Source organism: Halichoeres trimaculatus, unplaced genomic scaffold (genome assembly GCF_033239565.1).
Source record: "Halichoeres trimaculatus isolate MK-OKI-2021-1 unplaced genomic scaffold, fHalTri1.1 fHalTri1_scaffold_14, whole genome shotgun sequence".
Taxonomy (NCBI): domain Eukaryota; kingdom Metazoa; phylum Chordata; class Actinopteri; order Labriformes; family Labridae; genus Halichoeres; species Halichoeres trimaculatus.
Genome location: NW_027437192.1, coordinates 33,792,344 through 33,864,432, shown reverse-complemented (window position 1 = coordinate 33,864,432; position 72,089 = coordinate 33,792,344). Strand labels below are relative to the sequence as shown.

At 44.5% G+C, this 72,089-nt stretch overlaps 1 protein-coding gene across 2 annotated transcripts in view; it reads left to right on the top strand.

Annotated features, from left to right (window-relative positions):
* Positions 1-41, top strand: part of tmem200b (transmembrane protein 200B) — a 24,025-nt gene extending 23,984 nt beyond the window's left edge. For both annotated transcript variants that reach the window (XM_074687360.1, XM_074687358.1), the window contains exon 2: positions 1-41. This exon is cut by the window's left edge and continues 9,550 nt beyond it. The gene's annotated coding sequence lies outside the window, so the exon portion shown is untranslated.
* The last annotated feature ends 72,048 nt before the right edge of the window (positions 42-72,089 follow it).

The following is a 72,089-nucleotide window of genomic DNA, read 5'->3' as shown; positions in this document are numbered from 1 at the left end:
TCAACGGCACACACACACACAGTAGCTAGGGGTGGCTAGACGCTTGAACCCATACTGGAAATTCTGAACTCAATCAAGCTCTGATTGGGCCAGGATTAGAAAAAGAGGTGGGTCTTGAGCCTTTTGCAGACAAGCGCGGTGAGTCCACCTGTCAGTCCTGTCATCTATGACCTTTCATGGTCAAAACTCAAAAGTTTAATAACTTTGAAAATAAAAACAATGTATACATTTTCTCCTTTGGTTAAGTTTGTGCTGATTCAGACCCACACTCATTAAACCAGACTCTTCACATGTTTTTGTTGTTACTACAACAATCAGCATTTTAAGCTTGGTGTGCTAGTTTTCAAGTTTTTGCCATTGTGTATTGAGCTCAGCACTGTTGGTTTAACATGTTGTAGCTGTTAAACAGACAAACCTTTGTCTTAAGGAATGTTTCACACTGATCTATGGAAATCATCTGATGAAGAGATGAAAACAACACCAACCTCTGGATGTTCTTCTGTGTTCTGCTGATGTCAGCTAAAGAGAGGTGAGTGCAGCCCCACATCATCATTTTACTGGTTGTACTGGTAACCAGGCCTGAGTGGTGGGAGCAGAGCCCCAGCTGTCAGCACGTCTTCATTCAGCTCTATTCATAACGTGAGCTTCAAGGAGCATTAAGTTCATCACTGTTGGGAGAAAAGATGAGATGTCACCCAACTGAGCAATGCAATTAATGAGTGAGAGGCAATAAGAGGAGGATAAATGTAGCTCGGAGCTGGAGCCACAGTTTTTACTGCTCTCCCTCCTTCTGGCTTGCTGTCATCGCAGAGAGCGATTACTGAGAGCTGCTCAGTCTGTGGCAGGAGATAACACTGTCCATCATGTTCATGGGACTACAGGAGTGACTGATGGACCCAGGTATGAATCTGTTCAATCACCTTTAAACACACGCAGGAGAGAAAGGGATCAATTAAACTCAAATCACCCAAACTGGAGCTCCCCAGACCTTCAGGGTTTACTGCTTTAAACAGACCAGTCAGATCCAGGTGTGTGTCTGATGTGACATTGATGAAGCAGGATGCTCGTTCAGGTAATTATGATCCCACTAAGGTCAGAGATAGGCCTGAATCTATAAACAGCTGTCTTAATGAACTCAATGGCTCAAATGATTGGCTGTGCACTTTCCGTGACGCTGGAGGTATCCTGGAACCACCACAGAGCCCTGCCCGGAGGAACCGTCCCTGCTCCATGACCCTGACCTCCTCAGAGCTCAGATCAAACTCTTCCAGAGAGGATTCAGTTTTCATTGTCATTAAAAATCAGCATGTTAGTACAAGCTAATCATGGGTATTTGACACATACCTGGTTAGCAGAAAGCTAACTTGCATCACTCTTCGTCTCGTGCTGCTCTCAGTTCCTGAAAGCGAGTAAAAGTCAAGCCAAGCTTCACCCTCATGTAGGAAAAAATTTATATCTGTTCGGAATTTCATTTCCCTTGGGTTGTGTTTTCTTCCTCTGTGCTATGTCCACTATCATAGATGCTCTGATTAGCTTCTTCCACTCATTGATCAACTTGCAAAGTCACTTGCACAACGGGCGCTCTGTGATTGGCTGGTGTAACCACGATTACTCTCTCTTTTTTTTTTTTTTTTCCCTTGTCTGCACTATCTTTACAGCTGAGCACTGTATACAATGGCAGCATTGGAAAGACTAATGCATTTTTTTTCTAGCAGTGAGAGAGATGTGAATATGATTAACTGCTGTAGTGACCATCACGAGCCCTCCCTGTAGGCTACTCCATCATTCTAAACTTTATTTAACCCCTGATGTGAGCTGAAGGGGAGGGCCGTGCCACACCACAGTATGAAAGAAGGGGAAACAGTGAGTGACAGACAAGACAGGACAAGACAAGACAAGACAACTGGGATAAGAACAAACAGGTATTGTAGTTAGATTAAGATAGTAGTCCTAGTGCTGTGCTGGTCTAAATCCATACTGGAAGTAAAGGCTGTAAGAAACCAGAGACACCAGAGATGTGTAGTCTTGTTAAAAAAGGGGGGTGGACCCTTAGTGGTGAGATATGGAGGAGACATAGGACGTGAGAAGATGCGTATGACTGCCCAACTCAGCATGTTCTGACGGGACCAATCGCTTCTTTACATTTAGTCTCAACAGAAGCTTGAATGTCTATACACACATGCGTGCCAGGTGGTCACCGAATACCCAAATAGCCGCCCATACCCAGGGAGAGCGCGGTCAAGGGCCCCCCCAGAGCCACCAGGGCACCCAAGACCCACCACACGCCCCCCAGAGCCACAGGATCCAAATACAGCCCCAGGACCCAAGGGGGCACCAACCCGACCCATCAAGGGCGCCAGGGAAAAACACCAGGGCACCCGGGGCAGCAGCCAGCCCCCCAGGAGCCAATACCTCAGGGCCAGGCCCCCCCAGGAGGAGGGCACAGGCAGCACCCGCAGCAAGGCCAGGTGGGGCGCTTACTCTCCACCCAGAAACGTCCTGATTGGGGCTGCCAAAATTGACACGGTAATGATGAGTTAATTTGAATTTCTCTTAATGCCACTAACTTTATTGATGTGTGATTAACGCACACACATTCTGTGTATGACCCTCGGCCCGCCCGGTAGGTTGGGAAATCGGGAATGGATACAGCACTAACCTAACATTGTGGTTGACAAGCAGAAATAAGTAAAGACGGTATTTTGTGAGGGAAATTCAGCTCCAAATCACTGCCAGATGGTTCTCTGGACATACAGACTGTGCCATGCTCAAGCACAATTGCCCCCTGCAGCTCTGAGTTCCGAGTGGAAACGCCCAACTGGAATGCCTCTGGAGTTGGAATTTCCGACTTGTAATTCTGAGCAACCACACCACCCCCCAAGTTTCCAATAGGATATTTCAAGTTCAGGGGTAAACAGTAATTCAGCTCCTGTTATATTTGTTTTATTTTAGAATTCCTGACTAGTGTTTGTCCCAATAAATCGCTGAACTCTGAGATGATGCCATTCCCACTCCTAACTCCCCAGTTCCAAGTACAAATGGAACGCAGCATTCAACCTACACTGCATTTTGGCAATGGAAGTAACGTTATTCATTCAGCTGAGTTAGCATTTTTGAAACACTACATTCAACCTCTTATCAGCATCAAAATGTACGGTTGTTCTGTGGTCAGTTTTTAGAAATGATATTATACAAGAGAGGCAACGTCTACCAAGTTTGAACTGTTACAGAGCTACCAGTGTTCTGAAGTTATTAGCGACCATGCTAACTGGTGACTTTCAGCCAACAGTATCTATGGACAGTATTATGCAGTGGCCACACCGCATGCGAATCGGCAAATTTAAAGGCGCGTCTCGCCTGTGACGCGCCCTGCGAATGCCCGAGTCTGGACTATTTGAGAAGTGTTGCTGCGCATTCAGAGTAGAGAACCCAACAAACCTCTACACTCAATCCCTGAGGGGACCTGCTGCCTCTCTCGGGTAATCCACCTCCACTGGCCCTGCCTGGCTGTTCCCTGTGACCTCATCCCCAACCCCCCCATGTTCCCGGAAGTCTCCCTGGGGATAATGAAGGAGCCGAGGAAAGAGAGGACCGCAGAGAACTTCAATCTTTTCCCTGGCTCTGCCCCTGCCCCGCTCTTTCCTCCTCTCTATCAGGAAGGTGTCCCTGAGGCTCCTCCATCTTTTACGACAAAACTCCACTGAGAAAAACACAGTTGGACTCAGTGATGACCCCAGGCAAATCCAGCTGGAAACACATATTTACAGAGCTTACCTTCAAAACTTGTCTCCGCAGAGACTTTCACCCAAGCCTGCTTCTTTTTTTATGGTCTCTGTAGAGTACACACGTCATATTATATAACTCTGGAAGATGACACACTGCACAGATTATTTCCTCCTCCATCTTTCGGCGAGGTTGGAGTCGGGGCAGGTGGAGTGATATGACGGAGCGTCACATATCATCAAATCAATGATGTCGGGGAGGCGGAGTGTGTGTGCCTGTGTGTCTGTGTGTGTGTGTGTGTGTGTGTGGTTGTCATTGCTGATGGCTGCTGCCGAACAGCTTCCCATGAATTTGCGTCTTGAGCGTAGAGGCGTCTGATGCTCCGATGCTACGTGTCCCAACGCGCCATCCGGGGTGAATCTGCGTCCAAACGCGTCTTTGCATTGACTTTGTATGTAATCTTGACGCCAATTTGTGTCCAGTGTGGCTGTACCATTGGTGATTATCGGCAGAGAGTCACCAGTTAACAGGGTCACACTTTACACTGAAACACCAGTGACGACTGTGCTATTAAATGAGCTGTCTTTATCCAACCTCAGTGAACCAGGTTCAACCACCAACAAACAGCCTTAAAGGCTGATATTCCAAACACAGATTTGACTTTGCTTATTTAATGAAAAAAGTTGGTTCGGGGCCAAGGCTCTGACCAAACTCAACATAGAGAGTAAATAAAAAATGAGGCATAAATTCTGATTAACAGAAACAGATATAAGTTCAAAGTAATGCTACTTTATATTACCAAACTATTAACCAGTCTGATCAGGAATCTGAAAATACAAAACCATTAATGTTCTGATAGATTTGTTTCACCAATTCATGAAAAAAATATAAGTTGAAATATGAAGATTAATGAAGAAATGTGGCTTTAACCTAAAATAATATGTTAAAAGACTAATACTTTATGTTTTTTCTTTTTAAACTTAAACTAAGCTTAAACCTTTTTCAGGTTTCGTCGAGTTAAACTGGACTAAATCTATAACATATGGACATGAGTTAGACATGACTAAAACTGAAACACCTTTTCATCCAAAAGACTAAGACTAAAAGTATTTGCACAGAGTCCACTTTTCTGTTTTTGAAAATTGATGCTGGTTTCAATAAAAATTTGTTCCCATGTTGTGCCAATCACATTTGTACACCCATGCTGAAACTTTAGGTTGTCATTTTTTTATCGGAGCAGGTTTGATTTTTTTTTTTCCGCATCTGCACGGCTCGTTTCCAGGGTAGTTTGACTATTCAGAGACACTGTAGGCTACTAGCAACATCACATTTTCACATTTTCTGACATATTTTCTCTACACATTTTGGGCGATGTTTAGATGATTAATGAAGACTTGTGTACATGTGTGTGACGTGTGTGTGTGTGTGCCTCTGTGTTTGTGTGTGTGTGTGTGTGTGTGTGTGTGTGTGTGTGTGTGTGTGTGCCCTCAAGCTCATACCTCAAACATACTGACCACCGCTGCTCAGGATCAATTGCTTGATGATTCCATTTTTTTTGTACTGCAAATTTTTGCAATTAATACAATAATAAATGCATCGGATTCAGTGTGCAAGGTGTCTGTGTGCCTTTTTTTTTTGTTTTGTTTGTTTTACGGATCCAAAAAATGCATCCGAAAAAAACAGACTCAGTGTGCAAAGACCTTGAAACTAAAACTAAGACAGCTGGCAAAAACGAACCTGGTGGACACTAAAGGTTGTGTTACGCTTTCCTTGCAAACATGGGGCGTGGAAATGAGACGCACGAGATCTGTGCGAGAGAAAGCGCGGGGCTTTTATGCTTTTTTACCCCCCCTGCGCAGTGTCCGTTGCTGTGCTTTCCCAAACTACAGGGGGCGTTGTATCACAAACGTACATCTACCAGAGAACTGAACGAGAGTTGAACAGGTTTGTCTTTGTTTACAACACATTTACATATCTGTCTGAGATTTTTCCACGTTCTTGTATTTCTCTTCTCTGCTGAGTGGCTGCAATTTCACGCCATGAATAATTACCACTCAGTTATCACAGTGATCTCTGTGTGAAGAGTCATACAGATGCCTGTATTTCTGCACTTCCACCACAAAGAGATTGGGTTCTTCTGCCATCTTGTCTGTCTCCCCTCCATCCAGCAGGTTAGAAATCTTCGAGTGAAAAGGACAGCACGGGGGGGTGTAGGTGTGAAAATGACTTCATTTGTCTGCAGGAAGCCACGCAGACCTCGCAGGCGCGCCAAGCATAAATCAGCCTTATGTGAACTGCAGTTTTCTGCACTGTCTGGGTATTTTGCTGCTCCTCTGTAAAGCAGCGTGTACTCATCATCCAGCCCCGAGCTGCTCTTCATGTTTGGTTCTGAACAACCTGATTAACCTGACCTGATGCCTGCTGATTTGACAGGTCTCTGGGTCTTTGAAGGTCGATTGAGCTCATGTTCTCATCTAATGGACTGCTTCTCTGCACTCCTCCTCTCCTCAAACAACAGATGGCTTTTTGGGTAATTATGGAGTTCACAGACAACATGTGGGCTGATCATCAGAGAAATCTGCCTCTTGAAGCCTGACTGAGGAGTTTGATGACGATCAAACTTATCAAAGTGTTCCTTGTTGTTGTTGTTTTGGGGCTGGAGCAGAAACTTTTAGTGTGTTGTAACGCACTGTGAGAGATTAGTCATTGTACTTGTGTAAGACGTTGGTTATATAATCAGAAATACAACCTCCAAGTGTTAAGAGGAGTGTAGTCTGTCAAGTCAACCAGCTAACAGCTCTGAGGATGAACAAAACCAGTCCTTTCATTTCTTCCACCAGAGCTTCATGGACCACATGTTCTGAGTCCAGAATCCTGTGATTCAGAAACACAGCAGACTGTTGTATCAATAGGTTCTGACCTTTACCCACAGCCCCCTGTAGTTCATCTTCTCCATCATGACCACAGGACTCCATCTGGGTCTGTGCCCTGCTGACACAGCAGTCTGGTTGTCTGCCACAGAGCAGAGACATCAGCTCTCTGTCAGAAAAATGACCTTTTGGTTTATTTTCTGTTTCTGAGCAAATGTGACAGAGACGACCACCTGATCCATGAAGCAGAAGGTTCATAAGACACAACTGCGGAGTTCACAGCTCTGTTCATGCAAACACGTCCAGAGAGTGAATAACTATGGGGCGCCGTTTGTAAAACAGCGCATGCTAAAAAAAAAAAAACAGCAACATTTTGTCACATTAAGCTTCAAACTATGTGCAAAAAAACAGGTGTGATTTTTTTCTAGTGACCTTTTAGAATATTTAGACCAATATTTGTCATATTAGAAATATCTCAAATAGTTAAATGTAAATATTAAATGTCAGCTCTTTGACTCCTTTGCAGTGGCTCCTTGTAGCTTTCAAAATTACTATTGAAATAAAGATTTTTTTTACAGAGTTTATTGACGATTTAAGTCACTAACACTAAATAAAATCCTGTGGTAACATTAAGTTGAACTAAATCTTCATCCCATCTGTCAATAAAGCCTGCCACCGCTCTACTTCACCTCCTACAACATCAACAGCCCACCAACTTTCCATGCACCTGTGGCTAACCTTAAGTTTTACAGCCCTGGGAAGATAACTACATCTACAAAAAGACTAATCTGGAAGAAAATACAGATTTTAATTCTGTGTGGATGGATTCATTTCACTGACAATATGCCGACTTAATAAACATGATTAATTTGTGACAAGACATTAGCAAACTACAAAAAAAATGATGGGTTATCAAATTGAAGTCTTCTTTTGTAGTTTTAATTTTCAATAAATTCAAATCACTTATAATTTTTCTTTTTTGGATAATTATGTTACATATTTTAGCTTTGTATAGAATTTTACACATACCATACAGTCTTTACTGTTGTGCAGTTTTGAAGCTATAACACTCCTCTCAGAGGCATGACCATCCTGCAGCCAGAGTCTGTGAGGTGGAGAATCTAACTTGAGTGATGAATTAAAGTTTTTTTAGAGTCTAATCTCTTTTTGGCTTTCCCTCCTCATGCAACTTATTCATTTTGAAAACATGACACAAGAACGCAGCTGTCAGTCATCGTTAAACTAAGTCCTTGTTTTTAACCTCTATAAATAGTAATGAAAAAGAAACTTTCCAGAAGAAAAGAAGACTGGAATTCATCACAGTCCAAAAACATCTTTATATTTATGGAACCTTATTTAGGACAAAATTCAAATATAAATGCTGACCTAAAATTGAATATGCAATACAAAAAATACATTTTCATTTCTAGAATACTGGTGCAAAACTTGAGTCATAATTAAAATTCAATGCCAAATATCCAACTTTTGTTCTCAATTTTATCTTCAGGACAGCACTTTGTGTGTATTCAAATGAAAATGAAAAGGGTGTTTGCATTTTAATTTCAAAAAATTGCCTGCTCACTTCTGAATATTATTAAAATGAAAATGTAATAAAGACATTACATTTCCATTACCATCTTTAACAAGCACAATGTGTGACATCATCCAAATGAAAAGGAAAAGACCATTTTCATTTTCCAACTGGCCCTCAGACCAACATGAAAATGAAATGGAAATTGGTTGTACATCATCTTTAGTTATTATTGTTGTGACTAGTATCTCAGGGAAACCACTAGCCACTGAGGCTGGTGAATAAAAAAGTTAATGGTAAGCTCTGGTCATAACTAATAAATGAATAATTCATGAACTATGGTCTGATTTTTATTTATTCATTTATTGAATGCTGTTCTCAAACTTTCTTTCTTAAAAAATGGAAAGAGCCACTCTACAAGCTCACAACACATTGCCAGACCTACACCAGTAGGTCGTCCCTGTAAAGTGGGGTCTCTGCATACAAAGGTTGAGAACTGCTTCAGTACAGCCACTGAATGAACCATTTCAGCATATGAACCTTTGTCTGTAGGTTTTGAATCTGCTTCATTAAAAAAAGATCACTTTTCTCTGTTTGGTGTTTTGTTTAAAGTTCTGCAGGGTTGCTCCAAACACAGGGGTGAACTCAGCCATTTGGGGGCAGTCATTATGGGGATTCTGGATCTCCTGGTCTAATGAATTTTATATCTGTTACTGTTCATCCTGATTTTTTGATACAGAGAAATAAACTGAAATACGTGCTCTTTATTGGAGTGTGGATTCATAAGCCCCCCCCCCCCCCCCCCCCCCGCATAAATCAGAGCCCTGCCCCTGCTTGTTGTTGCAGGTACATGATGTAACTTTCTTATGAACAGGTGGATTAAAGCTGAACAGAGGGTTCAGTTGGTGAAATAGAGGAAGTTACAGAGAAAGACAGGACTCTACTTTTCTACAGGTGAAAGTCAAACACCTTCAAGCAGCTCAATTTGATGAGGATCACCCATCAGCGTCCCGTCTCCCTCTGTGGCATTTTCATAATAAGTGACTTAACCTAACACTTTATCTAGTCTTGTTTTGAACAGTTCCAGGGTTGATGTATGCTTATCTGGCAGATAGAAGGATAGCTTCTGTCTCCAGCTAGTGTCTGAGGTCTCTTTGACCCTGTGTAAACTTTCACCCAGTCTCTTAGCTGCATGCTCTGATTCAACACACCCAGACTTGAATAGCACATCTCTCTGAAAACTGACACCAGCTGTGGGTTGGGACAGTGGTGTCAGTCTTGCTTTTTGGCCAATTACTCTGGGGGGTTTAATTTAACTCAACCTCTGAATAGGCGCAGCAATGACTGTTATAAAACTGTATTACTCCCTGATATTGGGCTCATTCTTTTGTGATCAGCGCTGTAAACCTTACCTGTGACCAGAATAAATGCTGAACTGAGAAATGGATCCTCATCTTGTGATCTTTGGGAGTTGTTTGATTGAAGAACTGATAGATTTTATTGTTACTCTCTAAAGTCATTACACACAAACAGGAAGAGCGCCAACGTTTGTGTCACACAATACACGCATGCATGTGAAATAATAATAGTAACAGTAATAGTAATAATTATTATATTAATACATTATTGGATGCTGTAGTTCCTATAGCTAGCAGCGCGCCTGGATATTGTAGACTACAGATCTCTTCGAGACTGTTATGTCAGTCCAGGACCCATTAAGACAGAGACAACCAAGACCAAAGACTGTATGACAGAACTGAGACCTTGTAAAAGTGGTCTCCAGACCAAGAACTGCAAGCTTCATCTTCTTTTGGAGTTGATGTCGGTTGGCAAACCAGCTTGTTTGTGCGTTATTGCTAACAACTGGGCTGAAGTTTGTCAGCAACAAAAAAATGTAATAATAATAAAAATCAACAATTTTACCGGTCACACATGAGGTAGTTGATGGAAAAATCTATTCATTCACTGTAGAACATGAGTAATGGATCATCCCCATGCCACTACTGTGAAGCTGTTTCTACAAAACAATGAATACAGGGACACAATATAAAGAGGAAATTTTGGGCCCCAAAGGGCCTTGAATGGGGCCTGGGGCTCCAGGCAAATGCCTGGTTTTCCAAATGGAACAGCCCACCTCTGTCAAAACATGTCTATCAGCAACATCAGATTACTTTGTCATGCTCCTTGTTAAACTTTAGCATAAAAAGAGAAATAAAGTGACCATTGTTTTTGACAAAGCATATTAAAAACATAAAGAGGAAGGCTGAGAAGTGTTGAAATGGCCCTTTAATCATATCAATGTGTCAGTGTATAATACAATAAATACACATATGAGGTTGGAACAGTGGTGATAAGTTTTTGCTGTCTGTGTATCAGGGTCTTGAAGCACAGGACAGATGTCTGTGGCTGCTCTCTGCTCTGTGCTTGCTCTGGTTGATAGAGAAGTCTGTGGCCCGGCAGGCTGTCAGGCAGGCAGAGGATGACTGAGCTCTCTCAGTCTGCAGATAACAGCCTGAACACTGTGCTTGTTTCCACATTGTCTGGATCCGCACTGCTGCTCTTTTCCTGTGGATCCGTGCTGATGAAAAGCGTTTAATCTACCCGATCAATGACGAGGAGAGCTCTCTGAGGAGCAGTTTGTTTCTGCTGGCTGAGATGACTCTGCGCTCCGTATCTGAATAAGCCCCTTAGAGGAGCCAGGCTGTCACAGACCAGCAGGATCCTCTCAGTCAGAGGTTTTTTTTTTTTTTTTTTGCATGATGATCCTGCTGCAGAGAGAGAGAGAGAGTGTGTGTGTGTGTGTGTGTGTGTGTGTGTGTGTGTGTGTGTGTGTGTGTGTGTGTGTGTGTGTGTGTGTGTGTGTGTGTGTGTGTGTGTGTTTGACAGAGAGTGAAGTGAGTCAAATGTTTATCCACTCAGAAAGTGAAGAGGTCGAAACAGTCAGATGATGCTCACCCCAAAGCCAGAGAAAGTCATTCAAAAACTCTTTCCAAAAAAGTTTAATGCCAACTGGAACTGACCTATGGCTAAGTCCAAACATGACGAGCCAATCCCAGTGAGTATAGCTGCTCCCATACACTGGGACTTTCTCTGCCTGGACGTCCATTGAAATACCTTGCAGAAAGCCTTTTTTTTTGTCAGTTTTATGAGGCTTTTTTTTCTGAGAATTTGAGGTTTAAAAACAATCAAACAGTGTTCATGGGCTACATGTAACTCTGACACAAAGTATCCTGAGAGGCTGGGTGACAGGGTGATGTGTTTTTAACCCTTTCCTCAGACTCATCTGAACAGAGGAAAGTGTCTTCTTTGGATAAAGTTGAGCAGTAGACCAACATCAGCTCTGTGTGAATCAAATGAAGAAGGATGTCTCCATCTGCTCTAAGGTCAGCTGACATCGTATCTGAGGCAGCAGATTGTGACTTTGCTGTAAAGAAATATAAAGTTAACTTTAACACTAGAACCACCACTGCAGTCTCACAGACACTTTGAGTTTTCTCTAATGTTAGCTAAAGTTAGCCTAACGTTTGCTCCTAGCTGTGTTGTTCATCATGTCTCTTTGTTTGTTTGGAGTTCATTGGCCTGTTTTGTTTTAGTTTTTGTTCTTTGGTGAACGTATATCATTGTCAGGTGTTGTTAGCTCTAGTTAAGCTAATGTTAGCTTCTGGAGCTTAGCTTCTTTAGCTTATCTGTACAGTGTTTTCCCCACTCTTCCCCACAGAGTCTTGGGCAGTTCCCCCTCTTGTACCTGCACCCCTGTCCCCTGTCACACTCATCAAGAGCTTGCTCTGACGGGAGGGGAGTGCTATGCTATGTACCTGCAAGTTTCACGTGTTTTGTAGGTTTTGACTAACTGCCGCTGTCGTTTCTTTTTCTCAAGTGCCTCCTGCATTACAGCTGCCATGCTCTCAGTCTCTGTATTGTCACCTTGTGACAGGGTCACCGTGATGAAAAAAAAATGAGTGGAAATGATAGAAAAATAAATGAACTGAGTAAAGGAAAAAAAAAGGTAGGCTTAGTTCATTGTGGGGGGCTGATGTAAGTCCCTGTACAAATAGTAGTTGAGGAGGGCAATAAAAATAATGTTAGAAGCCAAGGTGATAAAAGGGAGGATGTGGCGTGGGGGAAGAGGTGTGTGTGGAGGACCGGGAGGTGCCGAGAGAAACAGGGGCCGAAGGAACGCGCAGAGAAACTGTGGACTAACGGGGGTTAAAGAAAAGGAAAGGAAAAAAAAAACAGGAAATGATCAGTACCAGAAAACTGGTGATTACATTCAACGGACGTTAAGCTGCGGTGCCGACTGTGGGGCTGTTTCCTCGGGTTGCGGACGTCCCCGCCGGGAAAGGACAAAGGAGCGCGTGGCCGTGGATATCCCTCCCGGACCTGGGTGAGGTCGCTGCTGTGGTTTCTTTTTCAAATTTTTTCCTGGTATACCAGAGTTTTAATTTTGATCGATCTTTTTTTCTTTTTATTGGACTATTTTTCCTTTTTGCGGTGACGTTGTGTTCAAGAGCCCAAACCTTCGGGGCAGGAGGCGAAGGAGGACTTTTTTTTTTTGTTAAGAACAAGGAGGAAAAAAACTATTGTACATTGGACTTATTGTGGCGAACGTTTGTTTTTCGTTAGAGGGTTCTTGGGGGATATTTTCTGTTTCTTGAAGTCTTGGTTTTGAGGGTTATTTTGTGCTTCTTTTTAGTTTTTTTTATGACGGAGACGCACGCTGACGCGTGAAGGGTTTTTGTAATTTTTTTTTTGGTTTATACTGATTTGGGGGGCGTGCTATTTAGTTGTAAAAAAAAACGGGAGGGGTTATAAGATTATTTTCTGAGATTGTGTAAATTAAAAAAAAGAGAGTTAATATACACTATTTTCGCCCACCGAGTCCCCTTTTTTTCCCCGATGTAAGGCGAGGTTATGGGCTGAGCGTTACATATGGTGGCCCGTACGGGGAAAGGGGAAATTGTTTGATAGGTAAGTGGGATCTCTCTTAAAAGGAAAAGAGTGTTAGACTGAACTTTAAACAACAGGGTTTGTTTGTTTTTGATGATTTATTTGTTAGGCAAAGGTAAAAGATTTACAATTACACACAGTTAAAAAAAAAAAACATGGCTGATGGAAATCTGGAGCCACGGGGGGGAATATTGGATAGCAATGGGGCAAATGATAATACTGAGGCGGAAACCAGGATGTCTTCTCCTACTGTAGGGTTTGAGGATAATGAGAATCCTACTGACAGGATAAGGGATGAATGGGTTACGAGAAGAGATCCGGTAGGAGAGGTGACTTCACTTATCAGTTCACTTTATTTGTCTGAATCTGAAGAGCTCGATGACAGGGATGAAGAGGGAGAAGTATCTTCTTATCTCACACTTCCAGCCCTAGCCTCTATTAGCTCAGAGTTAGGGTCAGTCATAGAGAAGGTTACATCCTTGGAGACTGATTTTAGAGATTCTGTAGGGAGCGCCATCAACCGTGAGGCAAGTCTCCGAGAATATGTGGACAAAAGCCTGGAAGTGCTGGAACATCGCATGGTGACAACACTGAGAGATTTTGAGGTTCAACTGGTGGAGTGTTTACAGCGACGTGATGAGAAGTGGAAAGCAGAGCTTGAACGGCTGAAGCGCGCCAGCCTCCCTGCTTTACAAAAGACTCTCTTCCCGACTGGATCTGATTTTCAACCAGGCCATGGCCGATCTGCACGGGGTCAAGCTGCTCCTGATCCGACGGACCAACACCTTTTCACCCCGAATAGTAACACGAACACCTCATGTGTGTCCAAGGTTGCTGTCTCCCATCTGCCCTCACCATGCATGCAGGGTGCCATTCCTCCACAGGATTGTCCTGGAACTGCCCAGACCACTTCTTACTCCGCAGTCACGTCAACTCCAGCCTCCTTTAGCAGTCACCCTCAAGCTCTGATCTCACCTCCAGCTACCAGTTTGAGCCAAGGAAACACCTCAGGCAGCCAGTCTGCCAGAGCCCCAGTGATTTATTCTAAACCAGCAGTTCACATGGAGTTTCCCTCTTTCAGCGGGTCTAGAGAGGTAGCTGATGTCCTTAATTTTGTTGATCAGTGTGAAACATTTCTGGCGGTACGCCCCTTGAGTGAAGCAGAGCTGGTAGGAGCCCTGTCCAGTGTCCTTAAAGGGCCAGCTCATAGCTGGTGGAGTGTAGCAAAGTCAAAAGTTCACAACTGGCTAGAGTTTAGGGAGGCTTTTCAGTCTGCTTTTCTGCCCCCTGATTACCTTGCAGAGGTAGAGGAAAAACTGAGAGACATGGTACAGTTGCCTGACCAGTGTTTGAGAGATTTTGCCTATGACTATCGTGCTCTTTGTTTGAGATGGAAACCGGAAATCACAGAGGCAGAACTAGTCAGGAAAATTCTCAATAACTGTAATCCAAGAATAGCTGGGTGTCTTAGAGGCACAGTGACCACAGTGGAGCATCTGGTGTCCATTGGTAGTCTGGTAGAGAAAGACTGCACTGCAGCAAAAGAATATTGGGGAAAAGTAGACCAGCAGAAGGCAAAAGGGAAAATGTTAAAGAAACCTCAAGAAAAATGGTCCTCCAAGAAACCGGCTGATGTAGTCACTATAGTGCAGCAAGGAAAGAAAGCTGTCCCTTCTCTCTTACACGTCCCGATAGGAGTCAGAGGTGTCCAGTGCAGTGCTGTTTTTGACACAGCATGCACCTACTCGCTTATGAGACACAGTCAGTGGGTGAAGATAGCTCAGGAAGGTGAGATGTTAAAGCCCAGTGACAACCAGAGCTTTGCCCTGGCTGATGGCAAAACATGTCATGGAGCATTAGGCAAAATACAACTTCTGTATAACTGGCATGATATGATGTGGTCACTGGAGACGTACATCATTGCAGATGCCAACCTAGCGTTCCCCCTTATTCTAGGTCAAGACTTTCTCACCAAGACCTCGACCATCATTAATCTAGGGGACAGGGTTTATGGAGTCAAGGGTCCCAGAGGGTACACATTCTATCCTTTCATGCATCAGCCCTCCGACAACATTAGGTCCACTGTCAGTCTTATTATGGCCCTTCCATTACCAGAAGCAGATCCCGCTCTAGACAACCCCCTTTCTGATCTTGCAGAGCTTTCTCCTGAAGTAAGAGAACTGTTTACAGCTTGGCCCCAGGTTTGTTCAGGCAAGCTAGGGAAAACTTCTGTAGAAGAGCATACAATCTACACCACAGATGAAAGGCCCGTCCGGTGCAAAGCATACAGAGTGTCACCCTACAAACGGCAGATCATTGTAGAGCAGGTGGAGCAAATGCTTAAGGATGGCATAATCGAGCCTTCACAGTCATCCTGGGCATCACCAGTGGTCCTTGTGCCCAAACCTGACAAGTCACCAAGGTTTTGTGTTGATTTCCGGCCTCTAAATGCCAAGACACAACAAGATGCTTATCCCATGCCCCTGATTCATGACCTGCTGGAGTCACTACATGGAGCTGCGGTCTTCAGTACCTTGGACCTCAAGTCTGGGTACTGGCAAGTCGCCATGTCTGAAGAAAGCAAAGCAAAGACAGCCGTGATCACCCCTGTGGGTTTGTACCAGTTCCGGTGCATGCCTTTTGGGCTGAAGAATGCAGGTGCAACCTTCCAGCGCCTGATGGAGAAGGTACTGGGAGACCTCAGGGGGAAAATCTGCTTTGTGTATATTGATGATGTAATCATCTTCTCCCCTACACGAGAACAGCACCTGAAAGACCTGCATGCAGTGATGAAGAAACTCCATCAGGCGAACCTTACCCTCAACATCAAGAAATGTCACTTCTTTTGCCAGGAGTTAAAGTTCCTTGGTCATTTGGTTTCGGGTAAGGGTGTCCAGGTGGACCCTGAAAAAACACAAGCTGTGTCATCCTATCCCACACCAACCAATGTGAAATCTCTGCAGCGGTTCCTGGGGCTTGTAGGGTGGTATCACAAATTCATTGCTCACTTTGCAGACCTTGCGGCCCCTTTGCATCGACTGACCAGGAAGGACGTGGCATGGGTTTGGACAGAACAGTGCCAGCAAAGTTTTGATCGGCTGAAACAAGCTCTGGTCATGGCTCCCGTCCTAGTACAGCCTGATCACTCACTCCCATTTGAGGTACACACCGATGCCAGTGATGTAGGCCTGGGAGCAGTGCTGGTCCAACAGACTAGTGAAGGAGAAAAGGCGGTAGCCTATGCGTCCAGGGGGCTGAGAGGAGCGGAGTGCAATTACTCCACATCAGAAAAGGAATGTCTGGCTGTCGTGTGGGCAGTAGAAAAGTGGAGACATTACCTGGAGGGGAAGGAGTTCACTGTGTATACAGACCATTCTGCTCTTACTTGGGCCTTTAACTGTCCGAAAACCTCCTCCCGCCTAACACGGTGGACCCTACGTCTACAGCAGTTTCACTTTAGGGTCTGCTATAGGAAGGGGTTGCAAAATGTTGTGCCTGACGCCTTGTCCAGAGGAGTAGGAATTCAAAACCCAGCTTTGGTTGCTGTGAATTACTCCAGGTGGACCTCTGACCTCCCAACAACTTTGGCTGAGATTCGGGGAGCACAGGAAAAAGACTCTGAAGTGAGGGACATGGAGAAAAGCGCTGCAACACCTGGTAGGCCCGGCAGAGTAAGCTTCTCAATGGTACAGGGACTGCTCTATAGAAAGTCACCAGTCAAGGATGATGGCGAAAAGTTCCAACTAGTAGTTCCCAAGAGCTTGGTACCGGCCTTCCTTGAGTACTTTCACAATCATCCACTAAGTGGTCACCTTGGCAGGCTAAAGACCCTCCTGCGGATCCTGGAGGTGGCCTGGTGGCCAACAGTCCGGAGGGACGTGTGGAACCATGTGCGGTGTTGTCATACTTGCCAGTCATACAAGCCTGAAAACCAAAAACCAGCCGGGTTTTTGCAGTCAACCACAGTTGAGAGTGCTTGGGAGAAACTCGGAATAGATCTCATGGGACCTTTTCCCCGCAGTAAGACAGGGAACCGATTTCTGTTGGTCATTGTTGACTACTTCACCAAGTGGGTTGAAGTATTTCCCCTGAAGGACAGCAAGGCACAGCGAGTCATAACCATCCTAAAAGATGAGATTTTCACCCGCTTTGGTGTTCCCCGGGAGGTGGTCTCTGATCGTGGTCCACAGTTTAAGAGCCACGAGATGGCGAGTCTCTGTAAAGCCTGGGGCGTGACGCAGAAGTTTACAACGAGCTATCATCCCCAGGCTAATCTATCAGAACGATCCAACCGCACAATCAAGACCATGATTGCCTCTTATGTGGGAAACCAACACAGCACTTGGGACCAGTGGATCAGAGAGTTCCGCTTTGCCATCAATGCTGCACGACATGAAACTACAGGTAGAACTCCAGCAGAGCTCGCCCTGGGTAGAACTCTCAAAGGTCCATTAGAGAGGTTGGTCAGTCCACCGCCTTCACCCCAGCAGGCGCCTTATCAGCTCCTTGAAAGACAACAAAAAATGTCAGAAGAAGTCAGAAAGAAAGTGGGAATGAGTCAGGCTAGACAAGCCAGGTATTATAATACCCGCAGGAGAGGTGCACAGCTCCTGCCGGGAGACCAGGTCTGGGTTCGCTCTCACCCACTTTCAAAAGCTGTTGATCAGTTTTCATCAAAGCTTGCGCCCAAGTGGTCAGGTCCAGCCACAGTGATGAGAAAGTTAGGCCCCATAAACTACATAGTACAGTGGAATGACCAAAGTAAAAGGGTGGATACTGTCAACATAGTGAACCTAAAGCCATATTTTGGGGTTCAGCCTCCATTACCTTCGGCTGGGGGGGGGGGAACTGTGACAGGGTCACCGCGATGAAAAAAAAATGAGTGGAAATGATAGAAAAATAAATGAACTGAGTAAAGGAAAAAAAAAGGTAGGCTTAGTTCATTGTGGGGGGCTGATGTAAGTCCCTGTACAAATAGTAGTTGAGGAGGGCAATAAAAATAATGTTAGAAGCCAAGGTGATAAAAGGGAGGATGTGGCGTGGGGGAAGAGGTGTGTGTGGAGGACCGGGAGGTGCCGAGAGAAACAGGGGCCGAAGGAACGCGCAGAGAAACTGTGGACTAACGGGGGTTAAAGAAAAGAAAAGGAAAAAAAAAACAGGAAATGATCAGTACCAGAAAACTGGTGATTACATTCAACGGACGTTAAGCTGCGGTGCCGACTGTGGGGCTGTTTCCTCGGGTTGCGGACGTCCCCGCCGGGAAAGGACAAAGGAGCGCGTGGCCGTGGATATCCCTCCCGGACCTGGGTGAGGTCGCTGCTGTGGTTTCTTTTTCAAATTTTTTCCTGGTATACCAGAGTTTTAATTTTGATCGATCTTTTTTTCTTTTTATTGGACTATTTTTCCTTTTTGCGGTGACGTTGTGTTCAAGAGCCCAAACCTTCGGGGCAGGAGGCGAAGGAGGACTTTTTTTTTTTGTTAAGAACAAGGAGGAAAAAAACTATTGTACATTGGACTTATTGTGGTGAACGTTTGTTTTTCGTTAGAGGGTTCTTGGGGGATATTTTCTGTTTCTTGAAGTCTTGGTTTTGAGGGTTATTTTGTGCTTCTTTTTAGTTTTTTTTATGACGGAGACGCACGCTGACGCGTGAAGGGTTTTTGTAAATTTTTTTTTGGTTTATACTGATTTGGGGGGCGTGCTATTTAGTTGTAAAAAAAAACGGGAGGGGTTATAAGATTATTTTCTGAGATTGTGTAAATTAAAAAAAAGAGAGTTAATATACACTATTTTCGCCCACCGAGTCCCCTTTTTTTCCCCGATGTAAGGCGAGGTTATGGGCTGAGCGTTACAACCTGCCTGCACTTGGAGCCTCACAGCACACTCCAAAACCTTCTTGGATCTCTCCTTCACCTCAGACTCTGGATCTGTCAGCCTTGTCATCCCCATTCCCTCTGACAACAAAATGCCTTCAGCTGCTTCCAAAACCACATTGGGTCAGTGTGTCAGGCTACTCTGAGGAGGTCTTTTCCTTGGACATGGCCTCCATTCACGTCTTCGTCCAGCAGCTCCTGATCTCTGGCCTCTGCAGGGACTCGGAGCAGGTCTCCAGGAAACTGCAGAGTGAAGACAGACTTCATTAAGGTGGAGATGATCTGCTCCTGTGTTTATGTGTGCAGCTGTAGAGCTGGATTTGATGTTTACAGCTGAGCATATTTGTCCATTTATAGGTACACTCTGTGTGTGTGTGTGTGTGTGTGTGTGTGTGTGTGTGTGTGTGTGTGTGTGTGTGTGTGTGTGTGTGTGTGTCTGGGGGGGAGGGGTCTCTGTTATTCTAACAGAGTTATCAAAGCAGATCCCTCCACAGTTTGCCCTCCAAGCCACACTTCCTCTGCACGCTCTCCCCCCTAACACACTCCTTACGTAAGGCCATCACTTTTGGATGGATGATGGAAAGAGCGCAGGAACTCATCCAGTCCTTATCCAGTCTTCATCCTGAATCATTCCCTAGGAAATCTGCCTCTGTCTTTAGATCCTCCTATCCTGACACAGACTGGTCCTCTTGACGGGTTCCATGTCAAAAGACCTAAATGTAAAACACAAACCAAAGGAAGGGCACTGAGGAAGAGCTCTGCCCCTCTGATTTCGTTGCAGCAAAAATATTGCTTTTGTCCTGGATAATGTGTTTGAGTTCTCCATTTTCTGAAGAAGAATTGTCTGTTCCTCTTACACCGCTTTACAACCAAACTTGTGCTGGTGCACTGTAAACCCAGAAGTTCATATCATTCAATTGGATTAAGCTATGAAAACTTAAAATTTGTTAGTAAATTCAATTTACTCAAATGTCCACGTTTCCACTGTTGAAACTGATGATTTCTGAGTAGATTTAACTTTTGCTCTACGTGGTGTGGACTGGCTGTCTGCATCAAAATAAAAAAATCTAAATAAATCAAATCAATATACATTGCTCAAAAAAATAAAGAGAACGCCAAAATAACACATCCTATATCTGAATGATTGAAATACTCTTATTAAATACATTGTTCTTTATATAGTTGAATGTGCTGACAACAGAATCACACAAAAAATATCAATGAAAATCAAATTTGTTAACCCATGGAGGTCTGGATTTGGAGTCACACTCAAAATGAAAGTGGAAAAACACACTACAGGCTGATCCAACTCTGATGTAATGTCCTTAAAACAAGTCAAAATGAGGCTCAGTAGTGTGCGTGGCCTCCACGTGCCTGTATGATCTCCTTACAACGCCTGGGCGTGCTCCTGATGAGGTGGTGGATGGTCTCCTGAGGGATCTCCTCCCAGACCTGGACTAAAGCATCCACCAACTCCTGGACAGTCTGTGGGGCAGCGTGGGGTTGGTGGACAGAGCGAGACATGATGTCCGGGTCAGTCCATAGCATCAATGCCTTTGTCTTACAGGAACTGCCGACACACTCCAGCCACATGAACTCTAGCATCGTTTTGCATTAAGGAGGAACCCAGGGCCAACTGCACCAGCATATGGTCTCACAAGGGGTCTGAGGATCTCATCTCAGTACCTAATGGCAGTCAAGCTACCTCTGGACAACACATGGAGGACTGTGTGCCCCCCCAAAGAAATGCCACTCCACACCATTACTGACCCACTATCAAAGCGGTCATGCTGGAGGATGTTGCAGGCAGCAGAAAGTTCTCCACGGCGTCTCCAGACTCTGTCACGTCTGTCACATGTGCTCAGTGTGAACCTGCTTTAACCTGTGAAGAGCACAGGGCCCCAGTGGTGAATTTACCAATCTTGGTGTTCTCTGGCTAATGCCAAACATCCTGCACGGTGCATGGTTTGAACAGACACATACACATTTGTGTTCTGCTGGAGCTCATTCTGCAGGGCTCTGGCAGTGCTCCTCCTGTTCCTCCTTGCACAAAGGAGGAGGTAGTGGTCCTGCTGCTGGGTCGTTGCCCTCCTACGGCCTCCTCTACGTCTCCTGATGTACTGACCTGTCTCCTGGTTGTGCCTCCATGCTCTGGACACTACGCTGACAGACAAAGCAAACCTTCTTTCCACAGCTCACATTGATGGGCCGTCCTGGATGAGCTGCTCTACCTGAGCCACTTGTGTGGGTTGTAGACTCCGTTTCATGCTACCACTAGAGTAAAAGCATCAGCATTCAGGAGTGACCAAAACATCATCCAGAAAGCTCAGGAACTGAGAAGTGGTCTGTGGTCTTAACCTGCAGAGCCTCTCCTTTATTGGGGGTGTCTTGCTAATTGCCTATAATTCCCACCTGAGTGAGGAGGGAACACTGTGGATATGAGACCCAGGTTGTCATGGTTTGTTTTTTTGGTCTGTATATTTCTGGGTTTTCTTGTGTTTGTCTTTTTGTTTTTCTTTGTAATTCTGTTCTTGTCCCGTGTTTCTGTGTCACCTGTGTTAATCTTAGTTATTCTTGAGTGTTCTGTGTTTCTGGTTTTTGTCCTGGTTTGTGTTCCTTGTGGTTTTTGATTTGGTTCTTGTCATGTGTATGTCTTTTTATGGTTATCTTTAGTGTTTCAGTGTTTTTAATGTTTTTAGTCTCTGTCTTGAGTTTCCCTGTGTTTGGTTTTGTTCTCCTTGTGTTTCCCTCCTTGTTGATTGTTCCTCATGTGTTTCACCTTTGTCTTGTTTCACACCTGTCATCACTCCCCTGCCTACATAGTCTCTGTATTTCCTATGTTCTCTGTTGGATCATTATTGCTGTCACTCTGGCTGTCCTGCGCCATGTCTTGTGTGTTTCCTGTGCCTCTTGGTTTTTGTTCAGTAAGTTTTTTTTTTTTTTTTTTTTTTTTTTTTTTTAGCATTTTTGAGTTTGATTCTTTTGTTTGAGTTTTGGAATTTTGAGTTTAGTTAAGATAAAGTTTATTAGTTCATCTGCATTTGGGTCCTCCCCTTTTTCCCTGGGGATCTCCTGACATAGCTGTTCTTAGAAATGTTATTTAATTAAATTCAGATCTGCTTCAGTTTATTATTACATTTACTTAACTCATAAGGGAAATTTATTGAAATCACATCTCTCAGTTTGAGTAAGATCAACTTATTATGTTTTACACTGATATACAACATTTTTTAACATTAATATTTTATCTATTTGATTTAAGAAATTCAGTGGAATAATTTTCCATAAGAATGGTAAAAAGTAAAGATGTTTAGTTAATTTGACTTAAGTTTTACATTTTATTGCTTAGTTTTTTTAAGGTAACCGGTTTACAAGCATTTTTCTAGACTCAACTTATGCAGGTTTACAGTGTGCTAGTTCCAGTCCAGTTCTTGAGTTAGCTCTGGTTCTTTGTGTTTCCACAGACAAAGCTCTGGCTCCTTGTGCTCAAAACTGGTTCATAACAAGCGCCAGCTCTTTGCTGGGCCAGAGTGAAGTACTGCCTTTAGCTGACCAAGCTGAGCAATAAGGTTTCAGGCGGTTGTAGTGAATCTGTAGTGATCTAGGATCTCGCTGGTCCACCAGTTCATAGGTTACTCCATTATCATTTTTACCTGACTCAAGGCATCGTGTCAGTTTGAAAGGGCCATTTCACTTAGGTGACAGTTTTTGTCTGGCAACAGCCTTCTTCCTCCCTTCACAGCCAGCGTACGTTATTCAGTGTTGCCCTCCACAGTTGCAGCATTTTCCCTGTCCCTCATGCAATGGTGGTAAAATAGATTAAGATTAAAATTTATTTTTGAAACTCCGAACTGGTCCTTTAAAACCAAGTGGTGGGCAGCAAGTTAAAACCAAGGAGATGACAATAAGAACGCTATTAAATCCAGATCTTTTTTTTTATTAAAAGTTGTTGTTTTTTTGTTAAACACAAGCAGGTGGAGCAGGCGACTATCCTCTACAGGATGCAAAATCTATTAAAAAGGATTAAAACGCCGGCAAGCAGTTAGAGCCCTTCCTCTCCTTTACACCTCCAGTGGCGGACAGGACTTCAGCCAAAGACCCCTGCAATAAAGAAGAAGCACAGCGGCAGTGGGGGTGCACAACGCAATATAACCGAATGAGCTCTTCCTCCTAAGCCAGAGTGCTACTACAACGAAGGGTACTTAGGCGGCAGGCAGAGCCCCTCACTTTGCCGCTGCTGTAAGGAGGTTTCGTAACACTCTGAACTTTCCTTCTCAGCTTGGCTCTGCTCCACTGTGCTCGGCTGCTCCACTGGGTTTGGCGGCTGTCTAGTCTGTGGTACTCGGTGGTGCTCAGCTGTGCTCGGTGGCTGTCTGGTCCACTGTGCTTGGCAGTATTTGGCGGCTGTCTGAACCGCTGTGTTCGGCGGTGCTCGGTGGCTGTCTGGTCCACTGTGCTCGGCTGCTCCTCGTGTTCCCTGTCTACACATGCCATGTCGTTTCTGCTCCTTCCGGCGTTCTCCTCACTTCCAGGTGTGCCACAGGTTAAGTTGTCCCCTCTCTCGTCTGATTGGCCACAGACCCGCTCTGTTCTCCAGCCTCATTGGGCGTCTCTGGGGGTAGTAAAGTGCTTCACAGGTGCAGGTTATCAACATAAAGAGTGTCCCGGCAGGAAGTAACTAAAACATACTAAAAACCATGCTATAAATAAACTAAAAACAGTAAAAACAATCACACAAAATACAAAACCATGCAGAATAAAAACAAACTAAAACCAATACTTGTGCCGTGCGACACTCATCTCTGCACTCCTCAATTCTGTGATCTCTTCCACACTTAGTGCACCTCTGCTGCCCTTTGCAAACCGCTGCAATATGCCCATATCACTGGCATTTGAAGCATCTGAGTGGAGGAGGGTTATATGACCTCACTGAGAAACTCATACACCCCACCTTCACTCTTTCTGTGAGAACTTGACCCTCAAACTCAAGAAGGACAGATAAACTATCCACTCTTTCCCCATTATATGTTGGTTGCAGTCTTTTAATCCCTCTCACATCCCCCCCATCAATAATTCGTCGGACTTTTTCTAGGTCTTCATCGACTGGTATGCCAGTTATCACTCCTCGTGGAACCCTTTCACCCAGGATCACTGTCCCCCTCACTTTTTTCTAGTAAATGTTCTCAATCTGCATGGCTTTGTTTTTCTGTTCCTCCGATCTGCATATTATCATCAGGTTTCCATCTCTCAGAGTTTTCACCATTTGCACTTCCCCGATTTTCTTTCTCAGCTCCCGTGACAGCATAATTGGGCTTAGACTGATGTGTTCATCTTCCTCATTGAATCTTACTATAAATTTAAAGCCCTTTTCCTCACCACCCTGCTGCCTTCATCTCAGCTATTTTCTTCAAAAACTCTCTTACTGAGTTGGCTTCCATGCCCGCCCAACTTCTCTCTCTCACTTTTCTCTCTTTCCCAACCTCTTCCACTCACCACTGGTGTCCAGCTAGTAAACACCATATCATCCTCCTCATCCACTCCAGGAGTAGCCATCATCATCCATTCACACACCAGGTTATGCCCACCGCCAAATACACAACCCACCAGAAACTTCCAAAATTACCGAAAGGCAACGCGTCTGAGCCTCCACGCAGCTCCCCTACTGTTCCTCCCTCTCTTATTCTCTTCTTCTCTTCTTGTCCCTAAGCCCCCTCCTGTCTCCACAGTGCCCACTAGAGGGTCAGATTATTAACATTACTGTTTACCCTTACAAATGTCATTGCGGTGTTACTCTTTTTCATGAAAACAGATTTTTGATCATCATATGAAGTAATTAAAACCTCTAATTCAATTGGCGTAAAGTACGCGGAGCGAGTTTTCTTCTCCATGCCTTCGGTGGATCAATGTATCAGTGCTCCATTGATGATGGCTTTTTGTACTGGTTGTGCACGCGCTTAGCTCAAGGTGAACCCACTCAGAGTTGATTGACCTAATTCATATCGGCTGTTCTGGAACCCCCCTCCATGAGTGAGCCACCACCTTATCGTGGTGGAGGGGTTTGCGTGTCCCAATGATCCTAGGAGCTAAGTTGTCAGGGGCTTTATGCCCCTGGTAGGGTCACCCATGGCAAACAGGTCCTAGGGGAGGGACCAGACGAAGTGTAGCTCACACAGACCCTTATGATGAGTGAAACAAATGGTTCTAGGTTTCCCTTGCCTGAACGTGGGTCACAGGGGCCCCCTCCTGGAGCAAGGCCTGGGGGTGGGGCTCGATGGCGAGCACCTGGTGGCCGGGCCTGTTCCCATGGGGCCTGGCCGGGCACAGCCCAAGGAGGCAACGTGGGACCCCCTCCCTGTGGGCTCACCACCCACAGGAGGGGCCATAGGGGTTGGGTGCAGTGGGAGTTGGGCGGCAGCCGAAGGCAGGGATCTTGACGGACTAATCCTCCGCTGCAGAAGCTAGCTCTAGGGACGTGGAATGTCACCTCTCTGGCGGGGAAGGAGCCTGAGCTGGTGCGCGAGGTTGAGAAGTACGGGCTAGAAATAGTCTGCCTCACCTTGACACATAGCAGGGGCTGTGGAACCAGCCTTCTCGAGAGGGGTTGGACTCTCTTCCACTCTGGAGTTGCCGATGGTGAGAGGCGGCGGGCAGGGGTGGCGATACTTATTGCCCTCCAGCTTGGTGCCTGTACTTTGGAGTTCACCTTCGGGTGGGGGGACGGATCCTAACTGTTGTTTGTGGCTATGGTCCAAAAAGCACTTCAGAGTATCCACCCTTTTTGGAGTCCTTGGAGGGAGTGCTTGAAAGTACTCCATCTGGGGATTCCCTCATCCTACTGGGAGACTTCAACGCTCGGCAATGACACTGAGACCTGGAGGGGCGTGATTGGAAGGAACGGCCCCCCCGATCTGAACCCGAGTGGAGTTTTGTTGTTGGATTTCTGTGCTCGTCACAGATTGTCCATAACGAACACCATGTTCAAGCATAAGGGTGTCCATGTGTGCACCTGGCGCCAGGACACCCGAGGTCACAGTTCAGTGATCGACTTTGTAGTCACAACGTGCGGCCGCATGTCTTGGACACTCGGGTAAAGAGAGGGGCGAAGCCGTCAACCGATCACCACCTGGTGGTGAGTTGGCTCCGATGGTGGGGGAAGATGCCGGTCAGACCTGGTAGACCCAAACATATTGTGAGGGTCTGCTGGGAACGTCTAGCAGAGTCTCCTGTCAGAAAGAGCTTTAACTCCCACCTCCGGGAGAGCTTCAACTGTGTTCGGGGGGAGGTAGGGGACATTGAGTCTGAATGGGCTTTGTTCCGTGCCTCCATTGTTGAGGCGGCTGATCGGAACTGTGGCCGTTAGGTGGTTGGTGCCTGTTGAGGCGGCAACATCTGAACCCGCTGGTGGACACCAGTGGTGAGGGATGCCGTCCACCTGAAGAAGGAGTCCTATCAGGCCTTTTTGGCTTGTGGGACTCCTGAGGCAGCAGACAGGTATCGACGGGCCAAGCGGAATGCAGCTTCGGTGGTTGTTAAGGCAAAAACCGGACGTGGGAGGAGTTCGGTGAGGCTATGGAGAACGACTTTGACAGCTTCGAAGAGGTTCTGGACCACCATCCGGCATCTCAAGAGGGGGAAGCAGTGCATGGTAAACACTGTGTTCAGTGTGGACGGTGCGCTGCTGACCTCGACTCGGGATGTTGTGAATTGGTGGAAGGAATACTTCGAAGACCTCCTCAATCCCACCAGCACACCTTGCTTGGTGGAAGCAGGGTCTGGGAATGTAGGGGTGGGTTCATGAGGTTCCTCCATGAGATTATGCTGAGATTTTATCTGCTTGAACAATGTTTTTTTTAATATTTACAACACAATCTTTATCAAGACAGTGTTAAAAAAAACACTCAAGGGGGAACTTTAAGGAAAAGTAGAAAACCTTGGCAATAAGATGTATATTAACAATAATCAAAAATAATGATTTTAGTTAACAAATGCAAATGATGAATCTCTCAGAGACTGTGGTACAAAGCAAAATGTTCCCCTATTTAATAAATAACTCATCATTCTCCTGCACACCCCACGCGTAATGACAAATCCAAAGTTAATCTCAACCAAAATAATCTCCAATCTCAGTCTTTTTCAATCCAAAATTATCTGAAAGTCCCAGACGGCTAAAAATAATCAATGTGTCCTTTTTTAAGCTATTTTAATTTGTCTTTGACTCAGTTTTTGGTCATTGATGCACACAACTCAAAACATCATTAAATCCTCAAGGAAATGAAAGATAAATACACGTGAAAAAGATGCCCAAAACCAAAAATACTTGATCGATCAACAAAAACACTGTTATACCAGGAAAAAAAGAGGCAGAAGAATCAAACCCCAAAGAATCCTGGGAACTTAAATTCAGAGCAAAAACCTTTAAGCTCCTGGCGCATAGTTTATCCTTAGCTGCTGCCATGAGCACTTCACTCCCCCAAGCAGTGTTGTCACAGTTACTTTGAAAAAGTAATCCGATTACTGATTACTCCTTTAAAAAGTAACTCAGTTACTTTACTGTCTACTTAATTTTAAAGGTAACTAAGTTAGATTACAAGTTACTTTATTAGTTACTTTAGCAGCTGCTGACAACACTTCCAGCTGCATAATTTGGCAAAAATTGCACAAGCAATTAAAATGAATATTAATGTGAGTCAATATGTTTTGTTTCAAAGTAATATGCAGACACTGGTAGTTGTAAAACATGTACTTAACAATTAAAAACAAAAATATTCATTTTACACATTTTGAATTTCAAATACAACTGAAAGCTTTTTCAGTACTATTTTTGGTACACTTCAGCACTGTTTCAGTTAAATTTTGGATTTGGATTTTTTTTTTTTTTAAATCCTTTATTTTAGTCTCGTTTGGTTTCCATTAGTTTCATTTATTGCTAAAGCTGATCCTGTATTTGTAATATAATAAGCAAAAATAAATGTTGCTGGAGTGTGGGCTCACATAATCCTCAGTACCCTGCTCGGGGCACCCCAGTCTAAAAAAGTCTGGGCACGCCCCTGCTTGCCACCAGGTGTATCGTTGTAGCCTACGTTATGTTGCTCTGCTCCTCAGCGGATGGATTTATGCTAGACAGAGGGTTCAGCTCTTGGAATAGAGGGGGTTAAAGAGAGAGGTACAGTGAAAGATGGGACTCACCTTTCCCCCAGGTAAGAGTCAACAAACAACTTCTCAAGCGTTTATGTCCTCAGTATGCTAATCTGTTTCTAATTAATTCATAAACGTTTCAGTCAAAGATCTTAAGCAAACTGCCAGCACAGAGTGAACACTGAACCGTCATCTTTAGCTGAAAAACTCAAAACAGTGACTGTATTTCCAGCTAGAAAACAAGCATTTCTCCTCTCCCCCTCTGTTTACCTTTGTGTGCTGGCTGCTAACACACGTGAGTTATTCACATGCTGAAAACTTGATGAACATGCGAATCGTATCACTACTTGAGACACAAGAAAAAAGCATACACCTTTTTTTTACAAGAAAAATTAAAACAAAAGTAACGCACAGTGATTCCTGATAAGAAACTTTAATCTGATTACTGGTTTGGGAATTGTAACGTGTTAGATTACTCGTTACTGAAAAAAGCAGTAAAACAAGAGTAACCCGTTACTTAGTAGCACGTTACTGATATCACTGCCCGCAAGATTGCACCTATGTTAATAAATTAAGCTTACATGCAACAATTCAAACAGCTGCATTGTTATTGTGATTGTAAAAGACTACATTTATTCTGACGCATTGACCCGAGCAGCAATGTTCTCCCATGCTGTCTCTCCCTCCCTTGCAGCGCTGTTGCTCCTTAATTGTAATAACATTCTTGGACTCTTCATTGAATATTGAATCTGGGCTCCATTGATGATGGCTTTTTATGGTTGGCTGCACACACTTAACTCCAGGTGAAACTACTCCAAGTTGATTAAACAGATTCGAATCAGCTGTTCTGAAATTGAAAACTCAGAGTTTTCTATCTCAAAGTAGAGTTTTCTATCTCAGAGTTCAGAATTAATCTCAGAGTTTATAGAAACTGCTTTGTGAAACAGATCCCAGACCACTCTGACACCCACACACAACAACAACAAAGCTGGGGGCTATCCATGTTAAAACATAATAATGAACTTTTTAAAGGTAGAGAGCATGCAAACAGAGGGTATACCTACATATGTTAATCGTACATGCAGGCAGAAACAACTGCTTGAAGGACAAACACAGAGGTTACCGACAGGAAGTCAACAACAAAGAGTAAACCGCCAAAGCTTGGACTGGTGGAGCTTTGGATGTGTCAAAAATATATCCTGTGTGTTTACTTTCAGCAATTTTAGAAGACTAATACTTGGGTGCATACACATTAAGTGAGACCCCTCTGAAAGAAAAACCATGTCTTAGCAAAGCTGCCCCTGCAGCCCCACGATGACACCATCAGTAATCCCCACATGCACCACTTTGTACTTCAGGCTGTTTTCTCTTCTCTGCAGGCTGAGCCTAATCCCCCTCAAAAGCCAAACAAGCCCGCATTGTTGTTCCCAGAGAGCTGCTCCCCACTGCAGGACCTTTAAGAATTACAGAGCATAGATGGGATTTTCACAGGGTCTGCTCACATCTGCATTGTTCTCCATCTGCTCTGGGGATCATTACTGAAGTCACACCACAGATCCAAGGTTCATTTCTGTCAGGGGTCCTCCACATTGTTGCAGATCCTGACTCGTCATAGTCATCAAATGTGTCGTAACAGCCCAACAAAGATGAGTTCATCAAACCAACCGAACAGCATCTGTGAAAAGGAAGAGAGAGAATCCCCCGTGGTGAAAGTGGCCCATCAGAGGAGGCTGCAGCCAGCAGTGAGAAACAAAAATAAAACCCTCAGTGTCTGGACAAAATTAGACCAAAACACACTGTCCTCAGGGAGAGAAAGTCATAAAAAACACAAGGTTTGAAATCTTATGCTAGAATAGTGGAGCCAACTGCAGTTTCACATTTGACAAGTTTTTATCCAGGGTGTCTCTGTACATTGCTGCATTCACCTTTCCCTCTTTCCCTATATGTCAGCACCATGTCTGACTGGTGACCAGTCCAGGGTGTACCCACCCTCTCACCTGCAACCCTGAACAGGATAAGTGGTATAAAAAAATTACTGAATGGCTTAAGCTGACAATAACATGCCAAAAGTTACCTGACCAAAGATTTTTAGATGTAAATGACCTCTGTGCACTTTCAAACCGAGACTACATCAATGTTTAACATCACAGGTCATTATCAGGTGTTCAGCTCTGGTGTGTGTAAGGCTGTGCTCCTTTTAGATGAAAATATCCATTCTATGAAGACAAAGTCATAAAGAGTTTATTATTGCATTTGATAAAAGTGACCAAGGGGTATAGAAAATGTATTGATAGGTTAAAAAAATAAACTTAAAAGAAAAAAAACTAGGAAAAAACACTGTCTGCTTAAATATTATTAACAACAGTCATTTTCTGTGATAAAGTAAGTACCACACTTTCTGGACTATGAGTCACATCAGTCAAAAAATGCGTTGTGAAGATGAAACAGCAGATATAAGTCACACAAGGCTTTAAGTCACATTTTTTTTTGTTTGGTTCGTTTACAGTATTTTCAGAGAAAACTATTAACATAAATCTTTTGATACCTGGTTGTGTATTAGGAGGTTTAAATATTGTTCTTACAGCTCCTCATATCTGTGACCATAGTTAAGTTTTACTTTCTCTTCTCTTCTCTGAGTGTGCTCCTCTGCTCCTCGCTCTACTGTGGGTGTTGTGGTCAGATCGGAGCAGTGTGAGCTTAAATGAGCTCCATCTGATAAATGTCCCCACTTTAAAAATGTTACAGGAGTTTTGGGGCTAGATTGTGACTCAAATTCTGAAATCTGTTTGCAATGGAGAGCTAAGAAAACGTGAGTCAACTTTTATTTCTCTAAATCATGGTATCAGGCGCTGAACACCGGGAGCTGAAAGCTAAACTGGAGAGTGACAGAGCACCAGCTAAAGGCTAAAACAGGAGCTAAAACTAAAGTTAACGGTTATAACATTGGCTAAAGGCTAGAATGAGTTAAAAGCACAAACACGGGTTAAAGGCTAAAACATGAGCCCTCTCTCCCCAGAGCCTGGCACTCTGGCACCCATCCCCCCATGATGTGAACTGGTCCTGGTATGATGTGAATGTAGTCCTGTGAGTCCAGCAGGTTCTTGTTTGAGCCTTTCCATGTCCCTCTGGCTGCTCCGAGTTTAGGAACTGCAGTTGATTTAAGAGAAATGTTTTTTTGTCTTTGTCTACGGCGAGTGGCAGGTCTATGAGTAAATCCATATCACAGTTAAATCATCACTTTCAAATGTTAATTCCTCACCTATCAAACAGTTTGTGCTGTCTGCTGCAGTGTTCCGGAAAGAAATCAATATCAGTTATGCCTTTTTATTGTTTTGTCCTACTACAGCTTACTTCACTCACAAAGCAAAGAAAGAGCAGGAGATTTATCTCAGAGTGCAGAAAGTCAAACATGAACTCAACAGTGGCATTTATTTGAAACTTCTTGGTTGGAACAAGGTAAAATCAACAGAATCTGGAACCAAAGCCCTGAATGGTTGTGGAAAGTTCAGGTCAGACTTATGGATTTTTAACAGACTCTTCAGAGAAGTGGAGCTGCCTTTCCCTGCCTTTCCTTGCTAAAGGTTAGTGCGCTATGAGAGAGGATGAGATCAGAAAAGCCTGATCCTGTTTGTGTTTCCACAGCCAAGTGTGCCCTTCATGGCAGGCAGCGTGCACGCTGTATGCTGACAGCCATGTCAGCTGTGTTACAGTGCGACAGCATAGCAGCTCGACTCAGTGTACCCTACTAATGAATCCAACAAAGAAGAGAAATACGTCCATGGGACTATGTTTGGTGACGTCATTTTCCAAACAAGTTCTCTTCAGGAAGTGGACCGGAGATTTAAACATGGCAGGGTTATGTGTTGTTTTTCTTATCAGTGTTACACTGGAAGTGAAGAATCAAAATGAAGTAGCTACACATTTCAGAACATATAGCAGGTTAAAGTTGAAACTTGATAACAAAATAACCTAAAAATAATGTTAATTCCTGAATGACTAACCCACAGGGTCTCCTGGAGATGGGTTTTTGTACTTTCGTGTTAAAAACTGTGATTTGAGGGTAATGTCACAGAGGGGGTCCCTCTGCTTCTGCCTCTGTTAAACATTAATAAACATGAATCAGACCGTCACTCCTGTCAATGAAGAGGAAGAAAATCTGTATTCTATCCCTATGATGGTCCTCAGGGTTATAATAATAAGCCTGTTAGGAAAGATGGAGCTCAGGATCAGGGCAGGATGAGGAGGAATAAGGTCCGTAAGAGAGCAGTGGAGGTGTGGTGTGAGGAGAACCAGAGGAGAACGGAGCAGGTGTCCCGGTAAGTGAGCCCTGTTAGCTAGTGATAGCCTAATGCTGTGTTCACATCAGCGTATTTAAAGTTTGAAATCAGATACACTGACTCCAGTCTGAAAATGTGGACTCAGTGTCCTGTTAAGCTAGTGTTTCTGCTTCCATCCAAACACATCTGAGTCATCTCAATTATTGGTCAAATTAAATAATACTTTAGATAGAAGAAACACAATAAACACCACCTGAAACGCCCAATCTCACTCATGTCTACCTGTTATTCACATTGGCTAAATCAGAGAACGTGAGTTCCCTTATTTATACCATGTGACACCATGTTGAAAAAGAGAGTTTTAAAGAGCTGTACTGAAAACAGACACTTCTTCCTCTAAATTTGTGCCTTTTTGGTTTAACATATTAAATCAGTGATTGACTTATTCTACAGCCATCATCAGATGATGTTAAGTCTTAATTCACAAAAAATTAACCTGCAACATGTCCAATAAAGAGCTGTAAATTCTCAATCCTTCCTTAAGTTTGGATGTGAACTTTACACCAGTAAGGATTAATAATCTGTATCCTGAATGTTTCCCTAAACACCTAAACTCGCTCCGTCTGTGTCACTGTTGGTCTGGGCTTCATTCTGTGACACCGAACTGGTTCATGAACTAAGCAGACGTTTGAGGACCTTGAATGAGGCTCAGATTGGATCCTCGGGCAGGTTCAGGGCCCATAGATCCTCCTTTCCTCTCGCATTTCCAGACTCCATTCCAAAGAGCTGTTAACAGCTTCTGCACCCACAGCAAACTCTGCAGACAGAGCTAAAGATACACAAATAAAAGTGCTGAAGAGGAGGAAAAACAGACTGAGGCCTCTTCAATGAACACAGGGAGGAGGAGAGATATTCAGCTTAACGTCAGGGAGGACTCACAGCCAAGCTACTTTAGTCCTCCTTCGTTACTGCATTCTGCCCATCAGCAGGAGGAATGTAAGCTCTCTGTTCGGGAGTGGTTTCTTCAGCGTAGCTGCTCTTCCACAGCTGAGTGTGTAATGTATTATGAGCCTCATTTATCGTCATTTACTCACGCTCAGTTTACCCAGGCCCTGACAACGACTCTTACACGCCTCATTGTGTCTGAATCAGCAAAACGAGGTAACGTCCACTGTATCCCACCCACAGACTGACCTGCGGTTATCCGGGGTGATGAGCACAAACCTCAGAGAAGTGTCTGTTTTTGTGTGTTAGTGTGTGTGTGTGTGTGTGAGCTCTGTTAGTGAGTGTGCTGTGTAGAAACTGAAGAGCCAGCGCTCCCTGGAAGCCAAGCACTCGGTGGCAGAACAATCAGCAGTTAAACTAAAGGACAACACTTCAGATACCCCCTCCTGCTGAGGTTAGACAGACCCCAGGAAGTCTGACGGTATTTTTAGCCCCTTCAGCATTGCTACGCTACACAAACAAAAACTGGCCCGAGTCTCTCCCACTCTGTGTCTGAAGCTGTCTTTATCTCTGTCACAGCGACCTGTTTACCACTCACAGGGAGCTGATGTGTTCTCTGGATGAAAGAGACAAGTTAAATCCTCCATACCCATCAGAGCAGAGACATGAAGAGAGTCAAAGCTGATAGGATTCTTACGTAGGTCACGCTCTCTGAATCTACCCTAAAAAGCAGAAACTTCAAAAGGAACGAGCTTTACATAATTAAAGGACGTCAGAAACATGTGACAGAGCTCGAGGATCTAAGCAGTGCCGAGAGTTTCTATCTAACATTATCTCTGATTGTATGATCAGCAATTAGAGAACTTAGTCAACAGCAGAGAAACCAGGCTCCTCTGATTTATTAACCATACAGTGTGTGTGTGTGTGTGTGTGTGTGTGTGTGTGTGTGTGTGTGTGTGTGTGTGTGTGTGTGTGTGTGTGTGTGTGTGTGTGTGTGTGTGTGTGTGTGGTTTTGTGTGACCATTCTTTCTTAAGTCTTACAAGAAAGGCTGGAGGCAGCAATACATTTCTTTGTCTTTGTGTCATTAAATTTTACCTTTGCACTGTTTTCATTTTACATTTTAAAGCTGCTATGAGGAGAATCTTTTGTAGTTGCACTCCCTCGCCACCTTGTGGCCCAGAGTCCCACGCACACTGTTGTAAATGACTTTTAGCGAGGTGTGTATTTGTTTTGGAATTAAATGAAGATAGGGTTGACATAAATTTTCTCTGTTGAAGTCAACTTTCTACTGGATACAACATGTAGGGGAAAGGTGACACAAAGTAAACGTTGTAGTAGCCGGCTATATGTAGCGCTATCGGCAGCCCGGTGCTCTGAGATATCTGTAGGCTGACCTGACAACAAGTAAACACTGTCAGTTTGTAAGTTTAGTAGTCCTTTATATGTAATAGAGCTGACAGCCTGGTGGTCTGAGACAAGTCTGTAATGTTTAACATTAGTGAATCCTGGTTATGTCCTGTCAGTCATCTACCAAGCAGAGCTAACGTAACCTCACTCTTTATTTTATTGATAGACTCTCAAGTTTGAACAAACCATTGCAGAATAACTACTGATTGTGGGTTGGAATGGACATTGTCACTAACAGCTGACCTGAGCAAAAGGCTAATTAACCTGCACATTTTGTTAAAGACAGTCAGCAGATTCAGCAGACTGAGCAGCACAGGCACAACATGGTGGTCCATGACAGTGTGACTTCAGCGTTTCCACTGAAAATGCCAGCAACAGTGACTTCAGTGTTTCAGAAAAAAATCCACTCTGGAGGCCATTTTCAAAAGTTTATGTTTAAGGCTGGCTAAAACACAGTTTCTGTGTAAACAAGAGCCAACAATACATCTTGGGCCGTCAGTGGCGCAGTTGGAGAATGCGCTTGGTTGGTGGTCGGAAGGTTGCAGGTTCAAGCCCAGCTCTGGGCGACACATGGCAATGTGTCCTTGGGCAAGACACTTAATCCCAAGTTGCTCCCACTGCTGCATCAGTGGTGCATGAATGGGCATGAAAGGGCTTGACTGTGTTGTCCTGTGTGTTTAGGATAGCTACCATAGTAAAGATTGGATCCATCAGTGAGTAAATGTGAGAGCGAATGGGTAAGTTTGACCTGTGGTGTAAAACAGCTTTGAGTGGTCCATGACTAGAAAAGCGCTATATAAGCTCAAGTCCATTTACCATTTACCATCTCCTACATCTACGTTTCATCTTAAAACAATTGGCATGTGAACGGCCCCACGGTCTGGACTCTTATGGGGACTGTACCACTGTCAGGCAGATCCTTTTGTTTTTATCAGTAATTTTTGGTTTAGTTTAATTTAGTTTAGTTTAGTTTAGTTTAGTTTAGTTTAGTTTAGTTTAGTTTAGTTTAGTTTAGTTTAGTTTAGTTTAGATTATTGGTCTAGTACAGGGGTCCCCAAACTTTGTCACATCAAGGCCCCCAAACAGCATTTGCTTCTGGCCGGGCACCCCCCCTCCCTGGAAACCAACAGACAATGGCTGTTTTCCAAACCGCCTACTACATACTACAAGTAAATGTAGTATGTAGTAGGCGGACCTACGCTGGCAAAGCTTCACAAGAACAGGCTGCTTTCACATCTCTACAAGCTGAACACAACACCCTGCTCCAGAAGACGACAGAGGACAAGGCTACCATGGAAGCCATGATGAGGGAGCACAAAGCCCTGCGTCAAAAGACGGCAGAAGAGAGACAAACCTACCAGGCTCATCTCAAGTACGCTGAACAGATGCTACAGACACTACAGCATGAGCTCCAGGAGCAGAAGAGCACCAACAATGACAAAGCTCTTCAGGACCAGGGTGCCTACACATCCCTCAGAGCTGGACACCAAGCTCTCCTTCAGAAGACCACGGAGGAAAACAAGAGGCCCCAAACTGATCTGCTCACTACCAGGCAGAGGGTGGACACCCTTCAACAGGAGCTTCACAAACAAACGCAGGCTCACGCTGACAAGGTGTGCCAGGACAAGGCTGCCATGGAAGCAATGATAAAAGAGCAAAACAGCAAAACTAGCAAAACTATGAGAGTGGGGAACAAAAGTTAAATGGTAAATGGACTTGAGCTTATACAGCGCTTTTCTAGTCATGGACCACTCAAAGCTGCTTTACACCACAGGTCACACTTAACCATCCACACCCATTCGCGCTCACATTCACTCACTGATGGATCCAATTTTACTATGATAGCTATCCATCAGTACATCTAACACAGTCACACCCTTTCATACCCATTCACACACCACTGACGCAGCAGTGGGAGCAACTAGGGGTTAAGTGTCTTGCCCAAGGACATCGCCATGTGTCGCCCAGAGCTGGGCTTGTACCTACAACCTTCCGATCAACGACCAAGCGCATTCTCTAACTGCGCCACTGACGTTTGACAACAACCACAAGAATGGGAAACACAGTAGGGCAGGAAGTGAGGGTATCTGAAAGAAGAGGAGAGACATTACTACAAAATAAAATAGGACAGGACATCTAAAAAAAAAATACTGGACTGAAACATGTGAGCTAAATGTGACAAGATAAAACAGCTGATGGTTGGATGAAAACGTAATAACCCAGCCTAAAACTGTAGAAGAGTCAGTTCAGCAGCAGACTGTGGATCAGGCTAACAGACAGCATTGTCCTCACTAATGGTGCACGCTGCAGTGCAGCTGCGGAGCTGCAGCTTCAGGCCTGAGACTGGATCAAAGTAATTGAATGACTTTGTGAAGCTGAGAGCAGAGCATCTCCCCAGGAGGGATGGATCAGAGGGAGCTCAGCTGAGGTGATTGTTCTAAACCCCTCTGCTGCTCACACCACACCCCTAATACATCATCACGTCTCCCTCCAGTATCACCACCCTGCTGCCGACTGCAGAGCAGTGAGTAAGCAGCACAACCTCTGCAAACTGCAAGGTCGCACAGCTCTCTCTTCACTAACTCCAAATGGAAACAGAGAGGGCTGAGCTTCCTCTGACTGCTCATCATTAAAACACCACACAGCAGCAGCCGCTCTGACAGTAAACCTGCTGCAGCGCTCACACACTCACTTCCTGACACATGTTGGAGTCTACGCTGTCAGGAGCTCTTCTCCGCTATAATCCAGTGTCAGAGGAGTGCTAAGCTAACGGTCTTTATCAGGGAGTGAGCTGCGAGCGTGCAGAGCTGAGTGTCAGGCGGGGAGAGGAGGAGATGAGTCAGAGGAGGAGACAGACTCAGTCGACTCACGCTCACTTATTCACATCAACATCAAATCCTGACTCCAGCATCAGCAGCTCCGACTGATCCTCAGAGACACAGCATGGGGCTCAGGCACGCCGCTGCAGCACAGTCAGCGTGAACCCCAACCAGAGGACAAAAACACAGTGCTATGCTAGTCCACGGTGCATCCTGTTTGTCAGAGACCACCCAGAGCATTTCACATGCAGGTCTGAGGAATCTTTCTTTTCCCTGCAAACTAACGAGAGCAGACCAAAATGCACTGTTTAAGAGCCTCTGTTGGTGCATGCCTGCTGATGCTGGCGTGAACGTGATCAGTAGAGGTGGGCTATGCTGGGAATTTTGGTATCGAGACGATATCAAATAATCAATCAGCCTTATTGTATAGAGCCAAATCGTTACAAATGTTATCTCATGACACTTTCCAAAAACATTAACAGCTCTAGACCCACAGATGCCAATACTGATACCGATACCAATACCTTGTAATATCTAAGGTTGATGTATCAACAAACAGATTTTAGCACTCCTGGAGACCGGAGGCTGCCTCTTAGTATGACAGAGAAATGGGCCCTCATAGACCAGAATCCTTTTTTGTAGCAGCCTGTGAACATGTTAATCCCAGTAATTCTGCTGGATGTTGATAAGTGCTCTGGGTCACCATTCAAGGAGCTGCAGTGTTTATCACCTCCACATGTTTTAGACCGCTGAGGGCTGGTAAGCAGAATGTCCAGTGATTTCTCCAGGCAAAGTCCGAGCACTCTTTAATCTTATTTTTAGGGATGGACTAAATGGACTTTTACACAAACCATAGCTCTCTCAAAGCACACACACACACACACACACACACACACACACACACACACACACACACACACACACACACACACACACACACACACACACACACACACACAAAACACACACAACACACACTGGCTGAACCGTCATCAAGGGTGATGCATTCACTAAACCTTGGGATCTTCAAACATGAAATAACTCATTTTAACAGTAACATTCCCATTATCTAACAGGAGACATCCACCCAATCTGTTATTGGAACAGCTTTTTCTCCCTCCACCTACCCCTGGCAGGGTCTGGGCCCCTGGCAGGCTTTGGGCCCCAGTGCAGCTACACTGTCCACATTTTGACCTCTGCTCTGACGATGCAGCAGATTCTTCATCTATGGACAAATGTCAGAGGTCTTCTACACCACTGGAGCTGGTTTTACTCTCTGGTTAGGTTGATGGGGCTGTGCTTGTTCTTAAGGCCTTTGCTCACTGAGTCTGTTTATTTCAGATGTGTTTATACATCCATAATCTCTATCAAAAAAACAATTACCTTGTGGTTCGTTCCCTACTTGGGGAAAGAAAAAAGAAACACAGGGTTCATCCACTCCTAAAAACAAGACAAGAGCAAAGAGAGTTTGACCTGCTGGTTAAGGAGCTGAGCAGCAGCTGGCAGTATCTCACACACAGGTCTCCAAAATATGGCCCAGATTTACAAAACCGTGTGTGAAAATGTGTCATAGCCTACGGTGTCTCTGAAACAACCCTGAAACAAGAACTCTGAAGTTTGGACGTGAGTGTGATGGTGATTGTAATGACATGGAAGTGAATTCCTTTACTAACAGGCCTTACGCCAAGCTCACATTGGCTCGGGAACGGTTGCAGTCCAGATACCGTGCAGATTTTCCGCAAGCTGCCACTCACATCAGCTCCAGATAGAGGCTGCAGCTGGCTCCGGTGCCGGGTACGGAAAGGGCACTCGCACGTTCTTGTCTGGACATGCACAAGACCTTTATCCTCTAATGTTTATTATTTTTAATAACGTTACTTTTTTGTTTTCTTGTATTATCCTTATAATAAGTATGGAATGTGTCATATAAAATGGGATGACTTTCCACTTCAAGGATATGTCACGTCGTCCCTTGTTGTCAAAATGAGTGAGGAGATGCTGTGCTGCCCACTTTTGCGACCTCGGGTGTGATGTAATGTTTACATTTACTACTAGCTCGACTGTGCTGTCTAAGAAGAGTCAAGTTACGTTTGTTTGTACACTGATTTTATTTTAAAAAACAACGGATCTTCATGCCACCTGGCAATTCACTTTCTGTATAGCTCGTCGTATTTTATTCAGCTTGACACAGACCCTCTACTGCATCTGGAAAAGATAGACTTCCTGCAGATTCTTTCCGTTGTGCCGTACAGCTCCCGCAACCGGACTCGCACCACGCGGGGCTAATGTGAGCCTACAGCAGTGATTTTAATGATACGGATTACATGCGGAAGTCGCACCGGACCAGCACTGGATTCAGTGTGAGCCTGGGGTTAATCATGGACCATAAATCAGGCTTACTGTGCAAAGACCTTTACTCCCTGCATTTAGCGCCACCTACTGTGGCCGTCCAATGTTTTATCTTATTAGCATGTAAGAAAAGTTACTACAATGCTTGTTTGAACTGGATTAAACTGCGTTGCTGGAATCTGTGAGAAAATGTCCCCTCTGTCAACCCGAACAGATGTCAAACACTGAGCCAGTAGATGGAGGAGATGGAGAGATCAGTTCCTCTGGGTGCTTCATTAAATCAAGGAGAAAATGGGGCTCAGCCTACGTCGCCTGATACGAGCTATAACACAACCTTCAAATGTAAACAACAGGCTCCAGAGCTGAGCAGGGAGTGGAATAAAATCAACCAACTGCTACATCAGGAGGTGAAGTTTTACTCCTCTGTTAGAAAGGCAGCATCCTTGAGTTGACGGTCAGACCCATAATGAGTTAGAATCAAAGATACACAGAGGGAAAACCAGGCTGAGACTGGAGACAGAGCAGACAGAGACCTTGACCTTAAAGCCGGTCAGTCCATTTCTCTGATGTTTGGAGGTTTAAGTTTTGGGACCTGGAGAAGGCTTTTCAAAGCCAAATGAAAAAAGCTTTGAAGTCTGTTTCAGAGCAAATGAGGACTCTTATTAAACACATCTGAACCTCTGGATGTTTCCAGCCAGCCGTCTGATTTAAAGAGCTCCTGCTCAGGAGAGAACAGAGATGTTTCCTGCAGATTATTTCAATCAGTGGAGACTGAAAATATGAACAGAGAAGCACTCAGATGATATTAAAGGATCGTAGACCCAGTGCTACACCTCATAATCACTTCATGCCAACTTTAAATCCTGTGATGAGCAGCACTGCTCTCCACCCACAGCTCTGTCACACACACACTGCTTCTCTCCTTCAACTTGAACTTTTGCTTTAAGGTGGACGTTGGAATTACCTCCTCACAGCTGAGCTTTCACTGTGTTCTGCTGCAGCTGTTCTGCAGAAGCTGCAGCTCCTCTCTGTCCTGCTGCACCGCTGTCTGCACGGAAGAGCTCCACATGGAAACACACACAGTCACACATACAGGTACCAGCCACTGTGCGCCACTGTTCTTACCACTGGACATCAGCTACCCTGCTGAATGTGTGTTTTCAGAATCCACACTTGATGATGAAGGAACATTTCACTGTTTTCCTCAAGTGGTCTGCTGGAGGCTGGATGTGACACCATCTACACCCAGGGCTCAAATTTCGTGGCGCAGCGCAGGGGGCGGAGGCCTGGCGCACCCTGCGCAGTGTTAATTTCATGCAGCGCACCGCTGTGTGCTGCCATTTTGCCAATTTGGTAGACCGTCTGCGCAGAGATGGGTGTGATGGCAAGCCAGGGGGAGTTGACGGTGCACCAGGGGGAGGTGTCAGCAGATTCATGTTGGCGCAGTGACAATTTTGTGCCAAAAACAGTGCAGAAAGTGCGCTGAAAGCTCACCAGCTCCAACCTGGTCTATTCTCAGCGCAAAGCGAAGCGCACCCTCCGCAGCTGTAATTTGGTGACAGGCGCACATGTGCGCTCATGTCAACAAAGCCTCAGAGGCAGGTTTCCAGAGTGTCAGGCACATTTTACTGCAATAAACAATCACAGCAATCACTATTTAATATAACAGTCTGAACCAGCATATACATTTGTATCTATACTAATTTTCCCTTCGTATCTGATGTCAGATTAAAGCTGTTTGTCATAATGGAAAGTTAACCTGACGGCAGCTGGAAGTTCGATGCACATCTTACAATTAAACAATAAACAGCCTTAACATCTGATACTGAGTATATATCTGGCTTCTCTCATTTCATTTAATTCAAAGAAAATAGGGAGAGAAAAGACGAAGAAAAAAGAGACAAAATAAATGTTTGTCACTCAGGATTTACCCGTGATTTCCCATATTTCTCTGTTTTAGTCTTTGTTCTTAATGTGATCTAAAAAGATGGAGTAAATTATTGTAAGGAGGATGAAGTGGAGACAACGGGAGAGTATACAGTATATCACCACAGGTTCTGCTATTTGGCGATGACGAACCAGGAGTGCAGGTGGATCAAAAGTATTCTGAATGGATAAGCCAGCTGTTTAACTGTCTCTTCATTTTGTACTCCTATTAATGACAAAGGAACAGATTACATCTGTCCCGGGAGCTGGCCCACACGGTGACGCGCTTCGTGTCCTCCGATGTGCCCCCCTGTCCGTTCTCCTGCTGCAGGGACAGCAGCTCTGACCGTCTCCACTATCGGGTCTTTCCAGCACACTGTTTCTGCGGTGCTGGGGATCAGTCAGACCAATCAGATGCTGCGCCTCGGCCGCAGGGCATTTAAAGGCGAGGAGAGGCGCTCATTCGATTGGTGAAAACAGCGCTCGGCTGTGTTAAACCCACTCACGGCTTTTCTCCTCCCTCTCTGCCATTTGCGCAGAGGGAGGCGTGGACGCGCTCCTCTACGCCTTGAATGCGCCTCTCTTGGCACTGCAGGAAACTTGCAAAGTGCGCCGGTCACACCCTGTCCGCGCGGCAAAGGCCAACGCAGGGCAGGTGCGCCTGCGCCTGGTCTACGAAATTAGAGCCCCCAGTGTACACAGAAAACACTGTGCTCACTCTGCCCCTCCAGCTGCTCACACACACACACACACACACACACACACACACACACACACACACACACACACACACACACACACACACACACACACACAGACACACACACAAACACCACACACTCATCTGATCGCAGTGGAAACTCACCTGTGTAATGTAGGCTCATGCTGTGATTGGGTAAGAGCACCTGGATGTCCTGGGTGTGTTTCTGTGACATTTGGCAACAAACAAAGATGAAGTTAGTTCGATTACTGTTCATTTTATAGTGGATACACCATTTTCTAGCGCTGTATGATTTCTGAGTGAAGTTGGTCGTACCCTACATAAGGCTGTGCACCCTTTTACCCCTGACTTAGCTAACACACCCCAATGCCTGAAACATAAAAAAGGCGCAGTCTTTAAGCCAGATATACGTTATCAAGTTTAATAAAATAAGCTATAGTTAACACAAAACAGAATGTTCAATAATGGGCCTAATGATACCTCACATTAGAAATGGGAGGGAGAATAACAGTAAGTAACAATATAACAAGTAACAATATAATGACAATAATTAAATTTGGAAGTCAGTTATGGCTACCGAGCGATAATAGCAGTCATTACCATGTCACAAAAATCAAAATTTAAAAATTTAAACTGTGAACCCTCATTAAAAAGTGTTTACATTATTTATTTAATTATCTATGTAATTATTTATTGATACAGTAGCAATAAATATTGGTGCTCAGCTGCTATTACACTTTGTCATGCACCCCCCAGTGGCAGCTCGTACACCATAGTGGGTGCGCACAGAACTTTTGGAATCCCTGCCCGATATGGTCCACTCATATTCCACAATGCATTTTGAAAAGTAGTTGTGTGAGACAAGTTCTAGTTATTTAAGTGTGGTTTAATAATTAATATGTTGATATTGTGCTCTGCATAAATGAGTAATTGTTGTTTTTCTGTCAAAGGAATGGGTTCTGTTGATACAGCTTGAACTTTATCTTGGTGTGGTGCTTTGCTGTAGATTTTGGGACTTACATGAGTTACTGTGCCACTGGGAGAGAACTGATGGGGGTGCGGCTTGTGCGCAGTTTAGTTTAACAATAGCCAGCAGTATAGTCACATGTTTTTTACACCATGTCTGTGTATTGTAGCATATGTGGGATTTTGATTTACTCAAGCTTCTGTAATTTAGCGACACTTCTTAAAATAAAGTTTTTTTTGTGTTGTGAACCTAAAGAAACGAGAAGTGGATTAATGCTGCAAGACACAAGAAGACACGGGTATACCATGACTATCAGCGCAAACAGTTTTGACTCCTACAGTAGTGTATGGACATTGCTCACAATATGTGTCAATCACAAACATTGCATATGCACAAATTTGTGCCTTAATCATGCGTATGAATGTTTGACACACAAATCTGTGATTCATCAATAATATTTTCCTTGAATTTGTTCTTACTCTGTGAACGAAGGAAGAACCTCCTCAGACGATGAGGTCACTGATGATGATGATGACCAACTATATCAGAAAATATAAACATATACACTTTTGAATAAAATCACGACATATTTAAACGACTTTCAGTAGAAAAAAAAAACAACTTGAATAGAATTCAATAATTAAAATTTGTGAATTGACTAAATGTATCAAAAAAAAAAAACATGGAATTGACACACATTCACACTTATTAGACACGTAATATCAAATCTTGAATTAAATATTAAATAGTCAGTTTTAAATTTCAAAATATCAGCTGTCACTTTAAACGTCACAGTTTTGATGTTAATTAAATGATTGGGTTTGGTTAATGCAGCGTCACTGATGGGGGTCAGTTATAAAGCAGATTTCTGAACACAAACTGAGTGAAGACATGAAATAACTACTTCTCATGGAAATTTTCTGATTGAATGATGCACACAGCTTCACTAATCACACATACTTATTTATTTGATTACAGAAATATCCAGCAGCTGTTTTAATTTGTTGTTTATGTTTTGGATAACTGTCTTTGATCATTGATCACCAGGTAAAAACCCCTGGTGAGGGGACGGGGGAGTGGGCTCTGAGCTGAGGCTGGCAAAGAAACTGTGGAGGTTGATTCACTAACATACACACGGTAGAGCAGTGGGGAACCCTCAGGGCCTTCAGGTATTCAGTGAAGGCCTAATAAAAAATATTGAAAGAATTTTTGTAATCCTAAATAATTATTTCATGTCTTTATTTTGTTTTATTTTGTTTTTATTTATTCATTTTACTCAATGAAATCATAGCAATGAGCTTTATATTATTTTTATAAACTTGTCCTGGCAACAATGGGTTAATATAACTAAATGGAAAATGGACCAATCACAATTTTCCTGTTGATGGTATCTGGGTAAATCAGCGACACATTCTGGCATGCAGGGCCTTCAGTAACTGCAACGAATGCCTGTGTAACTCAAGCGAATGTGGACACAATTTGACAATGACATCTGTCTTAGCCAATCATATTTTGTTAAGTTGTGGGCGGGATCATTTCCTGACATCTTCCGGGTATTCGCGAATACCTGCCAAACACCGCCTCCCTGCTCCTCTGCACTCAGACGGGGCATTTTTACTTGACCAAAAACACAAATAAACGAACTCCCACCGAAAAATTCTAATATCGGTCTGCATTCACGCTTTATTTAGAGAATTTTCGGCGCGTTACTTTCACACAAAACACCGCTAAATAAGGCTCTAGTTCTCATCGTGTCGTAAAACGGCGCTTCCTCCGCTGCAGAGCCACAGCTGGCTACGAGACTCTCGCCGCTTAGTGTATCAGTCCGCGCGCAGCGTGCAAGATATAAACAAACGCAGGTAGTCTGCCTGGACGAAGAGACACGATGAGAACCAGAGCCTTATGTCGCGGTGTTTTGTGTGAAAGTAACGCGCTGAAAATTCTCTAAATAAAGCGTGAATGCAGACAGATATCAGATTTTATCGGTGGGAGTCCGTTTATTTGTGTTTTTGGTCAAGTAAAGTATGGCCCGTCTGAGTGCAGAGGAAAGAACCTGACGAGCAGGGAGGGGGTGTTTGGTGCAAGCGCTCTGGGCTTCTGCTGCACAAAAACACTGCTGTAGGGGTAATTTCTGCCCTAAACCTTGTGATAGGACCCAACTTGTTCCATCCCGGAGTATCACTTTAATGGATAAGCGCCGAACTGTAGCTGTGAGTAAGTGAGGAGAAAAGAGAAGATCTAGTAGGCAGAATGTGAATAGAAATGGCGGAAAGTAATGGAGAAGACTGTGTGGTTGCTGGATTACTTGAAACTCCGTTTTTGTTTTTTTTTTCAATTTTATATCTTTTTTTTTTTTTAATTGTTTGACGTTGTGTTAGGTGTTGCAGTGTTCAGGCACATGATAAATTTGTAATCCCACAAAACTATCAATATACTGAACTTCCATGTCACATGATTTTGGCTATTGTTTTTATTTCTTGGTTTGATTGTTTATTGCCACGTGTGGTCCCATGGTCGTACTGAAGGCCCAGTGGCTGGGGCCACGGTTCGCCACTGCGGTAGAGAGAAGAAAAACAGTGATTATTCTGCGTTAACACTGAACTTGTGCGCAGATTAAGAACATTTCTACACATGTATCATTGAATAAAGCCCAATATGAGCAATATATACCAATATGATATGTAGATTAGAAACGGAACAAAATAGTTGATTACTGATAACATGAACCCTCATCACATACTGTCAAAGAATAACACTGAGCCCCCTGTGTAGCTCTTGGACGAGTGGGTCCCACAGCTCTGAGCAGAGAAACACGTCACAGACGCTGGCTGCTGAACCACCAGTCACAGGTGATGCATTCACCTGCTAAGCTATAGCAGTGTTAGTAAGTTAAAGTCAGGGTCCTCACCTCACTGACTGAACTTTCATTCTCAAACACAGCATAAGTTGTGGTGTATACACTCACCGGCCACTTTATTAGGAACACCCAGCTAGTACCGGGTTGGACCCCCTTTTGCCCAGAACTACCTTAATCCTTGGTGGCATAGATTCAACAAGGTCCTGGAAACATTCCTCAGAGAGTTTGCTCCATATTGACATGATAGCATCACACAGTTGCTGCAGATTTGTCGGCTGAACATCCATGATGAGAATCTCTTGCTCCACTACATCCCAAAGGTGCTCTGTTAGATTGAGATCTGGGGACTGTGGAGGACATTTGAGTACAGGGAACTCATTGTCATGTTGAAGAAAGCAGTCTGAGATGATTCCAGCTTTATGACATGGAGCGTTATCCTGCTGGAAGTAGCCATCAGAAGATGGGTACACTGTGCTCATAAAGGGATGGACATGGTCAGCAACAATACTCAGGTAGGCTGTGGACTTTAAACCATGCTCAGTTGGTACTAAGGGGCCCAAAGTGAGCCAAGAAAATATCCCCCACACCATTACACCAGCAGCAGCAGCCTGAACCGTTGATACAAGGCAGGATGGATCCATGCTTTCATGTTGTTGATGCCAAATTCTGACCCTACCATCTGAATGTGGAGCAGAAATCCAGACTCATCAGACCAGGCAACGTTTTTCCAATCTTCTATTGTCCAGTTTTGGTGTTGCTGTGTGAATTGTAGCCTCAGTTTCCTGTTCTTAGCTGACAGGAGGGTCACCCGGTGTGGTCTTCTGCTGCTGTAGCCCATCTGCCTCAAGGTTGGACGTGTTGTGTGTTCAGAGATGCTCTTCTGCAGACCTCGGTTGTAACCAGTGGTTATTTGAGTGACTGTTGCCTTTTTATCAGCTCCAACCAGTCTGTCCATTCTCCTCTGACCTGACAAGTACTTTCATATAAATCAGTAAACTCCTTTGAATACACACACAAGGAGTAACAAATTAAGGCAACTAATAATAATGTTGGCTTGTCTGTCTTTACCTCTTTTAGTACAGATACTTGTCTGATGAGCTTGTTTATGGTCTTTGTTATGACCTGAGATTTTGATCTTTAAAAATGAGTCCAAATGAGAAGAAGGGCAGACTCACAACAGTGAGTCACAGCAGTATAAAGACAGCATGGGTTATTTGTGTGTGTGTGTGTGTGTGTGTGTGTGTGTGTGTGTGTGTGTGTGTGTGTGTGTGTGTGTGTGTGTGTGTGTGTGTGTGTGTGTGTGTGTGTGTAGATCTACTCTCTGACGTTTGCCTCTAACAAAGCTGATGTCTCAGCCCTCTCAGTGTTTTGACTGTGTGTTACGTAAACAGGTCTGACAAACTCTGGTTTCTCTGCTGACTGTAGACCTCATGAACACAGTCACTGGGTCTAAACTAACAGAGACCAGTCGTGAGTGTGTGACTGTGTGACTGTGTTTAGATGTTTATCAGAGAGCTGGTTACCATCCTTCCCCTGGTGTCTCTACGGAGAGAGGAAAGCTTCTGAGGGGTGTACAGAGGGAATCTACTGAAGGACTGATCCTGTGAACTAATGGTACAGATTTACTCCCAGCTTACCAGAGATTTCTCTTTCCTTGGATTTGTTTGTAAGTGTTTAAAATGTTTGTTGAGTCTTAGCTGCAGATATTTTGACATCATTCTCCCAAAGTTTATTTAAGGAACATCTCGTGATTAAAAAGACTTTTGAATAACCCACATCCCATGGAAAGTTCTTGATGAAACTCTCTGCCAGAGTTGTAACACCAGTAGAGATTACGACCTGGCTCTGTCTGATCCTTTGACTGACTGTGTAATGTGTAAAAGCATGCAGAACAGAGCTGGACCACAGAATCCCCTTCTGCTGGAAGTGAGCTTCTCCATTCCCTGAACTCGGCCCCACAAAGCTTCCTAAGATCTATTATCCTGGCTTTGCTGATCCTGTCTGAGCCCTGACCGTCCAGGGAGTGATCACAAAGGGTCAGAGAGCGGGCCTAATGTGGGCCTGGAGTGAGTCCAGAGTGCCCCGAGTCAGTCCAGAGTGAGCCCAGAGAGTCCAGAGCTCCAGGGAGTGAGCCAAGACACCTGGAGAGAAGGCTCAGACAGTCAGGCCAGAAAGTGAGCCCAGAAAGCCAGGCAAGAGTGAGCCCAGAGAGTGAGCCCCCAGAAAGGCCAGGGATTGGGCCTTGAGTGAGCCCAGACTGAGCCCAGATTTTCAGGCCAGAGAGTGAGTCCAGAGTGAGCCTAGAGTGAGTCCAGAGAGTGACGTCAGAGACTGAGCACCAGTGATGCTGGTAACAACAAGCATTAGTCTAATTAACCACGTTTTTCAGTAATGAGTAATCTAACGCATTACTATCTCCAAACCAGTAATCAGATTAAAGTTACCAATCAAAGTCATGTGCATGACTGTTCCTTTCATTTTTCTTGTAAAAAAGTATACTTGCTAATTTCTTGCATCTTAGGGAGTGACAGTAGTCACGTGTCCATCATGTTTTTATCATGTGAACAGCTCAGGTGTAACAGCAGCCAGCACACAAAGGTAAACAGAGGGGGAGAGGAGTGTGTTTTCTAGCTGGAAATACTTCACTGTTTGAGTCTTTGTCAGCTAAAGATGACAGTATTACAGTTCGTTGTTCACTCTGTGCTGGAACTTTGCTTAAGATCTTTGACTGAAACATTGAGGAATCTATCAAAGAGAGATCAGCATACTGCCGACTTAATGCCTGAGAAGTTGTTTGACTTTTACCTGTGGGGAAAGTGAGTCCTGTCTTTCACTGTAAATTCCTCTATATCAAGAGCTGAACCCTCTGTTTAGCACAAATCCATGAGGAGCAGAACAACATAACATAGGCTACAACGAGGCACCAGGTGACAAGCAGGGCCGTGCCCAGACTTATTAGACTGGGGTGCCCCAAGCAGGGTACTGAGGATTATGTGCGGTAACATTTATTTTTGCTTACTGTATTACAAATACATGGCCAGCTGGCTACAGCTCTAACAAAAAAGGAACTGATAAAAACCAAACTAGACTGAAACAAAGCTTTTAAAAAGAAAACTATTTAAATCTAAAATTTAGCTAAGCAGTGCTGTAGCGCACCGAAAATAGTACTGTAAAAGTTTTCTTTAGTTGTATTTTAAAATTCAAAAAGTATAAAATGAATATTTTTGACTTAATTGTAAAGTGCACATTTTACAACAACCAATGTCTGCATGTTCCTCTGAAAACAAAACATGTAGACTCAGATCATTATTCATTTTACTTGCATCACACAATTTTGACAAGTTATGCAGTTGCAGGTGTTGTCAGCAGCTGCTGAAAAGAACTCATTAAGTAACTTGAAATATAACTTCGTTACTTTTAAAATCAAATATTCAGTAACTTGTAATCTAACTTAGTTACTTTAAAAATCAAGTATTCAGTAAAGTAACTAAGTTACTTTTAAAGGAGTAATCAGCAATCTGATTACTTTTTCAAAGTAACTGCGGCAACACTGCTGACCGCAAAGCGAGGCATATCCGGGGTTATGAGAGTTTTTTGTCCATGGTGGTGAAATTGAAGTCTTTTTCTCTTGATAGACTATTTTACTCAGACCACTGCTGGTCTCTTCCTGCTCTGACAGTCCCACACTTGCAGTCAGACATTTGAGGTGAAAAGGGGCATGGGTCAGAGGTCAACCCACATACTTAACAGGGACCCAGGTGAACCCTCCAGAGCTGTTCTCTCACCATCAGGAGGAACACACTCCACTAAGCTCCTTCAAAACAGCTCGATAATTCATCCAAGAGCAAAGGCACACCACACACACTGTTTGGGAAAACAAACATCTGGGGGTTTTCAGAATGTGTTCACAAAATGACATCAGCAAACTGTGAGAATGAGCAGAGTCAGGTCTACTGTCGACAGGTCCAAGGTTTTTAAAGGCTGGTGAAGACAACATGTGGGCTGTTGTTTTAGGTAAACCATGTGGATTCTCTGGTCCAGTTCAACAGTTTGACAGTCCTGCTCAGTACTGTGCTCTAATGCCGCGGCCACACCAAACGCGAACTCGCAAATTTATTTGCACGAATCGCCTGTAACGCGCTGCGTGAACGCCCGAGTCTGGACGCTGGACTATTTTGACAAGCTGAGGGGTGAACGCACGTTAGCGCAACACTGCGCATGCGGAGTAGAGAGCCCGTTCATTTAAAGACTGAAAGCCCAAAAGAGCATCTGAAAAACAATGAGCTGTGGTTTCAAAAGCATGACAGAAGAGTGTGTGAAAGCTTTGGAGATCACAATCAATGCCTGCTGCCTCTTCCTGGTAATCCACCTCTACTGGCCCTGTCTGGCTGTTCCTTGTGATCTCATCCTCGACCACCCGAACCCCTGACCCATGGTCCTGGAGGTCTCCCTAGGGATAATGAAGGAGTCGAGGAAGGAGAGGAGCACAGAGAACTTCCATCAAAAGATGGCTCTGCCCCTGCCCCGCTCCTCCCTCCTCTCTATCAGGCTCAAAACTCCACTGAGGAAAACACAGTTGGACTCAGTGATGACCCGTGCAGGCAAATCCAGCTGGGAACGAATGTTTACAGAACTTACCTTCAAAACCTGTCCCCTCAGCAACTTTTACCTGCTCCTTTTTTTCTGGTCTCTGTAGAGTACACATGTCGTATCGTATAAGTCTGGATAATGACACACCGCACAAATTATTTCCTCCTCCATTTCTGGCGGAGTTGGAGTCAGAGCAGGTGGTGGTTCCCCCCCAGCGTCATCAAATTAATGACGTTGTGGGGGAATGTCATCACTGATTGGCTGCCGCGGCACAGCCTACACACAAATTCGCGTCGAAGGTTCAATATTTTCAAATCGAGTGAATTTGCGTCTGCCGCCCAAACGCGCGAATGCTCCAAACGCGCAAACACCCCAAACGCGCTGTGGCAAACACCCCAAACGCGCTGTGGCCAACACCTTAAACGCCCCAAAAGCATCTTTGCATTGGCTTTGTATGTAATCTTGCTGCAAAATCGTGTTTGGTGTGGCCGTACCATAAGAATACTGTTGGTTGGTCGCGAAGTGGAGTGGAGACAGACCAGACAGACCTGGAGGAAGTCTGTACGACATTCAGTGACAACCCTGTGGTCGAGGCTCACATGTGTTCTCTCCCACAGCACCTGTGAAGGCTTGGAGCTCATACTTTGCAGCCCCCAAGCAACTCTCTGATGATGTCTTCCTGGTTAATGTTTATAGTCACACTCAGCATTTTGGTCCATCCAAGGACCTCTGTTGGAGAGAAACAGTCCCACAGTGAACTGAGAGAGCTCTTGTGTTGCAGTGGGTCTTAGGGGCGCAAGTGACTTTGGGTTTTGATGATAGCGAGTGGAAGAAGCTACTCAGAGCAGCTATGATAGCAGCTGTACAGAAAAAACAAACAAACAAAAAAAAACACCTTCAATGTGAGGTAAAACACCAGGTTCAATTTTTTTTTGTGTTTTTCTGCATCTGCACCGCATATTTCCAGGGTAGTTTGACTATTTAGAGATGCTGTAGGCTACTTGCAACTTCACATTTTCACAATTTCTGACATATTTTCTCTGCACAATTTGGGCCCCCAGATAAGCAGTAGAAAATGGATAGATGTATGGATGTATGGATGGATGGATGGATTTTGGGTGATGTTAAGATGATGAATGAAGACTTGTGTATGTGTGTGAGTGTGTGCAAGACAGTGTGTCTGTGTGCCTGTTTGTGTGCAAGCTGCGCATACTGACAGCCGCTGCTCAGGATCAATTGCTTGATGATTCAATTTTTTTCGATGTTTAAATGATGAAGACTTGTGTACATGTGTATGACGATGTGTCTGTATGCCTGCACCTCTGTGTGTGTGTGTGTGTGTGTGTGTGTGTGTGTGTGTGTGTGTGTGTGTGTGTGTGTGTGTGTGTGTGTGTGTGTGTGTGTTTGTGTGCCCCTGCGCGCATACCTCAAAGGTACTGATAGCCGCTGCTCAGGAGCAATTGCTTGATCATGGCTTGATGATTCCATTTTTCTCATGCTGTAAACACATCGGAGACTTTGTGCATGGTGTCTGTGCGTAAGTTTTTTTTTTTTTTCTTTTGATTACGCATCAAAAAAATGCATCTGAAAAAATCGGACTCACCGTGCAAAGACCTTAATATCGGCCCAGAAACACTGTCCTCCCAGTAGTTATGACGTGATGCTGTCCTGTGGGCAGTTCCTGGAAAAATACCTGTCGATAGTGACATTAAAAACTGTAATACTGAGTTCATAAATCCACAGAACACAGTGCAGTGTATGCAGTTACAGTAATACATGATGTATGAGGTGTCTGGTCAGCAACTAGAGCAGTCAAAGGAAGTGCAGATCAAAAGAGAGGAGAGATCCAACCTTCAGGGTCTGTCTGTAAATAAACTGTTATTTTCTGGTTCATCCTCCAGAGGAGCTCCCGTTGACCAGTCTGCGGTCAGTCTAGGTCTGACTGTAAACCAGGGGCGTCACTAGGATTTAGGGACAGGGGGGGCTTCAGCCCCAGGAGATGCAAATGATCAAATGTGTAACAAATGAATAACAACACATAGAATTAATAACTGCTCAACATAGAGACCAATGCCATGACTTTGGCAGACAACACAATAATAGTTTTTCTATTTTGAAGTCAGATTGATAACATTTTGGCACATTAGTAACTAGAAAAGATTTAGAATAGAATTTAAGGTTCTTTTATTAGTCTAAAAAATCTCTTAAAGGTCTTGCTCCTTTATATTTATCAGATTTGCTTTTATCATTTGAGCCAAGCAGGGCTCTCAGGTCATCAGGTAGTCGACTTTAATGTTACCTGAAGTTAGAACTAAAACACTTGGGGAAGCCTCTTTCTGTTATTATGTCCACCATCTGTGGAACAGCCTACCTAAAGACCTGAGGGTAGCTCCTACTGTTCATATTTTTAAAAATAAACTCAAGACCTACCTTTTTAGTCTGGCTTTCAGCTGATTGTATTTAGTATAATTTGCGTTAGTATTTTATTTATTTAAATCCTCTTAACCTGTTTTATTTCTCCTTTTTAGTCCAGATCTATCACTTCTAATTTTATGACCTGCTCTGCTTTAGCTGTTTTTATTACCCACCGAGTTAGGCTATCTCATTTTTACCATATTACTTATTCAAATTTTATTTTATTTATTTTCCGTGTCCTACAGACAAATGACTCTATCTTTAGACTCACCTTTCCAGTGGGGGTCTGTCCCCTCTCATTCCCTGTGCTCCTCTGCCCTGACTCCTACAGATCAATAGGGATGGTGGAGTGGCTATTTTTAATGTATTATTGTTGTTATATTCATCACAATAATATGATGATAAGAACAATCATAAACTACTGTTAGCGGGGGGGCTGGAGTCAATTGTTAACTACCATCAGTGATAAATTCTTATTTTTTTCATAAAACTTCCTGGTATCCATTCTTCATTGATGGCTTGAATAAAGACTTCTTGTGTCTTCCTTTACTCCTGAGTCCATGACCAGAAGATAGCCTCCATCCTTTTGACTGTCCGTCCAGTAACAAGGAAGAAGAGACGGATAAAGCCTGCCCACCGCTCCTAGCTTAGCTCAAACGCTGGGTGTCAATATGAAAGTTTAGCCTGTCTCTGCCTCATCAGATAAACTCTTCAGCCCTCCAAACGGTCTTGTGTGCCCTTTGTGAGTCGTTTTTACCTCATTAGTTAAGCTAGCTTCTACTATCAAAGTGTTATCTCCTTCCACTACTAAAAAGAGGCTTTGTTTCGTAACTTCAGTTGTACTAGTACCGGGATGGTTTTCGCGAGAGATGGGACGTTCTCAAACGAGTCGACTCTTTTGAACAGCGCTTTTCAGTGAACAAAAATAACTGATTCGCTGCTCTGTGTCAGCCCTTTGTTTGCAGGCCATTACTGAATACAAATTGCCTGCACGTTTCAGAACGAACAGCTCACTCACGACTGTCAATTGGTTCATACCGTTCATTTGAAAAACCTTTACAAAAGACTCGACTCGTTCGCGATTTCACATCTCCCGCGAAAAACCATAGAGGGTGAGAGTAGTATGTTGAAATCACCTCAAATCATTTAGGGGGGCTTGATGATACTTTAGGGGGGCTTCAGCCCCTCAAATTAGGCCTAATGACGCCACTGCTGTAAACAGGAAGTCACACAGAGGCCTCACTCTGGCCTCCTTCAGAGGTATGGAAACAGAAAAGAAACTGGTTTTCCAGATATGAATGAGTTTTAAATTTGCCGAAATGACATGATGCAGATTATTAAAAAGTCTCTCTATGTGATGAGAACAGATCTGGAACAGATTGTGTGCTGTTTTCCATGCAATTTATACAGAGAAAGGAGTTATTGCTGATGGGAGCAGGGATGTTATTTCTCTGGATTGTGTTCCTCCTGCTTTTGCTCTCCATACAGACTATTTTACCTGCAGATACTAAAGCCTGAGGGTACCTGATTGGTCCACAACCTGCCTACAAACAGAAACCTGAACCCTCCTCAGAGGAAGATCCAAAACCCTGCCAACACTGCTCTGCAGGGTCTGTAAACAGAGAATGATCTAAACCATAACTATGACCTTCCTTTAAACCCTGGACACACACTTCTGTGCTCAGCACACACTGTCACAGCCTTTCACAGATTTACTGAGAGCAATGCCAAATGCAACAAAGGAAATGATGTCATAATGCTGACAGGTTGTGAAGCATGAACGATGTGTCCAGATGTTTTGTTTGGAGTGTGTGTGTGTGTGTGTGTGTGTGTGTGTGTGTGTGTGTGTGTGTGTGTGTGTGTGTGTGTGTGTGTGTGTGTGTGCGCGTGTGTGTGTGTGTGTGTGTTTCTCAGTGTGTCCAGTCTGCAGCATGTTCACCGACCTCCTGTCATGATACCTGATCATACGAGCACAGAGGACCATGGGAGAGACATGCTGCTCTGAGCTCATACAGACCCTGCTTTAACCTGATCCACTGCCTGTTTGTCCCGCCTGTCGCTGTAGTTACACATCAGAGCCCCGTATGAGTCATTTGTCTGACAGCAAACTGAGGCTGAACTCCAGAGCTGGCACACACACACACACACACACACACACACGCGTGCGCGCACACACACACACACACACACACACACACACACACACACACACACACACACACGCGTGCGCGCACACACACACACACACACACACACACACACACACACACACACACACACACACACACACACACACACACACACACCTCTCATTGTAGCAGAGCCACATTAACACCAGGGGGAATGACGAAGAACCCTGCACCAAACTTTAGATTGAACTCTTTTTGTTCTTTGCTGTTCACTCTCAGCTCAACTGTTTTGATTTTTTGATTACTCCGAGCGTGTTTAGACATGAATCAAGTCACAATCAGTAAACTACAGTCTGATTTCAGAATGTTGGGATTATCTCAGGTTCAAAACCACTATTTTAAGGTAATCATGTTACTTTGTGGACTTTCGTTGGGGGACCAGGGATACAGAAGATGACTTTAAGAACAGTGACTCTCCACAAGACACAGAACTGTGGATAAACTCTCATTACTCATGCACTTCCGGGAGTGAACGCTGGCACGTCTGGCTGCCGCTGCTCGTCGGGGGGTAGTTTTAATGTTTTAACGTGTTTTAATGTTTAAACGTGTTATTTATGTCTTTGGGACTTTGCAAGTGAGTCTGAGTCTTTCTGGGTGCTACTTGAGTGAGTACTCAAGTGATACCTTTCACCTCTTCCGACGCGAGTGGACCTAGTTTGGCTTCTGCTGCACCTGACTGACTGACTCACCTGCTCGCACTGTAGCCTGTCGGAGGGAAAATGTTGGCTTTTAACTCCTGCCTCTGGCCTGGGATCCTCTGGTTTCTCCTGATTTTTATCAGTCAGCCCGTGACGGGAATCCTGCAGTATTCAGCTGCTGAGCTGCTTCGTCTCCGCTTCCACGCGACGGGACACTCGCCGGCTGAGCTGCACCTCCCGCTGGACATCGCTGCTCCTCTTCGTCAGAGATATATCCACCGAGGGTCCCGTCGGTCGTTCCACTCGGACAAGACGGGCCAGGTCAAGTCCATCTGGTCCACATCTAGACGACGTCCTCGGAACACCGGCCGGACTGTTGACTCCAGCGTGCTAGTCAGGCTTGCTAACCCGGCTAGCACTCCTGGTAACCATGGCAACGCCAGCGTCAGCTTCGGTTTACTTAACATCCGCTTCCTCACAGGCAAAGGACATCTTGTCCAGGATCTCCTTGCCGACCGTAAGTTTGACTTCTTTTGCTTGTCTGAAACATGGCAGCAGCCAAATGACTTTACATCCCTCAATGACTCCATTCCTCCCGGCTTTGTTTATCTCTGTCAACCACGTGACTCCGGCCGGGGAGGAGGTCTCGCGATGATCTATCGCGAGACTTGGAAACTCTCGCCAGTCTCCCCTCCAGTTTCTCACTCATTTGAATCTGTTGTCTCACAGCTTATTGGTCCTATCCCCACTATCATTGCCACAGTTTACCGACCCCCTAAACCCAACAGGGACTTTTTAACTGAATTTTCTGCATTTCTCACTCATCTCACCACACTCTCCTCCAATGTAATTCTGCTTGGAGACTTCAACATTCACATGGATAACAGTAACAATTCCTTTACTCGTGACTTCACATCCTGCCTGGACAGTTTTGGTTTCCAACAATATGCAACTTTCCCTACGCACTCCAAAGGACACACTCTGGATTTAATATGCTGCTCTGGACTCACACCTTCTGATTGCAAGGCTGATGCTCTCCCCTACTCAGATCACATGCTTCTTTCCTTCAGTGTTTCCCTCAAACTCTCCAGGACAACTCCCCCCCGCACCATCTCCTTCCGGAATATTAAAAACATCAGCATTGACATGCTTACTGCCAGTATTGACTGTGTCCCCAGTGCTGATGGTGTTTCCACCCCGGACAATCTGGTCTCTCATTACAACTATTCTCTCCAAAATCTCCTGGATAACCTGGCCCCCCTCAAAACCAGATCTGTCACCTTCACCCATTCCTCGCCATGGTTTACCCCCTCCCTCCGACAACTGAAAGCCCATGGACGCCAATTGGAACGCCTCTTCAAGAAGACTGGTCTCACTATTCACAAGGACATGTATCACAATCACCTCTCCCACTATAAAAACTCTATCTCAGTAGCAAAATCCACCTACTACTCCAGTCTAATCAACCATCATGAAGGAGACTCCAAGACTCTATTTTCCATACTCAAAAATATCACTCAGCCCCCTGACTCCCTCCCTCCACACATGTATTCTACTGTTTCCTGCAATAACCTTGTCTCCTTCTTCTCAGACAAAATCACCTACATCCATCAGCAACTTATCCCATCCATACCAGCAAATCCACCCTCCTTTCCTCCCATTGATCCTCCTTCTCAGCGTCTCTCAGCATTCTCTCTTCCCTCTGTGACTGAAATTGCTCAACTCATAAAAAAAAATCAAAAAATTCCACCTGCCAACTTGACCCCCTTCCTACTGTCCTTGTCAAAGCTGCTGCTCCCTCTCTGGCCCCTCTCATTACATCCATCACCCACTCTTCCCTCACCTCTGGAACTGTTCCCCTACCTCTTAAAACAGCTGCTGTCACTCCTGTACTGAAAAAACCTGGTGCAGACCCCAATAACTTCAACAATCTCCGCCCCATCTCCAATCTCCCTTTCCTGTCCAAAATTCTGGAAAAAACAGTGGCCTCTCAACTTCACTCTCACCTGTCTATCAACAATCTTTACGAGCAATTTCAATCCGGTTTCCGCCCCCTTCACTCCACTGAAACTGCCCTTCTGAAAATTTCCAATGATCTGATGCTAGCTGCTGATTCTGGCCAGTTGACCATTCTCATCCTGCTTGATCTGAGTGCGGCCTTTGACACCATCTCCCACACCATCCTTCTAGACAGACTGCATTCCATTGGCATCACACACACACCCCTCTCCTGGTTTAAATCCTATCTCTCTGGCCGCACTCAGTTCATTCAGCTTAAATCATTCACTTCCCACCCTCTCCCAGTCACCACAGGTGTGCCCCAGGGCTCTGTCCTGGGGCCCCTGCTCTTCATCATTTACATTCTTCCCCTTGGCCACATCCTCCGCAAACACAATATACAGTTTCATTGCTATGCGGATGACACCCAGCTCTACATCTCCACTAAACCTGATTCCCTCCTCCCACCATCCTCCCTCACCAACTGTCTCCTTGAAATAAAGTCCTGGTTCACTGTCAACTTCCTCAAACTGAACAGTGATAAAACAGAAATGTTACTTATTGGCACTAGCTCCACTCTCAAGAAATCTAACAGCTTCACAATACCATTTGACCACTCTTCCATCTCCCCCTCACCCCAAGTTAAGAGTCTGGGTGTCATCCTTGACAGCACCCTCTCCTTCACATCTCATATTAATAACATCACCCGGTCTGCTTATTTCCACCTCAGAAACATCAACCGTCTCCGCCCCTCCCTCACCCCACACAGTGCCTCAATCTTGGTCCACAGTCTTGTCACCTCCAGACTTGACTACTGCAACTCCCTCCTGTTTGGTCTCCCCCATAAAACCCTCCATAAGCTTCAACTGGTCCAGAACTCGGCAGCTCGCATCATTTCTCGGACTCCATCCACCCATCACATCACTCCCATCCTGCAGCAGCTCCACTGGCTCCCCGTCACGCATCGCATCCAGTACAAAATCTTACTTCACACATTCAAAGCCATCCACAACCTCGCCCCCCTGTACCTCTCCGACCTCATTGACATTCATGTTCCTGCCCGTACCCTTCGTTCCTCTTCTTCCATCCACCTCTCTGTCCCCTCTGCGCGCCTCAGCACCATGGGGGGCCGAGCATTCAGCCGCTCGGCTCCCCAGCTATGGAACTCACTACCCCCTGACCTCCGCAATACTGACTCCTTACCACTCTTCAAAACAAGACTCAAAACTCACCTGTTTAAGCTTGCATACTCCCTCTGATAATCTACACTGTCTTTGTTTTTTATGTCTCTTTTTAAACTTGTTTTTTACTCTTCTTTAAATGCACTTTTACTGATACCCTATGTAAGGTGACCTTGAGTGCTATGAAAGGCGCCCTGAAATAAAATGTATTATTATTATTATTATTATTAAGTCTTGACCTCATGCCTCTGGTCACTTTCACAGCTGGAAGGGAGCAGAGGTGGGCACCATTAATGCAAACTGTAACGCCTCAAATACACCAGATACATCTGCAGTGTGACTCCATTTCATTGTGTGTTTACTGCATTTGTCAGCTCACACTGGCTGCGTGTTCAGTCCAACAAGCTGTATGACTGGAGTCACAGACTGAGGAGTTCCTGCTCTTCCCACTCTATTGATAAGTCTCTCTTCATTCATGTTGGGCTGTAAAACCTCAAAGCTGTTGACTCCTGGTCTGACTCCACTCATTATGTGTTTTTCGTTGTAGTCAAGATAAATATGAACTCATTTTGACACAGTTTGTTTTATTTTGAAAGTCACTGGGTGTTTTTAGGAAGTTTCTGGTCACGACTTCCTGCCCCGCTCAATCTTCCCTACACTGAAGTCACAGCTCCACCTCCGGCAAAAATAGGATGGCTGCGTATTGCATAACACGCAGACAGATGAGTATAAATGATGCCAGAGCTCGTTTGAATAAAAGTCAAAGGCTGAAATGATCAGGGTTAAATACGGCACGGGCCAGCTGAGCCGTGTGTTAAACTGTGACTGTGTTTTGTAACAGGAAGCCTGTAGCTTTTTCCTGATGGAGCACTTTCATTAGCAAAGACATGGCAGCCACCTGGAGGGACGTCCAGAAGTACAGAGGACTCGACAGGGTGAAGAGCAAAAATAGCAGGGCTGAAGGGGACTGGTTTTTATACTTGGACTGATGAGGAGTGACCAGTGTTAACACACACACACACACACACACACACACACACACACACACACACACACACACACACACACACACACACACACACACACACACACACACACACACACATGGCACAAACTGCAGCTGATATTGAAACAGCTGTTTTGAAACTCCCTCCAGGTGTGCAGATATCACATCCTCTGGAACAGGACAGACGGACTGCACAGCTGTGGGCCTGGGATGGCTTTTTTAATGGTGCTGAAAACACAGCAGAGCTAACGGCTCGGATACTTTGCAGCATATGTGGACTCACATAAAGGTGCAGTGTGATGTTGAAGCAGATCATTAAAGACCTTATGTACCTGAAAGGCCAGAGTCATCACAGACTCAGCAGGTCTGTGAGTGTGAGGACTGGGAATGTACTGCTCAGTATGTTAGACTGAGGGTCACACACAGGCAGGGCTGATGGTGACAGGGTCCGTCCTCCAGACCTGGGCTAGGCCCTGTTTTCACATATGCAGGTTTACAGTAGTGTTTCCAGTCCTCATCCAGCATCACTCTATGACCTGCATGGGCCAAAGAGGACTTCACTCCAGCACACACTCATTAATTCCCAGACACACACAGCCTTAAAAAAAAGGGATCTCAATCCTTGAACAGAACCACGAGTGACATCAACCTCAGTGGCCCTGAGGTATTAATAAAGACTGAACAGGAGCCATTACACATTCAGATTACATACTGGATCATTAGCTCGTGAGTCATCTGACATTATATGATCTTAAGAATGTCACATTGTGTCCTATCCAGTCAGCACATCCCCAGGTTGAAATGATAACCAAAGTTACACTGCAGGGCCCGTGTGGACATGTGAACCTTTGTGTAAAATCCAGGATCATTCCCCTTTAAAATGGTCCTCATTTATGAAGCCTGTGCATGGCCTAAAGATGGATGTATGCTCAAAACCCACACCAGGTCTAAGTCTGCAAGTTTCATGTCAAAATAAAACACAAGCTAAAACACAGACTAAAACACAGGCTAAAGACTAACACACAGGCTAATGGCCAAAACACAGGCTAAGGTTAAAACACAGGCTAAAAACACAACACAAGCTTAAGGCTAAATCACAAGTTAAAGACTGAAACACAAGCTTAGCCTCTTGGATAATTACTGCATGGGGAATTCTCTTTCAGCTGGCAACAAGTTATTTAACTTCAACTGGTGAAATGAGTTGCTTCTCATTTCTTCAGCAACCATGTGGAAAGACACATCCTGTGGTCGTGGAAAAGATGTTTGTCTGTTGGGGAAGGGTCAAATCATTGGCATACATCAGGAAGAGAAAACATCTAAGGAGATTACAGAAACTACTACAACTGTGTTAAGGACTGTCCAACACATTATTAAAAACTGGAAGAAGAGTGGGGATCCATCATCTTCCAGGAAGAAATGTGGCCAGAAAGATCCCGAATAATTGTGATCAGTGATCACTTCAATGTTTGGTGAAATCAAATGGACGAAAAACAACAGTAGAACTTTAGACACACACAATACACCATTTGCTATACACTCACCAGCCACTTTATTAGGAACACCTAGCTAGAACTGGGTTGGACCCCCTTTTACCTTCAGAACTGCCTTAATCCTTGGTGTCATAGATTCACCAAGGTACTGGAAACATTCCTCAGAGAGTTTGCTCCATATTGACATGATAGCATCACACAGTTGCTGCAGATTTATCGTCTTAACATCCATGATGAGAATCTCCCGTTCCACCACATCCCAAAGGTGCTCTGTTGGATTGAGATCTGGGGACTGTGGAGGACATTTGAGTACAGGGAACTCATTGTCATGTTGAAGAAAGCAGTCTGAGATGATTCCAGCTTTATGACATGGAGCGTTATCCTGCTGGAAGTAGCCATCAGAAGATGGTACACTGTTCTCATAAAGGGATGGACATGGTCAGCAATAATACTCAGGGAGGCTGTGGACTTTAAACCATGCTCAGTTGGTACTAAGGGGCCCAAAGTGAGCCAAGAAAATATCGCTTGTACCCACTACCTTGTTCTTTCGGTCACTACCCAAAGCTCATGACCATAGGTGAGGGTGGGAACGAAGATCAACCAGTAAACAGAGAGCTTTGCCTTCTGGCTCAGCTCCCTCTTCACCACGACAGACCTGTGCAGAGTCCACATTACTGCAGACGCTGCACCGATCCGCCAGTCGATCTCTCGCTCCATCCTTCCCTCACTCGTGAACAAGACCCCGAGATACTTAAACTCCTCCACTTGGGGCAGGATCTCATCCCTGATCCAGAGAGAGCACTCCACCCTTTTCTGGCTGAGGACCATGGACTCGGATTTGGAGGTGCTGATTCTCATCCCAGCCGCTTCACACTCGGCTGCACACCGATTCAAAGAGTGTTGAAGGTTGTGAAAGTTGTATATCTTTAATCATGCTTAGCCTTTTCATTTCTCCAGCTTTGTACCAAGGACAGTACGAAATGACCTTTTTAATTCTGTAACTCGCTATCACTTGCACAAACTCCCATCCTGTTTTTAAACTGTTGAGTTTCGGTATGCAAAACCTATCTGCCCATGCTATTTGTACTTTCTGTTCCCGGCAGTAAGGGGGGGGGAGATATGATTCACACACACACACATTCACACACACACACACTCACACACATACACACATACACTTGTAATCAAAATGTGTCTCTTTATAAGCGCTGTCTGTCTCTGTGTTCTTCAGTGCAGCGTCATGCTCCAAAGTGCAGTGTTGTGCTTCACACTCTGTGTTTGTTGTATGGCCTGTACTCCTTGCAAGTAAAACCATTGGAAAACTTATTTTCTTGACTCGAGTTCTCTTTTTGAATGGATGTCCATTTGAACCTGACAAAGGTAAGCTTGGTGAAGCCAACAGGACCACATCTGCAAAAAGCAGTGATCCAATCCTGAGGTCACCAAACTGGACCCCCTCTACACCCTGGCTGCGCCTAGAAATTCTGTCCATAAAAGTTATGAACAGAATCGGTGACAAAGTGCAGCCCTGGTGGAGTCCAACCCCCGAAAACCACATTGCTCGTCCTGAGTGGAAGAGAGTCCAACCCCTGTTGAGAAGGCTGGTTCCGGAGCGCTTGTTATGTGTCGAGGTGAGGCCGACTATATCTAGCCCGTACTTCTCAACCTCGTGCACCAGCTCAGGCTCCTTCCCCACCAGATAGGTGACATTCCACGTCCCTAGAGCTAGCTTCTGCAGCCAAGGATCTGCCTCATCTGCGTAACACTCAAAATATTTTTGGGTACAAACTCTGATTTAGTTCAGGACATGTACGTGCTCTGTACCGTGTTTGGGATGAACTGTCCAACACATCAGCACCACACCCTGTTGACTTCATCTGTCAGTCTTACAGGTTGCTGCAGGATCCCAACTGAAGCAAAGGGAATTACCCTGCCTGCAAATAGAGACTTAAACTTTGTGTGTGTGTGTGTGTGTGTGTGTGTGTGTGTGTGTGTGTGTGTGTATGTGTGTGTGTGTTCTGAATGAATTGATTTGAGCTAAAGAATAGGAGTTCACCCTCTGTATTCATCCATAACTCTGACAGCTCAACACTTTCATGTGTTAACAGTCTGGAGAATAAATCAGCTGGTGACTCGCTGAGAGCCAGAACTCTGAGTCATTTAAGCTCCCAACTTCAAAGTGTGAGCAGAGCCGTCTGAGTGTTTACTTTTTAAATGGAGCTAAGAGGAACAGATGGAGGACCACAGAGACCTGAATCCGTGTGATGCAATAAGACAGGCAGGTCTGAATTCACACCAGGAACAAACTGAGGGGGCGGGGGGACCACACAGATGTTTGACTCACCACAGAGAGGAACCCTCCAGACCTGCTGCAGGAAACATCTGTCCCAGAATGCACCTGTTAGCCCGAGCCAATCAGGGCTCAGCAAACATGACATGATGATTGTGATGCAGCAGAAAGGCGATGTAGGTTGATTTCAGGCCAAGCGAGCCAATTAAGTGAAAAGAGGGAATGCAGGAGCCCTTTGAATCAGCAGACTGCAGCTTATATAAGTCAGCTACAGAGAGAGGAACAGTCACCCTGAGCCAGCAGGCCTCACAGCACAGCGCACACACTCACTCACACACTCACTCACACACACACTAACACACACACACTCACTCACAGATATGAAATATATCTCTGATACACTGCAGCTGGTGATGGACTCTGACTTTACTGACTTCAATGAGGCTGATACACAGACTGTGTTATCTCCTGCAGAGAGGCAGACTGATATGAGCTCATGGTGCATTTGGACTCTTTTCTTTCTAATCTGAGTTCACACAGTCATGATGGAATGAGGACATATGGCCTCCAGTAAGGCCATTATTCTTGAATTATGACAAAAATATGTTTGCACAGAACACAATTGTAATGCTGAGCACAGGAGAGAGTAAATAAAAGAGCAGACTGCAGGATCTCAGACTGATCTGGACTCTGGACTGCGGTGAGTCAGCGAAGTCAAACACAGAGGAGGTGCAGACACTCAGATCTCAGATTCAGAGTCATGAAAACAGAGCCCCACAAGTCAACAGTCGTACCCTCCTTGAGTGTGTCAACAATCTGCTGCTTTCTGTGTGCTGTCAGAGGAAAAAACTTCACTTTCATTCACAGATCCTCTCATTGCTCCGAGAAGATGATCATCATTCAGTTCATCAGGTTAAATTTAGAGTGTTTTTGTCCCTGACAGGCTCCGATTGTTACTCTTAGTAACAACAGAGTGACCAGGAAACCAAACATGAACCATTAATATTCAACATGAACAGCAACAGTCCAAGTACTGTACCCTGCAGCATTCCACAGGTAAGTTTTAACTGGTTTGAGTTTGCTTTGTTAATGTGGACAAAGCAATGTCTGTCTTTCAAATAGCTGGTTAGCCAATCATGAGCCAGTCCTCAGATACCGTATTTCTGTGGTTTAGACGATAGAGGTTCAGACAACTGGAAGCACAGAAGGACCTGGTCTTTGGGTGAGGAAGCAGGACATGGGGCGTCTCAAGTAGCAGGAAACAAAGGGATTGAAATAATCCAGCAGCCATCCCAGGGGATATTTGGGCCTCACTTTTCTCCAAAGACAGGAGGAGACCTGCAGTCCATCTTCTGTTACAGACTGTTAACCCCAAACTACAAAAAACTGGGCCTGGCTTAAGAAACGCCTTCACAGGATGACAGAGCTGTTTTCCTCTGAGCTAAGGATCCCGCCTGAAGAAGACAGAGGCTACAGATGAAGCTGAGGTGATCAGATCCAGCTCTGATCCTGCAGACTGAACAGGTTCAGTGAGTGAGAGTGAAACTCTCCACACGCTGAGGGATTATACAGTCATATTGTTTCTTTAGCCGCTTTCAGCCTGACAATTAACTAATAACCTCTGTGAGCAATTGCATCCATGGAGCTGGGAGGTCATTAACGGGAGTAAGATTTATTACATCTCCGACTGCTTCGCTTAATTTCCCAGAGGGCTGCAGAAATGGATTGCTTTTCATTTATTCATGTCAGGAGGGAGCTCAGGATACGACTAAATACTACAGATCCTTCAGTCAGGCTCAGTACCAGAACACCAAGGCTGGATCCCTGCAGGACGTTTGAGGCTTGTCAAACACAACAGACCACATGTCAGACTAAAGCAAAGACTAAGAGCCTCTCTGGCTCTTTAAAGTTCAAAGTATCCAAATGTTGGACAGAAACCAAAAACCTTGACTAGTCTGCTTTAGTCTTCACCAGTGAGGGCTGAAAATCCAGAGGATCACTTTCATTCAGATCTGTCAGAAAAGAAACTTCTCCCACATGTCTGAGTGTCTCTCAGTACAGCACACCTGTCTGGTTTCCAGGCCTGTCTCTGGACCAAGGGTCCTCAACCTGTGGCTCTGGGGCCACATGCGACTCTTTGACTTCTTTACAGTGGCTCCTTGAAGCTTTAAAAAATATCATTGAAATAAAGAATTTTTCTCTTTTTTACAGAGGGTATTGATGATTAAAGTCACTGACGCTAAATAAAATCCTGCGTTAACATTTAGTTGAACTAAATCTTCATCTCAATGGACTCTCAGTCAATAAAGCCTGCCACCGCTCTACTTCACCTCCTACAACATCAACAGCCCACCAACTTTCCATGCACCTGTGACTAACCTCAAGCTTTACAGCCCTGGGAAGAGAACTACAACTACAAAAAGACGTATCTGGAAGAAAATACAGATTTTAATTCTGTGTGGATGGATTCATTTAACTGACATCATAACGGATAAATACATGCTTGTTATGTGGGAAAACAAGAAACATACAGAAATTAAATTCTTTTTTAAATGTTTAAAGTTATGAAATTTCAAAATTGTTTAAGATTTTTGCATTGTTTTTATCATTTCAACATTTTTTACAATTTCAGAATTTTTTGACTTTTTTTAGTAACTTTTTGAAATTCAATTTGTTAGAATATTTGCAATTTTTTGCTTTTGATTTTTGCAAATTCATTTAATTTCCTTTTAAAATTTTGCTTTAAAAAAATATAAAAAATATTTGAAATTAGATTTTTTAATTTCCAAATTTATTAAAAATCAAAAAATAAGACGTTAGTTGTACAGTCCTATAAATTAAAAAAATGTATCTTACTCGTATAGACAGCTATCACTAAATTTTAACTATACAGAATTTCATACACTCTATTTTCTTTACTGTGAAAATAAAGCAGATTTTGTTGCTCCTGAATGACTTTAATCCAGATGAGCTGAGGTAAAATGGCTCCTATGTAAGTAAAGGTTGCAGACCCTGGTCTAGACCCTGGGCTGTGTGCTTCTACTACTGGACTTAGATTGGCAGAGAGAGACCCAAAAGCTTGATTTTGTTTCAACTGAATCAAGCTTTTTAAAAGTAGTAAAAAGTCACACAAAGTGATAAACAAATTATTACAGCGATGCTGGGGCAACTGGAGGAAAAGGTTAACTTAAGCCGCATTTCCACCAAGCAGTCCAGGATCTGTCCCGGGATAAGTCAGTGGAAATGCCACCAAATGCGCGCCGTATCGTGACTGAACCAGTCTGCTTGGTGGAAACGCGACTTTAAAGTCACAGCACTGTTGACAAGACGCAATGGACAGAGGAGCAACAAAAAGTCTCATTATCTACAGGAGAGAAAACACAACTCCAAAAGTGGAAGAGGCTTAGGTGAAACAGCACACATGGATCTGAGACAAAGACAAAGACAAAGTTGAGGGATAAGACTTGAGCAAAGAGCAAACTCCACATCACTGATGAGATGTAACTCTACAGTAGGGACGTGCAAAGACTTTAGGAGGGCCAGGTGCTCAGAGTTAAAAAGGGGGCACATGGAGCACAAAGTTAAAATGCCATACAGAAAGTATATGCCTTACAGTACAACTGGCTGAATTGCAGCAACCAAATTCACAAAGAATTTAACAGAATCACAGCGTACCATATCATTGTCCAACACCTCAAAGGTTTCTTAGATGCCAGTGGAAAGCAAAAGTAGTGTATGTTTCACCTGATGGCTGAGCAGCTTCTGTTGAGGGGTTGGTGAGGAGGGTGGAGGTGCTGATTTTGTAGAAAGTGAGCTGTATTCATCTGAGTGTAGAAAGTGCAAAGGGCATGAGAGAAATAGTAGCTGATTAAGCAAGTGTTATGTGATCATGACAAGATGCAAAGATAAACAGCATTGGAAATGGTTCCCTGTGACCGACCTGTAAATTGCTGATAGGGACCCTGATTTTTTTTTATTTTGATCAAATTAGACAAAAATGAAGCAGTTATGACAGCTCTTTATTTTAAATTTTCTGCTTTATTTTTGATTTCACACCAAAATAACTCTTCTGAACAAAAAGGGGAACATTAATATTTGGAGGTGAGTGTGTGTGTGTGTGTGTGTGTGTGTGTGTGTGTGTGTGTGTGTGTGTGTGTGTGTGTGTGTGTGTGTGTGTGTGTGTGTGTGTGTGTATGTGTGTGTGTGTGTGTGTGTGTGTGTGTGTGTGTGTGTGTGTGTGTGTGTGTGTGTTTGTCAGTGTCTTTCTGTCCGTCTCTGTGTTTTTTACACATCACAGTGACATTGCTGCAGTTATAACAGCAACTTTCTGCTGCCCATGCTCTGAAAAATGTCATTGACTTCACTGAGGTTGACTGGAATTTTCTTCTCAATTGCCAGTAAAAGAAGCTCAGACAACCTCTCCCCAGAGCAAAGTTTTGTTTTCACCAGCTTCATTTTGGAGAATCAACCTTCAACAGTTGCTGAGACAGAGGATGCTTATTGCTCACTTTAACTTCAGTCGTCTTTCAAGAATGAACCTTGCAGAAATTGTTTTTACACTACAACAAAGCTGTGGATGAAGGTCTGCAGCCAGTGTTACCAACTCCTCAGTAAAAAAAGTCACTCTTTATACAGCTGATATTCCAAATACAGATCTGGCTTCGCTTATTTAATGAAGAAGTTGGTTTGGGGCTGGGGTTATGACCAAACATGGATTCAATATAGAGAGGAATTACTAAGTGAAGCTATACTTGACTTACAAAGCACTTGATGGCATCGGGCCATCCTATCTTAAAGAGTTAATTGTTTGTATTATCTGTCACTGTGTTCTCAGCATGCAGGTCTGCTCATTGTACCTAGGGTCTTTAAAAGTAGTATGGGAGGTCGAGCCTTTAGTTATCAGGCTCCTCTTCTTTGGAATAACTTACCGGTTGAGGTCCGGGGAGCAGACACGGTCTCAAGCTTTAAGCGTAGACTTAAAACTTTCCTTTTTGATGAAGCTTACAGTTAGAGCTGGATCAGGTCTGAACCAGCTCTTAGTCATGCTGCTATAGGTTTAGACTGCTGGGGGGAACTGACACACAGGGCTCATGTTTGCCTCTTCATCTTTCAGTCTAACTTCTAGTCTTAATGTCCTGTTATAGTTACTGACCATACACCTCTCTGGGAGGATCTGAGTTTGTCTCAAAGGTTCCTGAGGATCGGTGATGTGGGCTCCTGTCAGACTCCAGCTGCTACAGCTTTTTACAGTTTAACCATATTCAACATTATGATGCCAACCTACAGACTGTATTTGTGTGTGTGTGTGTGTGTGTGTGTGTGTGTGTGTGTGTTTGTATCTGCCCTTCCCTCTGTCACCCCCCCCCCCCCCCCCCCCCCCCCTATACTTCTCTTGCTCCTCTATCTCTCTCTCTCCTCTATCTCCCTCTAAGCCCATCCCAGTCTCTTCAGATGTCCATCTAACATGAGTCTGGTCCCAGGTTTCTTCCTGTTAAAGAAGAGTTGTTCCTCTCCACTGTAACTTGCTGCAAAGTGCTGTACTCATGGTGGATTAAGATGAGATCAGACTCCTTATCTTGTCTTGGTGTTGGGGGTGTTATGTCTTAGTTCAAACTGACCCCAAAGCAGAGACTGACACAGGTAAGTAAGGTCAAAAAAACAGAAGTCTTTAATAAATCAAAAAATCAGGCAGTGAAGGCAGGGAGCTGGCTGGCCAAGAAGAATCCTCAGAAGAAAAACAGAAGCACAGGTGTAGGTGAAACAGAAAAAACGCAGCAGCAGAAAAAAATCCTGCCCCTACTGGGGAAGTAGAGAGACGGATGAGTCCAGCAGCCAAAGAGTCAGTAATATAAGTCTCCATGGCCTCCCTTTCAGGCCTTGAGAGATTATAAAGTTTGCTGGAAGGTAGAGGTGCACCAGGGAGCAAGTCAATGCCACAGTCATAAGGTCTATGGGGGGGCAGCGATAAGGCACGGTCCTTGTTGGAAACTTCTCCAAGGTCATGGTATACAGATGGAACAGAAGAGAGGTCAACAGGTTTAGGTGAAACAGATGTGGTAGTGGCAGAGGTAGGTATAGCAGAGAGCAAACAGTGTGAGTGACAAAACAGGCTCCAGTTGGTGATGGATAAGGTTGACCAATCAATGTGTGGATTGTGGAGCTTGAGCCAGGAGAGACCTGACACGAGTTGTGAGGAGGGTGAAGAAATTATGTACAGTGAAATCGTCTCGTGATGGTTACCCGAAACAACCAGAGAAATAGGACCAGTGCGATGAGTGACACAAGCAAGGAGCTTCCAATCTAAAGCAAACACGTCCTTAGGCTCAGGAAGGGGCTCGGAGGGAAGGTTAAATCGAGACACAAAACCAGAGTCAATGAAATTGTCATCAGCACCTGAATCTACCAAGACTTGGAGGGGACGAGAGACTTGAGACCAGGAAACAGTACCTTTAAGCTGCAAGCGTCTTGAGGGGGATGAACCGTCTGCAGTATGGTTCACCAGCGCCCCCTCTGTTACTGATGAGCCTGCTCTTTTGGCAAAACAGGACAATGGACCAGGATGTGGCCAGCCTGACCGCAGTAAATACACAGTCTCTGGCGGAGACGACGTTGCCGTTCCTCAGGAGTGAGCCTCATTCTTCCCAGTTGCATGGGTTCCTCAGGGCTGGGAGGAGATGATGCTGTAGGCGGAGAGACACTGGTGGATGGTGACTCCAAACGAGTAGAGTGATGAGCTGAAGGTGGTAGACTGGTGAGGAGGCTTGGAGTTCGAGAGGGAAAAAGGGAATCTTTGCCTGCCTGCTCTCTCCCTACGCCTCTCACGGAGGCGGTTATCTAAACGAATAGCCAAGGAAATTAACTCCTCTAAGGAAGTTGTTTCATCTCGAGCAGCTAACTCATCCTTTAACTCCTCACTTAGCCCACGAAAGAAAACTCCTTGTAAAGCTTTCTCATCCCAACCACTCTCTGCTGCAAGGATGCAAAAATCAATGGTGTAATTGGAAACTGAATCAGAACCCTGACGTAAGGAAAGAAGCCGGTTACTGGCTTCCTTACCCTGTAGGGGATGATCAAATACTTTGAGCATTTCAGTTGAGAATAACTGAAAAGAATCACAGATGGGTGAGTTACTGTTAGCCATAGCTACAGCCCAGGCTGAGGCCTTCTCAGTTAACAAGCTCATAATCAAAGCTATCTTTGACTTATCAGATGTGTATGTTAAAGGTTGCTGATCAAACACAAGAGAACATTGGTGAAGGAACTGACTGCATGACCCTAGCACTCCTGAATACCTGACAGTAGTGGGGATAAAAGGTTCACGGGGAGCGCTGGGCTGGATGTGGGCTGAAGCCAGAGCAGGTGCTGGAGCTGTAGCTGTAGCAGAAGTGGAACGGAACTGGAGCAGTAAGCGTGACGAGATGGGTGGAGACCTGGTCAAGATGGCTGCCCAGTTGTGCCATACCGGTGGTAAGGGTTTGAAGGGTGCTCATTATTTCACAAAGGGCCTTTTCATGCTGTCCAACCAAAGCTCCTTGTGAAGACAAAGCCTGCCTAAGTCTATCAGTCTCTGCGGGGTCCATCTTGGCCAGATAATTCTGTTATGTCTTAGTTCAAACTGACCCCAAAGCAGAGACTGACACAGGTAAGTAAGGTCAAAAAAACAGAAGTCTTTAATAAATCAAAAAAACCGGCAGTGAAGGCAGGGAGCTGGCTGGCTGACGAGAATCCTCAGAAGAAAAACAGAAGCACAGGTGTAGGTGAAACAGAAAAAATGCAGCGAGGCACACCGGGACATCTGCACACAAAAAACACAGGTAAGAATCCATCTGCAGAAAAACACCAAAAACTTAAAGCAACAAGCAACTAGAAAGTCCACATGAAATAACACTGGTAGACTACCAAGGAGAACAGAATTATCTGGCAGAGCAGTGACGTGAAGACCAGGC